The sequence below is a fragment of the Salmo trutta genome, chromosome 20, assembly GCF_901001165.1.
Source record: "Salmo trutta chromosome 20, fSalTru1.1, whole genome shotgun sequence".
Taxonomy (NCBI): domain Eukaryota; kingdom Metazoa; phylum Chordata; class Actinopteri; order Salmoniformes; family Salmonidae; genus Salmo; species Salmo trutta.
In genome coordinates this window covers 4,282,535-4,354,623 of record NC_042976.1, presented here as the reverse complement: position 1 = coordinate 4,354,623, position 72,089 = coordinate 4,282,535, and the positions used below count along the sequence as shown (strand labels likewise).

General features: G+C 42.9%; 1 protein-coding gene across 5 annotated transcripts; it reads right to left on the bottom strand.

Annotated features, from left to right (window-relative positions):
• Positions 1-19,551: 19,551 nt before the first annotated feature.
• LOC115155442 (myc box-dependent-interacting protein 1) lies at positions 19,552-66,574 on the bottom strand. Of its 5 annotated transcripts, XM_029702059.1 has the most exons (20): positions 66,294-66,574; positions 62,559-62,639; positions 62,405-62,459; positions 61,301-61,395; positions 48,904-48,999; positions 48,633-48,746; positions 48,333-48,425; positions 44,551-44,636; positions 37,393-37,468; positions 37,133-37,188; positions 36,693-36,743; positions 35,634-35,715; positions 25,943-26,065; positions 25,390-25,485; positions 25,064-25,087; positions 22,314-22,583; positions 21,800-21,871; positions 21,633-21,707; positions 21,393-21,494; positions 19,552-19,742 (listed from the first exon to the last, which is right to left on the bottom strand). In XM_029702059.1, exons 1-20 carry the CDS (start codon positions 66,378-66,380, stop codon positions 19,641-19,643), a joined length of 1,836 nt encoding a protein of 611 aa, XP_029557919.1. In that variant the 5' UTR covers positions 66,381-66,574; the 3' UTR covers positions 19,552-19,640. The 5 variants fall into 5 exon arrangements, with proteins under 5 accessions (XP_029557919.1, XP_029557921.1, XP_029557920.1 ...); XM_029702061.1 differs by lacking the exon at positions 25,390-25,485; XM_029702060.1 differs by lacking the exon at positions 36,693-36,743.
• Between the last annotated feature and the right edge of the window lie 5,515 nt (positions 66,575-72,089).

Here is a 72,089-nt window from a genome sequence, read left to right as displayed (position 1 = left end):
GTTGAGAAGAAATATAAGGGTAATGAGAGTCGTCTGCGTTGCGGACCGGTAAGGTGACGGTAAGGAAATATGAGTCAATGGAAACCGATAACACCTTTCTATCACCTTTTAGAGTTTAAAAAAAAATTCTAAAGTTTCTGGAAGCAAAATTATACAACATTTTTGGGAATTTTGAGAATTGCTGCACAGAATGGCAGAGTTCATCTGCTTTACACCCAAAGATACTTTGAGAAACTTGTACATTACATTGCAGGGAGCAATATATATAAAAGGCAAGACCTCTGTGCCTTGGCCTGACTATTTATTTAGGCCTTTCTCATCATATGCCTTCTTCTTTTCAGGACCACATGAATCCTTGACACTCAACACTGGAATGTGTACACACACCACACACACACCACACACACACACACACACACCACACACACACACCACACACACACACACACCACACACACCACACACACCACACACACACACACACACACACACACCACACACACCACACACACACCACACACACACCACACACACCACACACACCACACACACACCACACATACACACACCCCACACACACACACCACACACACCACACACACACACACACACACACACACACACACCACACACACCACACATACACCACACACACACACACCACACACACACACCACACACACCACACACACACACACCACACGCACACCACACACACACCACACACACACACACACACACACCACATACACACCACACACACACACACACCACACATACACACCACACACACACACACCACACACACCACATACACACCACACACACACACATACACACCACACATTCACACCACACACACACACACACCACACACACACACACACCACACACACACGAGGTAAACACTCAAACACACTCAGGTTAGATAATGAGGAGATGGAGAGAAGGGTGAATTGAAGAGTCTTCAGAACAAGGAGTATGGTGTTGGTGTAGCAGATTATAGGGTTCAAAGGTCATCTTTACCTGGCCTACTACATGTATTGGTCTGTACAGGGGGGTTTATTGTAAAAGTATTGTCAACTTGTCTGATAAATGTCTGTGTGTAATATGATCCTGTCCAGGTTATTCTGTAGTCATATCTTCATATCTTCACATGTTAATATCTTCATGTGTTCATGTCTTCATGTGTTAATATCTTCATGTGTTCATGTCTTCATGTGTTAATATCTTCATGTGTTCATGTCTTCATGTGTTAATATCTTCATGTGTTCATGTGTTAATATCTTCATGTGTTCATGTGTTAATATCTTCATGTGTTCATGTCTTCATGTGTTAATATCTTCATGTGTTCATGTCTTCATGTGTTAATATCTTCATGTGTTCATGTGTTCATATCTTCATGTGTTAATATCTTCATGTGTTCATGTCTTCATGTGTTAATATCTTCATGTGTTCATGTGTTCATATCTTCATGTGTTCATGAATATTATCTTCATGAAATCTGAGGCATTATGTTATTTTGTGCTGAACTATGTCAGATGTATATTATTATGTTATTTTGTGCTGAACTATGTCAGATGTATATTATTATGATATTTTGTGCTGAACTATGTCAGATGTATATTATTATGTTATTTTGTGCTGAACTATGTCAGATTGTATATTATTATGTTGTGAAAAAACTATTTAAAGATCTATTTTTAAAATTACTGAAATGTATTTTACATTTTTTTTTGCAATTCTTTACTAATTAGTATTTTGTTCATGAGACTCATAATTCTTCTTGAGAAATCATAATTCGATAACACAAACAAAATGAGCCAGTCACAAATACCAATGCACCACCAATACAAAACCCACTGTCATAGAAAAGACAACTAATACCCAACCAATACCCATGCAATGCCAGTCTTCTCAGGAAGTAAGGGGACACGTAAAACTTAACGTCACTTCCTGGTTTAATGTTAACTGATTTCCATCCTCTCTCTCCCTGATAGAGACCTTTTGAAAGAAGACAGAACGTGACCCATATGAGGAAATGTACTTATATAACCACAGAAATAGACTGACTAGAAAATATATAGTCCTTCAGGCAACTTTGACTTGAATGTTCATTCTAGTTATTATATATCTATGCTTATATCACCAACAACTTTTATAATGTGGAAGTACAGTAGACTGCACCTGATACTGTATTTTTTTTAAATATAACTAGGCAAGTCAGTTAGGAACAAATTCTTATTTACAATGGACGGCCTAGGAACAGTGGGTTAACTGTCTTGTTCAGAACGACAGATTTTCACCTTGTCAGCTCGAGGATTCAATCTAACAACCTTTCGGTTACTAGTCCAACGCGCTAACCACTAGGCTACCATTGTCCAATAGGAAAGCTAGGATGCCCACCAGGAGTACAGGTGAGGTCTGGAGAAAGACATCAACACTTACTATACCTACACAGGTATATACACAAATACACACACACACACACACACACACACACACACACACACACACACACACACACACACACACACACACACAATTAGGATATGGTTAAGACACTCATTTAGCCACGGCTGGTCCTAGATCTGTAGACTGTTCTTAGATCTATAGACTGCTCCTAGATCTGTTCCTAGATCTGTAGACTGCTCCTAGATCTGTAGACTGCTCCTAGATCTGTAGACTGCTCCTAGATCTGTAGACTGCTCCTAGATCTGTAGACTGCTCCTAGATCTGTAGACTGGTCCTAGATCTGTAGACTGCTCCTAGATCTGTAGACTGCTCCTAGATCTGTAGACCGCTCCTAGATCTGTAGACTGGTCCTAGATCTGTAGACTGCTCCTAGATCTGTAGACTGCTCCTAGATCTATAGACTGCTCCTAGATCTGTAGACTGGTCCTAGATCTGTAGACTGGTCCTAGATCTATAGACTGCTCCTAGATCTGTAGACTGGTCCTAGATCTGTAGACTGGTCCTAGATCTATAGACTGTTCCTAGATCTGTTTGTGCCATCTTGCCAAATCCATCACTGTCATTTAATTTAAAAAAAATAAAAAATTGGGCATGACAATAACATAGGTAGTTGGCAAGAAAGCAGAAACAGATGGGCACCCAGGCTAATTTCACTGAAAGAATAGCCTGGTCTAAAGTCTAATTGACTATACAGCACAAAATGATCTGGGGACCAGGCTACATATTAGAGAAATGACCAGTATCAATAAATCTGGGCTACATACTGAACCAGTGAGGCAGTACTAGAGACATGAAGACTGCTAAACCGATGTTGAAGATGCTACGTGGGCTCTGAGTCGATGTGTGTGAACTGGAAGTACTTCACTCCGGTTTCCACAGCGATTGTGTAGGTTACACAGAGAAAAAGCACAGTGGTATAGAATCCTTTATCAGTTCATCTTTCCTCTATTTGTCATTCCCTCTCTTTTCCATAAAGGTGAGGGAGGATGTAAGGAATTGAAGAAAGACAAATTGAGAAAGAGTTGTCAGTCGACGGGAAACAATCCTAAGGGCCATCCCCAAAATGGCTGCCAGTTGCACGGTCTGTCTGGACTCAGCCTAGGAGGAGAGAGAGAGGAGCAAGGGAAAGAGTCACTCAACAGAAAAATAACAGGCAGACTTGTAGACAGACACACAAGAGAAAGACAGACAGAGGACGGATAAGGAAACTAGCTGCAGATGACCAAGGGGACAGAGGTGATGAGCTGTGTCAGTCGAGGGGACAATCCTAGGGCCAGCTCCAAAATGGCTGCCAGTTGCACTGTCTGCCTGGACTCAGCCTAGGAGGAGAGGAGCAGGAGAAAGAGTCAAAACATAGACAGTAAATGCAGAGTGTAAAAATCAGCACTCAAACACATTTACATTTACATTTTGAGTCATTTAGCAGATACACTTATCCAGAGCGGCTTACAGGAGCAATTAGGGTTTAGTGCCTTGCTCAAGGACACATCGACTGATTTTTCACTTCGTTGGATTGGGTTACAATGCTCTTAAAACTAGTATGGGCTATGTGGGACCCGCGGTACAGCCAGTGAAATAGCAGGGCGGCAAATTCAAAACAACAAAAATCTCATAATTCAAATTTCTCAAACATACAAGTATTATACACCATTTTAAGGATAAACTTCTCGTTAATCTAACCACAGTGTCCGATTTCAAAAAGGCTTTACGGCGAAAGCAAAACATTAGATTATGTTAGGACATCACCTTGACAAGAAAAAACACACAGCCATTTTCCAAGCAAGGACAGGCGTCACAAAAACCAGAAATACAGCTAAAATGAATCACTAACCTTTTATGATCTTCATCAAATGACACTCCCAGGACTCAATGTTACAAAATACATGTTTGTTTTGTTCGATAAAGTTCATATTTATATCCATAAACCCCATTTTACATTGGCGCTGATGTTCAGAAAATGTATTCCCACCAAAACTTCCGGTGAATGAGCACTTCAATTTACAAAAATAGTCATCATAAATGTTGATAAACTTTACAACAGTTATTGAAAGAATTAGAGATATACTACTCCTTAATGCAACCGCTGTGTCAGATTTTAAAATAGCTTTTCGGCGAAAGCACATTTTTCAATAATCTGAGTACAGAGCTCAGCCATCAAAGCAAGCTATACAGTTACCCGCCAAGTTCTGGAGTCAACTAAACTCAGAATTAGTATTATAAATCTTCCCTTATCTTTGCTGATCTTCATCGAAATGCACTCCCAGGACTCCCACTTCCACAAGAAATGTTATTTTTGTTCGAAATACTCCATATTTATGTCCAAATACCTCCGTTTTGTTCGCGCGTTCAGGTCACTAATCCAAAGGCATAACGCCAGAGAGCAGAACCAGAGACGAAAAGTCAAATAGTTCCATTACCATTCATAGAAACAATCCTTAGGGTCTTTTTAACATAAAACATCGATAATATTCCAACCGGACAATAGCGTATTCATTACAGAGGAAAAAGAAGGAGAGGCGCGCAAAGGTGCCTGCGCAGTAAACAATTCACTGGTCCCAGGCAGTCCACTGATTGACTGAGCTCCTATTCTCTGCCCAGTAACAGTAGACGGATGAAACAAGTTTCTAAAGGCTGTTGACAGCCAATGGAAGCCTTAGGAAGTGCAAAATGACCCCACAGACACTGTAGTTTAAATAGGGATTAGATAGAAGAACTACAAGTCACTTCCTGGTTGGATTTTTTCTCAGGTTTTTGCCTGCCATATGAGTTCTGTTATACTCACAGACATCATTCAAACAGTTTTAGAAACGTCAGAGTGTATTCTATCCAAATCTACTAATAATATGCACATCCTACGTTCTGAGCCCGAGTAGTAGGCAGTTTAATTTGGGCATGTCATTCATCCGAATTTCCGAATACTGCCCCCTGTCACTAAAAAGTTAACAGCTAGTATTATGCCTCGAACTGACAGTAGGGCGAGCCACGCCACTGTTTCACACTCGCACGCACACAAACACACAGTACATATGGAGAGATCATAAGTGAATTACATAACATCACATTAACATAGACATTACCCAAAAAAATAAATATATTTTTGACTGATGAAATAAACGGAGACTTAATGAACTGGAAAGAGTCATGTTTTCCACCAGTCATTTGCTTAATTAACTGTAGAATCTGACTAAGCTAACACTACTGACCTGCCATAGGGGGGGGGCTGAGCTACGGCAAAGTGGGGGGGTACGGCACAGTGGGGGGGGCTGAGCTACGGCACAGTGGGGGGGCTGAGCTACGGCACAGTGGGGGGGGGCTGAGCTACGGCACAGTGGGGGGGGCTGAGCTACGGCACAGTGGGGGGGGCTGAGCTACGGCACAGTGGGGGGGGCTGAGCTACGGCACAGTGGGGGGGGCTGAGCTACGGTACAGTGGGGGGGGGCTGAGCTACGGCACAGTGGGGGGGCTGAGCTACGGCACAGTGGGGGGGGGGCTGAGCTACGGCACAGTGAAGGATGTGAGGTCCGATGGTGAAGGTACAGGAAAGGAAAGTGTTGCTTGTCTTCAGTACTGGCAGCAGTTCAGAGAGAGAGAGTACAGGTGAAAACCCCTCTCCAATACGGCACACAGAACCCACACACTCAATAATGGCAACAGCACTTGCACACAAATAAAGGTTACAATTTTGCTGGCTTTGCTAACTAGAGATGTTTCTTAAGAGTTGATAGTGTTTGTCAGAAGGAACCACTCACTCACTCACTCACTCTTTCACTCATTCACTCACTCACTCACACACTCACACACTCACTCACTCACTCACTCACTCACTCACTCACACACTCATTCACTCACTCACTCACTCACTGTCTCCCTCACTCACTCACTCACTCACTCACTCACTCACTCACTCACACACTCACACACTCACACACTCATTCACTCACTCACTCACTCACTCACTCACTCACTCACTCTGACGAGCAGAGACTCAGAGAGAGCTGACAGAGGAGAGACTCACAGAGAGCAACTTGCAAACCTTTAGCTGGGGGAGCCTGAGGCATGCTGGAAGCATGTATGTGCGTAGATGCTGGGACAGGAACACTAAGAGGAAGACTGTAGTACACAGAGAAACATTACAACATTAGTCCTAATTGTAGTAACAGGGACTATCAATCCTAATGCAGTTTGGATATTTATAAAAAAAATACTGAATGCAGGAAGCATTAGACAAATGTGAATACAGGGAGTTTGAGACTCCACAAAAAAAGTGAGGCAAAAATGGCAAATAGAGGACGGACAGACGGATGGACAGACAGACACGCTGTTTGCACGTACAGTGCAGCGATGGCCCAGTGGTCTGAGCAGAGCAGAGATGGAGAAATCTAGTAGACGGACTAGCGTGGGACATGACCAGCGGACCCCAGTGTCTCAACCACTCAGTCCTGTCACACCCAGAACCAGCCGGACCAGGCCCACTGTCACACCCAGAACCAGCCGGACCAGTCCCTCTGTCACACCCAGAACCAGACGGACCAGTCCCTCTGTCACACCCAGAAACAGCCGGACCAGTCCCACTGTCACACCCAGAACCAGCCGGACCAGGCCCACTGTCACACCCAGAACCAGCCGGACCAGACCCACTGTCACACCCAGAACCAGCCGGACCAGGCCCACTGTCACACCCAGACCCAGCCGGACCAGGCCCACTGTCACACCCAGAAACAGCCGGACCAGACCCACTGTCATACCCAGAAACAGCCGGACCAGTCCCTCTGTCACACCCAGAACCAGCCGGACCAGGCCCACTGTCACACCCAGAATCAGCCGGACCAGGCCCACTGTCACACCCAGAAACAGCCGGACCAGACCCACTGTCACACCCAGAAACAGCCGGACCAGTCCCTCTGTCACACCCAGAACCAGCCGGACCAGGCCCACTGTCACACCCAGAAACAGCCGGACCAGTCCCACTGTCACACCCAGAACCAGCCGGACCAGGCCCACTGTCACATCCAGAACCAGCCGGACCAGGCCCACTATCACACCCAGAACCAGCCGGACCAAACCCACTGTCACACCCAGAAACAGCCGGACCAGTCCCTCTGTCACACCCAGAAACAGCCGGACCAGACCCACTGTCACACCCAGAACCAGCCGGACCAGACCCACTGTCACACCCAGAACCAGCCGGACCAGGCCCACTGTCACACCCAGAACCAGCCGGACCAGGCCCACTGTCACACCCAGAAACAGCCGGACCAGACCCACTGTCATACCCAGAAACAGCCGGACCAGTCCCTCTGTCACACCCAGAACCAGCCGGACCAGGCCCACTGTCACACCCAGAATCAGCCGGACCAGGCCCACTGTCACACCCAGAAACAGCCGGACCAGACCCACTGTCACACCCAGAAACAGCCGGACCAGTCCCTCTGTCACACCCAGAACCAGCCGGACCAGGCCCACTGTCACACCCAGAAACAGCCGGACCAGTCCCACTGTCACACCCAGAACCAGCCGGACCAGGCCCACTGTCACATCCAGAACCAGCCGGACCAGGCCCACTATCACACCCAGAACCAGCCGGACCAAACCCACTGTCACACCCAGAAACAGCCGGACCAGTCCCTCTGTCACACCCAGAAACAGCCGGACCAGACCCACTGTCACACCCAGAACCAGCCGGACCAGTCCCTCTGTCACACCCAGAACCAGCCGGACCAGTCCCTCTGTCACACCCAGAAACAGCCGGACCAGTCCCTCTGTCACAGTCATACCCTGTAGTCATACCAAAGAAGACTCGATGCTGTAATTGCTGCCAAAGGTGCTTCAACAAAGCACTGATTAAAGGGTCTGAATACTTATGTAAATGTGATATTTCAGTTTTAAATGTATAATACGTTTGCAAATATTTCTAAAAAACTGCTTTTGCTTTGTCATTATGGGGTAATGTGTGTAGATTGATGAAGAACAAAAAAACGATTTAATACATTTTAAAATAAGGTTGTAATGTAACAAAATGTGGAAAAAGTCAAGGAGTCTAAATACTTTCCGCAGGCACTGTACGCTCCTCTCAAGTTCTTGGCTTTTTCCAGAACAGCTACCTTGTCCTTGAACCTCAGGAACTTGACCCCTATCGGCCTGGGCCTGTCACCTGGGCCTGTCACCTGGGCCTGTCACCTGGGCCTGTCACCTGGGCCAGAGGTGGGTTTTCCAGTCCTGTGGGGGCACTCCAACTCAAGCTTCCTGTTGTCCATCTTCAGTTTCTCTGCGATCATTTCCTTCATTTTATCCTCAGACTCCATCCAGGTCTCGTGGAGATTCTGCAATTCCTTCCAGAACCATTTTGTTCCGCCTTGATTGTCCCTTGAGATAATCTGATTCATCCGTCGTTGTTATCATAGATTCACATATAGAACTGATGTCCTCTCTCAATGACTTACAGATTGCTGTCATCTTGCCATCCTCCTGTTTAAACTCATCGAGCTGCAAACTGTTCTTCAGGTCCTGGACCTCTCTGGTCAGGTCCATTCATTTATTAGTTCACCAGTATTTGGACAAAAACACTTGAAGGTATTTTCTTGTTGTTGTAACAACTGCTTGTAGAACTATTTTTGTTAGTTTAAAAGATCCTTTACCTGTGATAGAGAGACACCACTGTCCTCAACACTACTTGGCTTTGGTCTTTGTCATGGTAACAACATAGGTTACACTGTTACTCCTCGCAGTTCCAGACAAGGCAGGTTACAGGTAAGATTAGAAACAACATCAACAAACAGCAGGGATCTAGACAGCCACAAGCCCGGGACAATCCTCGGTCCCCAGCCACAATGACTAACCGCGTCGCGGGCAGCATTCAAGCCCTCAAGAAAACCCTGCTAGCTTGATAGGCAGCGAGCTAGCAGCTAGGCTAGCTGCTACGCCAAGCAGCTCCTCAGACACGGCCTTGCTCGGCAGGACCACTGGATAGATAGTAACGGTCCCAGCAACTGATGCCAACCGGGTCACCGGATACAAACTTCAAAAAGGTAGCTAGCCAGTAACCAAACTTTTTCAATAGACTTTAAAAACTTTTCAAAACAACAAACCGAGCTCGCTCTCATTCCACATTCAACAGGAAGTGACGACCAGAAGGGACGGTATTCCAACCGACGCTTGACATTGCGTAAAGTGATCTTAGGTTTGTGTGCGGCTGCACGGCCATGGAAACCCATTTAATGAAGCTCCCAACAAACTGTTCTTGTGCTGACGATGTTTCCAGAGGCAGTTTGGAACTCGGTAGTGAGTGTTGCAACCAAGGACAGACTATTTTTACACGTTACGTGCTTCAGCATTTGGCGGTCCAATTCTGTGACCTTGTGTGGCCTACCACTTCGCGACTGAGCCGTTGTTGCACCTATGTTTCCACTTCACAATAGCAGCACTTACAGTTGACTGGGGCAGCTCTAGCAGGGCAGAAATATTACAAACTGACTTGTTGGAAAGGTGGCATCCTATGACGGTGCCACGTTGAAAGTCACTGAGCTTTTCAGTACGGGCCATTCTACTGCCAGTGTTTTTCTATGGAGATTGCATGGCTGTGTGCTCAATTTTATACACCTGTCAGCAACGGGTGTGGCTGAAATAGCCGAATCCACTAATTTGAATGGGTGTCCTCATACTTTTGTATATATAGTGTATACATGTGTATTTTGCACATCTGTATCACTGTACTAAAGCCTCTTGATAAAGGTTATGAAACGTAGTCGACTCTACAGTACCCATATCTCCTGAAAGTTGTGTTCGGTAACAGGGGAGCAGGAGTTAGTGAGAGAAGAGGAGGTGGTCTGGTCTTTGGGATCAGCACCATGGACAGCAGCACTATAGAGTACAGTACCTCTCTGACTGGGTTGGCTCTATGTAGGATCGCTTCCTCACTCTCCCCACAGTGCCCCCTGCAGGCTGGTTCACTCACTGCAGGACATAAAGTAAATCACTCCATTAACCACAATGAGATACTTAAGCAAGAAGAGCCGAGGATGTGTGATATATGGCCAATATACCACGGCTAAGGGCTGTACTTAAGCACGACGCAACGTGGAGTGCCTGCCCATGTATCACAAACCCCCGAGGAGCCTTATTGCTATTATAAACTGGTTAACAACGTAATTAGAGTAGTAAAAATAAATGTTTTATCATTCCCGTGGTATACGGTCTGATATACGACGGCTTTCAGTTTATTAAAAGGTCTAGTACAACTGATTTACACTGCATTTGACAGTTGTGATATTCTTGATGAGTTTGTTTGTTCCTGGAGATCTACTGTCCTGTAGGTTTTCAGTCCCAACCCTCTTCCTGGAGATCTAATGTCCTGTAGGTTATCAGTCCAACCCTCTTCCTGGAGATCTACTGTCCTGTAGGTTATCAGTCCAACCCTGAATCAGATATGCTAAATGAGGGTTGGACATTAGATCTCCAGGAAGAGGGTTGGACTGATAACCTACAGGACAGTAGATCTCCAGGAAGAGGGTTGGACTGGTAACTAACAGGACAGTAGATCTCCAGGAAGAGGGTTGGACTGGTAACTAACAGGACAGTGGATCTCCAGGAAGAGGGTTGGACTGAAAACCTACAGGACAGTAGATCTCCAGGAAGAGGGTTGGGCTGCCCTGAGCTATATTATAAACTGGGTTGTTCGAGCCTTGCATGCTGATTGGCTGTGAGGTGTGGTATATCAGACCATATTTCACAGGTATGACAAAGCATTTTTTTTTTTTACTGTTGTAACGATGTTGGTAACCAGTTTCTAAAAGCAATAAGGCACCTCTGGGGTGCCAATATACTGTACCACGGCTAAGGCCTGTATCCAGGCACTCTGCGTTGCATCATGGGTAAGAACAGTCCTTAGCTGTGGTATATTGGCCATATACCAGACCCCCTCAGGCCTTAACTCGGATCTGACCTTTTTTTCAATTTTCGCCTAAAATTACATACCCAAATCTAACTGCCTGTAGCTCAGGACCTGAAGCAAGGATATGCATATTATTGATACCATTTGAAAAGAAACACTTTGAAGTTTGTGGAAATGTGAAATTAATGTAGGAGAATATAACACACTAGATCTGGTAAAAGATAATACAAAGAAAAAAATCATTTTTTATTTTTTGTTCAAAATGTTGTGTCAAGACTGCCCAAATGTGCCTAATTGATTAATTAATTCATTTTCAAGTTCATAAATTTGGACTCTCCTCAAACAATAGCATGGTATTCTTTCACTGTAATAGCTATTGTAAATTGGACAGCGCAGTTATATTAACAAGAATTTAAGCTTTCTGCCCATATCAGATACGTCTATGTCCTGGTAATTGTTTCTGTTACTTACATCCTCATGCCAATCACATTAGCCTACGTTAGCTCAAACGTCCCGTGGTGGGGCCCCCCCGAAGAGGTTAATTATATGCCATACAGCAGACGCTTTTATCCAAAGTGACTTAGTCATACATTTATAGAGTACATTCAACTTAACTAAAGTAATATCTTTGACACTCTGAGTCACCAGGGGGGGTACCTGTAGGGCCAGCATCAGGTTGAGAAAGCAGGGTGGATGTTGGTTCCACACCTGATGAGAAAGCAGGGTTGATGTTGGTTCACACCTGTTGAGAAAGCAGGGTGGATGTTGGTTCCACACCTGTTGAGAAAGCAGGGTGGACGTTGGTTCACACCTGTTGAGAAAGCAAGGTGGATGTTGGTTCCACACCTGTTGAGAAAGCAGGGTGGATGTTGGTTCACACCTGTTGAGAAAGCAGGGTGGACGTTGGTTCACACCTGTTGAGAAAGCAGGGTGGATGTTGGTTCACACCTGTTGAGAAAGCAGGGTAGATGTTGGTTCCACACCTGTTGAGAAAGCAGGGTGGATGTTGGTTCACACCTGTTGAGAAAGCAGGGTGGATGTTGGTTCCACACCTGTTGAGAAAGCAGGGTGGATGTTGGTTCCACACCTGTTGAGAAAGCAGGGTGGATGTTGGTTCCACACCTGTTGAGAAAGCAGGGTGGATGTTGGTTCACACCTGTTTAGATATCTGTCCTGCTGGTGTTTCTGGTTCCCCTCAGGAAGTTCAGGGTCAATACGCTGACATGCATCCATTGTCGTACACTGTTGTTGTCTTCTTGTCGACACTCTTTACATGAATACACATTTCCTTCTCTCTCTCTGTTTCTCACCTTTTTCTCCTCTCTCACCTCTCTCTCATTCTCTCACCTCTCACTCTCTCTCATCTCTCACCTCTCTCTCATCTCTCACCTCTCTCTCATCTCTCACCTCTCTCTCATTCTCTCTCACCTCTCTCTCATCTCTCACCTCTCTCTCATTCTCTCACCTCTCACTCTCTCTCATCTCTCACCTCTCATCTCTCACCTCTCTCTCATTCTCTCACCTCTCTCTCACCTCTCACTCTTTCTCATTCTCTCACCTCTCACTCTCTCTCATCTCTATCCTCTCTCTCACCTCTCACTCTCTCTCATCGCTCACCTCTCTCTCACTCTCATCTCTCACCTCTCTCTCATCTCTCACCTCTCTCTCATTCTCTCACCTCTCTCTCATCTCTCACCTCTCTCTCGTCTCTCTCACATCTCTCACCTCTCTCTCATTCTCTCACCTCTCACTCTCTCTCATCTCTCACCTCTCTCTCATCTCTCACCTCTCTCTCATTCTCTCACCTCTCACTCTCTCTCATCTCTCACCTCTCTCATTCTCTCACCTCTCACTCTCTCTCATCTCTCACCTCTCACTCTCTCTCATCTCTCACCTCTCTCTCACTCTCATCTCTCACCTCTCTCTCTCTCTCATCTCTCACCTCTCTCTCATTCTCTCACCTCTCTCTCATCTCTCACCTCTCTCTCATTCTCTCTCACATCTCTCACCTCTCTCTCATTCTCTCACCTCTCACTCTCTCATCTCTCATCTCTCTCTCATCTCTCACCTCTCTCTCATCTCTCACCTCTCTCTCATTCTCTCACCTCTCACTCTCTCTCATCTCTCACCTCTCTCATTCTCTCACCTCTCACTCTCTCTCATCTCTCACCTCTCTCTCACCTCTCACTCTCTCTCATCTCTCACCTCTCTCTCACTCTCATCTCTCAACTCTCTCTCATTCTCTCACCTCTCACTGTCTCTCATTCTCTCACCTCTCTCTCACCTCTCTCTCATCTCTCACCTCTCTCTCATCTCTCACCTCTCTCTCATTCTCTCACCTCTCACTCATCTCTCACCTCTCTCTCATCTCTCACCTCTCTCTCATCTCTCACCTCTCACTCATTCTCTCACATCTCTCTCATCTCTCACTTCTCTCTCACCTCTCTCTCATCTCTCACCTCTCTCTCATCTCTCACCTCTCTCTCATTCTCTCTCACCTCTCGCTCATCTCTCACCTCTCTCTCATCTCTCACCTCTCTCTCACCTCTCACTCTCTCTCATCTCTCACATCTCTCTCATTCTCTCACCTCTCTCTCACCCCTCTCTCATCTCTCACCTCTCTCTCATCTCTCACCTCTCTCTCATCTCTCACCTCTCTCTCATTCTCTAACCTCTCCCTCTCTCTCATCTCTCACCTCTCTCTCATCTCTCACCTCTCTCTCATCTCTCACCTCTCTCTCACCTCTCTCTAATCTCTCACCTCTCTCTCATTTCTAACCTTTCTCTCATTCTCTCACATCTCTCTCATCTCTCACCTCTCTCTCATCTCTCACTTCTCTCTCACCTCTCTCTCATCTCTCACCTCTCTCTCATCTCTCACCTCTCTCTCATTCTCTCTCACCTCTCGCTCATCTCTCACCTCTCTCTCATCTCTCACCTCTCTCTCACCTCTCACTCTCTCTCATCTCTCACATCTCTCTCATTCTCTCACCTCTCTCTCACCCCTCTCTCATCTCTCACCTCTCTCTCATCTCTCACCTCTCTCTCATCTCTCACCTCTCTCTCATTCGCTAACCTCTCCCTCTCTCTCATCTCTCACCTCTCTCTCATCTCTCACCTCTCTCTCATCTCTCACCTCTCTCTCACCTCTCTCTCATCTCTCACCTCTCTCTCATCTCTCACCTCTCTCTCATTCTCTCACCTCTCACTCTCTCTCCTCTCTCACCTCTCTCTCATCTCTCACCTCTCTCTCATCTCTCACCTCTCTCTCATTCTCTCACATCTCTCTCATCTCTCACCTCTCTCTCATGTCTCACCTCTCTCTCACCGCTCGCTCATCTCTCACCTCTCTCTCATCTCTCACCTCTCTCTCACCTCTCACTCTCTCTCATCTCTCACTCTCTCTCATCTCTCACCTCTCTCTCATTCTCTCACCTCTCTCTCATCTCTCACCTCTCTCTCATTCTCTCACCTCTCTCTCATCTCTCACCTCTCTCATCTCTCTCACCTCTCTCTCATCTCTCTCACCTCTCTCTCACCTCTCTCTCATCTCTCACCTCTCTCTCATCTCTCTCACTCTCTCTCACTCTCTCTCACCTCTCTCTCATCTCTCTCTCATCTCTCTCACCTCTCTCTCATCTCTCACCTCTCTCATCTCTCTCACTCTCTCTCATCTCTCTCACCTCTCTCTCATCTCTCTCACCTCTCTCTCATCTCTCTCATCTCTCACCTCTCTCTCATTCTCTCACCTCTCTCTCATCTCTCACCTCTCTCTCATTCTCTCACCTCTCTCTCATCTCTCACCTCTCTCTCATTCTCTCACCTCTCTCTCATCTCTCACCTCTCTCTCACTCTCTCTCCTCTCACCTCTCTCTCATCTCTCACCTCTCTCATCTCTCTCACTCTCTCTCATCTCTGTCACCTCTCTCTCATCTCTCTCTCATCTCTCTCACCTCTCTCTCATCTCTCACCTCTCTCATCTCTCTCACTCTCTCTCATCTCTCTCACCTCTCTCTCATCTCTCACCTCTCTCATCTCTCATATCTCTCTCACCTCTCTCTCATCTCTCTCACCTCTCTCTCATCGCTCACCTCTCTCTCATTCTCTCACCTCACCCTCTCGCTCATCTCTCTCTCATTCTCTCAGTCTTCAACTGATCCCCTGCAAACCCCTTCACAACAACATTAGTGGATCTGCTGAAACATATCATCTTTCTCTTTCTCTGCCCTCTGCACTAGGTGAACTTTGACCCATTACAGGTAAGAACCATTTAGTAGTTTGTTATGACTTGAGTCTCCCTTTGTTAAACATGATCTTCACACTCTAACTAAAACAATGAGTGATTTAACACTACACAATAATGGCTTCTGAATCGACTTATACCTCCTGATTATCAAGGCTATAACATTATATAACCTTGGAAACCAAATTGGAGCGGCAGATAGCCTAGTGGTTAGAGTGTAGGGGCAGCAGGTAGCCTAGTGGTTAGAGTGTAGCCTAGTGCTTAGAGTGTAGGGGCGGCAGGTAGCCTAGTGGTTAGAGTGTAGGGGTGGCAGGTAGCCTAGTGGTTAGAGTGTAGGGGCGGCAGGTAGCCTAGTGGTTAGAGTGTAGGGGCGGCAGGTAGCCTAGTGGTTAGAGTGTAGGGGCAGCAGGTAGCCTAGTGGTTAGAGTGTAGCCTAGTGCTTAGAGTGTAGGGGCGGCAGGTAGCCTAGTGGTTAGAGTGTAGGGGTGGCAGGTAGCCTAGTGGTTAGAGTGTAGGGGTGGCAGGTAGCCTAGTGGTTAGAGTGTAGCCTAGTGCTTAGAGTGTAGGGGCGGCAGGTAGCCTAGTGGTTAGAGTGTAGGGGTGGCAGGTAGCCTAGTGGTTAGAGTGTAGGGGTGGCAGGTAGCCTAGTGGTTAGAGTGTAGGGGCGGCAGGTAGCCTAGTGGTTAGAGTGTAGGGGCAGCAGGTAGCCTAGTGGTTAGAGTGTAGCCTAGTGGTTAGAGTGTAGGGGTGGCAGGTAGCCTAGTGGTTAGAGTGTAGGGGTGGCAGGTAGCCTAGTGGTTAGAGTGTAGCCTAGTGGTTAGAGTGTAGCCTAGTGGTTAGAGTGTAGGGGCAGCAGGTAGCCTAGTGGTTAGAGTGTAGCCTAGTGGTTAGAGTGTAGGGGCGGCAGGTAGCCTAGTGGTTAGAGTGTAGGGGCGGCAGGTAGCCTAGTGGTTAGAGTGTAGGGGTGGCAGGTAGCCTAGTGGTTAGAGTGTAGGGGCGGCAGGTAGCCTAGTGGTTAGAGTGTAGGGGTGGCAGGTAACCTAGTGGTTAGAGCGTTGGGTCAATAACCAAAAAGTTGCTGAATCAAATCCCAGAGCCAACAAGGTAAAAATCTGTAGTTCTGCCCCTGAACAAGGCAGTTAACCCACTGTTCCCTGGTAGGCCGGCATTATAAAAAAGAATTGTTCTTAACTGACTTGCCTAGTTAAATAAAACATTTAAACAATATTAAAATCTAGAGCAAAATTGTCATGCTGACCAGCAAGTCTGTCACAAAACACTGCATACCATTAAACACACCTAATGCACTGTTGAAAGCGAACGTTTACGACGGTAGGGAAACGAAGGATAGAAACAAGGAAGTAATTAACAGGAAACACAGTATAAAGAATAAAGAGACAAGTTGAGCTTCTAAATATCTGTTTATTACTATTGGTCGTCCGATAGTAATCAGAAGGAACCAGGTATTTCCCTGCCCTAATGAGTTCAACAAAGAGGATTGCTCCTATAATACACGACACATGGAATTCATTTGGCATGCTCCTTGACACATTTACTCACATACACAGATATGAATAATATGCTTGTCACAGCTTGTTAAATTACACGTAATATATACACGATAAATGCACAATGATAATAACACCAGCAAAAAAAACAAAGTATTTCAATATGACTGAGTAGAATTGGTCTCTCCTGAGTCCTTAATCCAATCAGAATGGCTCCTGTAAAACTGTCTTATCCAATCACCACACAGGAGGAAGTGAAAGCAATGACAATAGCACATAAATAAATCGAGAGGTACAGCCGAGGAGGGATAAAAGTTCTCTGTATGAAAAGGACACACACACACACTTGCGGATTCACACACGCACTCACGTACGTACACAAACACTTCCACGTACACTACAGCTTACGGCATCATTTCAGCAGATCATGTCAGTTTGAATAGCAATCTAGATGACAGAAGTCACACTGAACTGGGGCATGGCATAGGGGGAATACAACAATGTCTCTATGGATATTATTAACATTTCTGAGTTGACACTTTCCCTATCTTCCAATGATCATTGCTCCGACTGCATACAAAAAATAAATAAATGGTGAGTTATTCTGATGGATGAATAATCTGGACCATAAACCACCAGTCACACCAACCACAGAGGGGTCAGAGTCACTTAACATCTTTCACAGGAGAAAAAACATAACACACATTTCTCAAAATAAACTGCATATCCCTCTCAGTGTACATAGACTTAGATTTATATTGTTACACCTTCAGGAAACAAAACACAGCCATATTTAGTGTCCTTACACAGATAGTCTGCTTCCTTAATATTTGAAGGGTTAAATGATGCAGGAATGTAGAGTTAAGTTCAGGTGACAATTACATACAGTATAGAACAGGGAGAGGGTTAGTTAGTCTTTTCAAGGAAAGAATCATCACAACACCTGGCAACCCGGTATTAACACAACACCTGGCAACCCGGAATCATCACAACACCTGGCAACCCGGAATCATCACAACACCTGGCAACCCGGAATCATCACAACACCTGGCAACCCGGAATCATCACAACACCTGGCAACCCGGAATCATTACAACACCTGGCAACCCGGAATCATCACAACACCTGGCAACCCGGAATCATCACAACACCTGGCAACCCGGAATCATCACAACACCTGGCAACCCGGAATCATCACAACACCTGGCAACCCGGAATCATCACAACACCTGGCAACCCGGAATCATCACAACACCTGGCAACCCGGAATCATCACAACACCTGGCAACCCGGAATCATCACAACACCTGGCAACCCGGAATCATCACAACACCTGGCAACCTTGACACAAACATACTTTAGTAGGTGAAGGGGTTGAGGAGAAAGCCAACGAGTCATATCAAAAAGGTCTAAGGTCTCTTAGGGCTGGTATTATGGTGTCATGCCTTAGCCAGTAGAGAAGTTTCTCTGAGAGGTTACGCCCTCTGTAAAGCCCTAAGGGTCATCTTCAATGTCTTTTCTGTCTGATTGTACTGCAAAAAAAGATGATAAAGAACACTAGATGAACTCCTTTGTAATACACCTCTTGAAAGTACGTACGTATACTGAAACATATTTCTGTTTTATGGCGATTTAAAACAAGTGCAAGTCAACTGATATGCCACAATCTGACCCTATAGCCTCAGTACCCCCCCCCCCAAAAAAAAATACTTTTAACCAGCAAGAGCATGTAAACCATGCTAGACATGGATACAGAACAGACAGCTGACGATGCAGTGCTGTTTCTCATGCCGATACCTACAGTATCACGCTGGCACAAACCCAGAGGTTAGGAAAGGGAAGGGAGGATGGCACAGGGAATTGGGTCATAGAGAGACAGAGAAAAGAGGAATCTGGTGGAAAGAGAGGAGAGGAGAGGAGAGGAGAGGAGAGGAGAGGAGAGGTAGAGGAGAGGAGAGGAGAGGAGAGGAGAGGAGAGGTAGAGGAGAGGAGAGGAGAGGAGAGGAGAGGAGAGGAGAGGAGAGGAAAGGAAAGGAGAGGAAAGGAGAGGAGAGGAGAGGAGAGGAGAGGAAAGGAGAGGAGAGGAGAGGAGAGGAGAGGGCAGGAGAGGAGAGGAGAGGAGAGGAGAGGAGAGGAGAGGAAAGGAGAGGAGAGGTAGAGGAGAGGAGAGGAGAGGAGAGGTGAGGAGGAGAGGAGAGGAGAGGAGAGGAGAGGAAAGGAGAGGAGAGGAGAGGAGAGGAAAGGAGAGGAGAGGAGAGGAGAGGTAGAGGAGAGGAGAGGAGAGGAGAGGTGAGGAGGAGAGGAGAGGAGAGGAGAGGGCAGGAGAGGAGAGGAGAGGAGAGGAGAGGTGAGGAGGAGAGGAGAGGAGAGGAGAGGTGAGGAGGAGAGGAGAGGAGAGGAGAGGAGAGGAGAGGAGAGGGCAGGAGAGGAGAGGAGAGGAGAGGTAGAGGAGAGGAGAGGAGAGGAGAGGAGAGGAGAGGAGATTCTGGCAGAGAGAGAAGTCAGAGGAGAAGAAACATCTCCTCTCTCACAGCCTGGAGGTGAAGTTCTCGGGGAACACCCCTTTGAGTGCACTCTGTTTATTCTGGATCCAGTCTTCCTGCTTCATCCCCATCAGCCAGCCCTCGTCCTGAAACACACACAGCATGTGGATTAAGAGGAACCCAAAGCACACAGTTTTGGAATGTAGCTAAGGCCATGAGATTGACTGAGGTCTTTTGTACATCAAAGCTGCCTCACACTACAGAAACGGTCCTATGAGCCCGTTCTGGCTCAAACAAGGCTATTAAATGTAGTTAATTCTTCTATTGTTGGAATAATACAAACTAAAACAGGCATTTGATAACCTGTTGGGGCTAGGGGGCAGTATTTGCACGGCCGGATAAAAAAACTTCCCCGATTTAATCTGGTTACTACTCTTACCCAGAAATGAGAATATGCATATAATTAGTAGATTTGGATAGGAAACACTCTAAAGTTTCTAAAACTGTTTGAATTGTGTCTGTGAGTATAACAGAACTCATATGGCAGGCCAAAACCTGAGAAGATTCCATACAGGAAGTGCCCTGTCTGACAATTTGTTGTCCTTCAGTTGCATCTCTATCGAAAATACGTGACATTTTCTAAGGCTTCCATTGGCTCTCAGAAGGCGCCAGAATGTGTAATGGGGTGTCTGCTGTCTCTGGGCGAAGAACAGCAGGAGAATTTGTGAGTGGTCAGGCTGGGAACAGTGACACTGGAGATGCGCGTTCATGAGAATTCTCAATTTTTTTCTTTCAGCCTTTGAATGAATACAACGTCGCCCGGTTGGAATATTATCGCTATTTTACGAGAAAAATAGCATAACATTTTATTTTAAACAGCGTTTGACGCTTCGAAGTTTCGTGACATTTTTTGTCACGAAATGCGCTCGCGCGTCACCCTTCGGATAATGACCTGAACGCACGAACAAAACGGAGGAATTTGGATATAACTATGGATTATTTCGAACCAAAACAACATTTGTTGTTGAAGTAGAAGTCCTGGGAGTGCATTCTGACGAAGAACAGCAAAGGTAATCCAATTTTTCTAATAGTAATTCTGAGTTTGGTGAGGGCCAAACTTGGTGGGTGTCAAAATAGCTAGCCGTGATGGCCGGGCTATGTACTCAGAATATTGCAAAATGTGCTTTCACATAAAAGCTATTTTAAAATCTGACACCGCGATTGCATAAAGGAGTTCTGTATCTATAATTCTTAAAATAATTGTTATGTATTTTGTGAACGTTAATCATGAGTAATTTAGTAAATTCACCGGAAGTTTGCGGTGGGTATGCTAGTTCTGAACATCACATGCTAATGTAAAAAGCTGGTTTTTGATTTAAATATGAACTTGATTGAAAAAAACATGCATGTATTGTATAACATAATGTCCTAGGAGTGTCATCTGATGAAGATCAAAGGTTAGTGCTGCATTTAGCTGTGGTTTTGTTTTTTGTGACATATATGCTTGCTTTGAAAATGGCTGTGTGATTATTTTTGGCAGGGTACTCTCCTGACATAATCTAAGGTTTTGCTTTCGCTGTAAAGCCTTTTTGAAATCGGACAATGTGGTTAGATTAACGAGAGTCTTGTCTTTAAAATGGTGTAAAATAGTCATATGTTTGAGAAATTGAAGTTATGGCATTTTTGAGGTATTTGTATTTCGCGCCTCGCGATTCCACTGGCTGTTGACTAGGGTAGCCCAGAGAAGATAAAGCACAAACAGAATGTACCATCAGGCTATGACTAAGAACACTGACCTGTTCTTCTGGGTTGTCGAAGGCCACAACCAGCACTATGTCTCCAGCCTTCATCTCCAGCTCATCTGAGTCATTAGCGGCATAGTCATGCATGGTGGTCACCTGAACACGATGAAGAAAATAGTACTATTCAGTTTCATATTATTTCCTACTTGGAAATAATAGATACATATTACACGACGTAGAATTTATTCACATATCATCAGCAATTATTCACATATCATCATCATCCCCACTCACTTTGAAGAGGAATCCTGGAGGCATCTCTACGGCCTCTGAATCCCCGTTGGTTGCTGCTGCTGCCACAGCAGGAGTCTGTGACAAAAGAAGTGACAAAAATAAGTCAATCAGTCAACCAACCAACCAATCAACCAACCAACCAACCAACCAACCAACGTGCCACTTACCTCTTCTGGTACTGCGGCTGCAGGTGTAGGGGCTGCAGGTGTAGGGGCTGCAGGTGCCGTAAGTGTGTCAGCCTGTTGGAGATAGAGAGAAGACGAACTGTTACACATACAGCCCGTCATGATGTCACTAAAAAAATGCACCCCCAGTCTATAAACTATCCCCTGTTACAGCCAGGCAGTGTTTTCGGACTGAAAGACTACGATACATTTAATTTTGAAGGGATCTGGAGAAACAAGACCTTCTTTCTTTATTTATCCCTTTATTTATTCAGGAAGTCCCATTGCGGTCAGAATACCTATTTTTCAAAGGACACCTGGCACTGCCTACTACTACTACTTGGAAGAACCAGACAGAACCAGAGAGAACCAGACAGAACCAGAGAGAACCAGAGAGCTCCACCATCACGTGTCTACAACTACAGTATCCTCCATCCTGTCCTGCTAGACCACCAGACCAGTGTTGTAGCCGATGCATCCACCCAGCTCCAGATGCATCCTACTCTTTCCATCGTACCTGGGGCACCCCCTCCTCCTCATCATCCCAGCCAGCAGCCTCAGACTCGGCCACGGCAGCGGAAGCAGTGGCTGGGGCAACGGATGTAGCATCAGCATCACCGTCATCCCCCCAGGAGTCATCCACCCTCACAGGCAGAGAGCCATCGTCATCCCAGCCTGCCGCGGCGGCAGCTATACCGTCATCCCCCCAGCCGGCAGCACGCACCGGCAGGGTACCGTCATCATCCCAGCCCTGGGGCTCCTCTGGTGGAGCAGGAGTTTCCTCAGGCTAGGTAGGCGAAGGGTCGGGGTGGGGGCAATTAAATGGGCAGAATGGGGCATGTCCATTGGTATGAGGAACCCATTCGAAGCCATAGAGACCAGGTTTAGAGCCAGGGTTTCCATGGCAATGGGCATGGGCAAGGGAGTAGGGGAAGGGGGCAGGGGCGAGGGTTAAGAGGAGAAGGTATGGGGTAGGGGCAGTGAAATGGGGTATAATAGGCCATAGGAAGCCATAGTGACCAAGAACCGGGTCAGGCCAGGGTTTCCATGGCAATGAACCATTTATCGGGGATAATAGAAATGTAGGAAATTAATTCAAATTAATTTAATTAATTAATTAATTAATAAATTAAAAGATTAATGATTGAGACGTGGGGAATGTGGCGAAAAAGTTAAAAGACCAATTAATGAAAGATCAATTAGGTTTTCAATCGTTAGCTTTTCCAATTCAAAGAAGGCTGTTGTTATGGAGTTGACATGATGGCGCAGACTGGCACTCAGGCTACCAGGTAACATCGTGGAAGGTCAGAGGTACAATTCCCTTTATGTTCTGTGTTACTATTTTCCCCAACAAAAACACAGAGCTGTGGAGATAACAGTTTGGTTAGGGCACGAAAGCAAACCAGAAAACCCTGAAATAACTATTTTGTTATTCTGTTAGTATCATGCAGTCCTTAAATTCAGCTAGACAGTCCCATGACTGTTGGATTAGCTAGACAGGTCCCTGTTGGATTAGCTAGACAGTCCCTGTTGGATCAGCTAGACAGTCCCATGGCTGTTGGATTAGCTAGACAGTCCCTGTTGGATTAGCTAGACAGTCCCTGTTGGATCAGCTAGACAGTCCCATGACTGTTGGATTAGCTAGACAGTCCCTGTTGGATTAGCTAGACAGTCCCTGTTGGATCAGCTAGACAGTCCCATGACTGTTGGATTAGCTAGACAGTCCCTGTTGGATTAGCTAGACAGTCCCTGTTGGATCAGCTAGACAGTCCCATGGCTGTTGGATTAGCTAGACAGTCCCTGTTGGATCAGCTAGACAGTCCCTGTTGGATCAGCTAGACAGTCCCATGACTGTTGGATTAGCTAGACAGTCCCTGTTGGATCAGCTAGATAGTCCCATGGCTGTTGGATCAGCTAGACAGTCCCTGTTGGATCAGCTAGACAGTCCCGGTTGGATCAGCTAGACAGTCCCGGTTGGATCAGCTAGACAGTCCCTGTTGGATCAGCTAGATAGTCCCATGGCTGTTGGATTAGCTAGACAGTCCCATGGCTGTTGGATCAGCTAGACAGTCCCATGGCTGTTGGATCAGCTAGACAGTCCCATGGCTGTTGGATTAGCTAGACAGTCCCTGTTGGATCAGCTAGACAGTCCCATGGCTGTTGGATTAGCTAGACAGTCCCATGGCTGTTAGATTAGCGAGACAGTCACATGACTGTTGGATCAGCTAGACAGTCACATGACTGTTGGATCAGCTAGACAGTCCCATGGCTGTTGGATCAGCTAGACAGTCACATGACTGTTGGATCAGCTAGACAGTCACATGACTGTTGGATCAGCTAGACAGTCCCATGGCTGTTGGATCAGCTAGACAGTCCCTGTTGGATCAGCTAGACAGTCCCTGTTGGATTAGCTAGACAGTCCCTGTTGGATTAGCTAGACAGTCCCTGTTGGATCAGCTAGACAGTCACATGACTGTTGGATCAGCTAGACAGTCCCATGGCTGTTGGATCAGCTAGACAGTCCCTGTTGGATTAGCTAGACAGTCCCATGACTGTTGGATCAGCTAGACAGTCCCATGGCTGTTGGATCAGCTAGACAGTCCCTGTTGGATCAGCTAGACAGTCCCATGACTGTTGGATTAGCTAGACAGTCCCTGTTGGATCAGCTAGACAGTCCCTGTTGGATCAGCTAGCCAGTCCCATGACTGTTGGATTAGCTAGACAGTCCCTGTTGGATCAGCTAGACAGTCCCTGTTGGATCAGCTAGACAGTCCCTGTTGGATCAGCTAGACAGTCCCTGTTGGATCAGCTAGACAGTCCCATGACTGTTGGATTAGCTAGACAGTCCCTGTTGGATCAGCTAGACAGTCCCTGTTGGATCAGCTAGACAGTCCCATGGCTGTTGGATCAGCTAGACAGTCCCATGACTGTTGGATCAGCTAGACAGTCCCTGTTGGATCAGCTAGACAGTCCCTGTTGGATCAGCTAGACAGTCCCTGTTGGATCAGCTAGACAGTCCCTGTTGGATCAGCTAGTCAGTCCCTGTTGGATCAGCTAGACAGTCCCATGGCTGTTGGATCAGCTAGACAGCCCCATGGCTGTTGGACAAGCTAGACAGTCCCTGTTGGATTAGCTAGACAGTCCCTGTTGGATCAGCTAGACAGTCCCATGACTGTTGGATTAGCTAGACAGTCCCTGTTGGATCAGCTAGACAGCCCCTGTTGGAGGGAATTTATGGCCAATGTAGATTATGATGACTGTGCTTACCTCCCATGTGTCCCATGATACCGCCTTCAGCAGGAACAAAGAGAAAGAGAAAGAGAGAGAGAGAGAGAAGAGGTAGAGATGCTCAAACACAAAACAACTCAGACTGTGTCTGTTTAATTCAACCCATGCATTTCAAAGTCATACGTCTAAACAAACAGAAATTATGAAAACGCTAACGAGTCACAACTATACACACGGTGGTAATGAATATCTCGCCATGCAGACTGAGCTCAGCCAGGGTCTAACCATGTATCATACACGTATAGGAGCTGATACCAACTTGACATATTGCCTGCCTGACCATCTGCCTGAACGGGCCAACCCACCTGAGAGGCTGAGGACACGGCTGTGCCACCATGACTTGGTGCAGCCAGGGTGGACAGGTCCATGTCCAACAGGTTGGACCCTGCAGGGCTGTCAAACTGACATGGGAAGGATATGATACATACAGACAGTTAACAGGAGAACGAGGGCGGGATTAGCAAGAGTCACACTTTATGTGGATAGCAGAGTTGGGTTCAAGTCAAATTCAGAAACTAAACTGAAATTCCAATATTAATTTGTTTTAAATAACTTATCAGTAAGCTGAAAACGAGAAGCTATTTATTTATGTCAACCATGTTAGATTTTTGGGGGATTTTAAATTCATATCACGTCCTGAATTGACTGACTTCAATTCCAAATTGACCCCAACCTTGGTGGATAGTCGCCAATAGAAGACCTACAGTATCAACAAAATATCAACTGCAACTCTGTTGATGTGTAACAGCTTGCTTGGGTTCTGATAAGGGATAGGGTAGGGTTAGGGTAGAGTAAGGGTTAGGGTAAGGAGTCAGGCATGAAGTGATAAAGGAAAAGAGAACAGGTAACAGGCCGTACCTGTGTTGGGGACGTAACACTGATGTTAGGAGCAGCAGCAGCATCAAACAGGTTAATGATGTTTTCTGGTTTCATGTCCCGACAGGGGCTGGATTCAGGCCGCGGCGGCATCGCTGGTCTCAGCTGCACAGCGTAAGGACGGAGAGAAAGACAGGTAAAAAAATGCTCCACATGGAAACGTGCGCCTTTCTGTTGGATTTCTTATGAATTAATGGAATTCAAATTAAAATAGTTGTCAACATATAACATCACAGTAAGGTGTGGGACGTTCACTGTATTACAAGGAACAATAGCAGGTCTATTTCTCTCCAGCAGCTGGTATATTCTGTCCATCCACCATTCAGCTGTGGGAACATGGTAGCTCTCGACACCCGACAACAAAAAGAGTTGGCCACTAGCATCCGAGAGATTGTTCATGAGGAAATGACCTCTGCCTTCGACTTGCAATTAAAACCGATAAATCCATCTCTTGACCTGCTCACTTCTATAGTGGATACCTACTCAACTAAAATGGAAAGTTTGGAGACAGCAGCCGATGTGACAGAGGGGCGACTCCCTGACCTGGAAACAGAGCAATCTAAGCTAGAAGGTGGAAATCGATCTCCTAAAAAAATGAAAACAGAGTCACTCAAAAATCATTCACAGGACTTGAAACGGGAAACGCAACTTCCTTCATGAGCCATCTTTTCTATGAACTGTTCGGGCAGAGTAGCTGGGTCCCATGCCGATGATAAACATTGCGCAACACATGGCTCCTCTCCGCAACAGATTTTTTTATTTCACTTTTATTTAACCAGGTCGGCTAGTTGAGAACAAGTTCTCATTTACAACTGCGAGCTGGCTAAGATAAAGCAAAGCAGTGCGACACAAACAACAACACAGAGTTACACATGGAATAAACAAGCGTACAGTCGATAACACAATAGAAAAAAAAGAAAGTCTATATACAGTGTGTGTAAATGGCGTGAGGAGGTAAGGCAATAAATAGGCCATAGTTGCGAAGTAATTACGATTTAGCAGATTAACACTGGAGTGAAAGATAAGCAGATGATGATGTGCAAGTAGTGATACTGGTGTGCAAAAGAGCAGAAAAGTAAATAAAAACAATATGGGGATGAGGTAGGTAGATTGGGTGGGCTATTTACAGATGGACTATGTACAGCTGCAGCGATCGGTTAGCTGCTCAGATAGCTGATGTTTAAAGTTAGTGAGGGAAATGTAAGTCTCCAACTTCAGCGATTTTTGCAATTCGCTGGCAGCAGAGAACTGGAAGGAAAGGCGGCCAAAGGAGATGCTGGCTTTGGGGATAACCAGTGAGATATACCTGCTGGAGCGCGTGCTACGGATGGGTGTTGTTATCGTGACCAGTGAGCTGAGGTAAGGCGGCGCTTTACCTAGCATAGATTTATAGATGACCTGGAGCCAGTGGGTCTGGAGACGAATATGTAGCGAGGGCCAGCCGACTAGAGCATACAGGTTGCAGTGCTGGGTGGTATATGCGGCTTTGGTAACCAAACGAATGGCACTATGATAGACTGCATCCAGTTTGCTGAGTAGAGTATTGGAAACTATTTTGTAGATGACGTCACCGAAGTCGAGGATCGGTAGGATAGTCAGTTTTACTAGGGTAAGTTTGGCGGCATGAGTGAAGGAGGCTTTGTTGCGAAATATAAAGCCGATTCTAGATTTGATTTTGGATTGGAGATGTTTGATATGAGTCTGGAAGGAGAGTTTACAGTCTAGCCAGACACCTAGGTATTTGTAGTTGTCCACATATTCTAGGTCAGTACCGTCCAGAGTAGTGATGCTAGTCGGGCAAGCGGGTGCGGGCAGCGAACGGTTGAAAAGCATGCATTTGGATCTCGGTGTATGATTGTACAAATCCACAGTTTTGAAGTCAAATGGTAAATTGTTCACCTCACAGCGGAATCGGAAGCTCTGACCTACGAAGGAGATTAGCATCTACCCAGATCTGAATACCAAACTGCTAAAACAGATGGTGACCTACAATGAGGTGAGATCCAGCTACACAAGCTAAACCTTAGACTTGGCTTCATCCACCCGGCAAAACTAATCTTGACTTTCCAGAATACATTACACACGTTTTCCACTGCCAAGAAGGTTCAAGACTTCTTTGAAAAGCACATAAAGCTCAACACACGAGGGGTTGAGCCGACAGATCGAGGCTAACCTAGCCTAACAAGATCGAGGCTAACAAGATCGAGGCTAACCTAGGCTAACCAGATCTAGGCTAACCTAGGCTAACCAGATGTAGGCTAACCTACGCTAACTAGATCTAGGCTAACCTAGGCTAACCAGATGTAGGCTAACCTACGCTAACTAGATCTAGGCTAACCTAGGCTAACCAGATCTAGGCTAACCTAGGCTAACAAGATCGAGGCTAACCTAGGCTAACTAGATCTAGGCTAACCTAGGCTAACCAGATGTAGGCTAACCTAGGCTAACTAGATCTAGGCTAACCTAGGCTAACCAGATGTAGACTAACCTAGGCTAACCAGATCTAGGCTAACCTAGGCTAACCAGATCTATGCTAACCTAGGCTAACCTCAATTTGACTGTCTCTATATTCAGGTATGCTATCCCATATACCATCACACAGCCTATGGCTATGATGCTGCCCTCAGCATAAGACAATGATGAGGACACCCCATCAAATGGAACATTATTATTATTATTGCTGAACATTGGACTTTATTATTATATTGCTTATGTTCCAGGACATTTATTAATGTGTACACTCCAAATTAATATGATCCTACATTTTTTTGATTCTCTGAACATTGAATTCCATCTGGTGATTGGGACAGGCATGAATGCCTTTTTGGACATGCAGGACAAATCTAATAAGGACCAACTACCATACACACACACCAAATGCTCTCTAGTATATACTCTCTGATTACATCCTCATTGATGCCTGGCGAGCACATAATCCTAAAGAAAAAGAGTACAGTTTTCTACTCAAACAGGCATAAAACATTTTCACAAATTTCATACTTTTATCTAGACCTCTACTTTCTTTAAGAGGTCAAGAAAATAGAAATTTGACATATGAGCTTGTCTGACCACCACACTTACTACTGACAACTTCAAATTTCTGAACAAAATGGCATTTCAACGTTTCATTAGTACAAAATCCTACTTTCTGTGATCAATTTGAAATAGAAATAAATAAGTTCATAATGATCAATAAAAATTCTGATTTTTATGGGATGCTATCAAAGGTTTTATCAACAAACATTATCTTCAGACCAGGTAATTATTACTCTTTCCAAAGTCAAGACAGAACCTAATTTATTGATTTGACAGAGAGCAGAATTTGCCAATCCATCGAGTAAGACTCAACCATTACCTCCATGGTAATCGTCCCAGTCGTTTACTGGCCAACAAGCTACGCAGTAATGATCAATTAGCTAATATATCAACTATTGAATCTGAAACAGGGGAATTACTATCAGAACCCCAATTAACTTCTCTAGGGTAGGGGGCAGTATTTTGACGTCCGGATGAAAGGCGTGCCCGTAGTAAACTGCCTGCTAATCAGGCTCAGAAGGTAGGATATGCATATTATTAGTAGATTTGGATAGAAAACACTCTGAAGTTTCTAAAACTGTTTGAATGATGTCTGTGAGTATAACAGAACTCATATGGCAGGCAAAAACCTGAGAAAAATCCAACCAGGAAGTGTGGAAATCTGAGGTTTGTAGTTTTTCAAGTGATTGCCTATACAGTATTCAGTGACTTAGGGTTCATTTTGCACTTCCTAAGGCTTCCACTAGATGTCAACAGTCTTTAGAACGTTGTTTCATGCTTCTACTGTGAATAGGGAGAGGATAAGAGCTCCTGGAGTCAGATGACTGAGAGAATGACATGAGTTCAGTGGCGCGCTAACGTGAGAGTTAGCTGTGTTCCTTTTCTTTTTTGAAGACATTGGAATCGTCCGGTTGGAAAATTATGGAAGATTTATGTTAAAAACATCCTAAAGATTGATGCTATACACCGTTTGAAATATTACTACGAACGTAAATATAACTTTTTTAGACTTTTCGTCATGACATTTTGCATTCGCTTCCTGCATTTGGAGTAGTGGACTGGATGCGCTAACAAAAATGAGGTATTTGGACATAAATTATGGACTTTATCGAACAAAACAAACATTTATTGTGGACCTGGGATTCCTGGGAGTGCATTCTGATGAAGATCATCAAAGGTCAGTGAATATTTATAAATGTCAGTTTTGTCATTTCTGTTGACTCCAAAATGGCGGGTATCTGTATGGCTTGTTTTGATATCTGAGCGCTGTACTCAGATTATTGCAAAATTTGCTTTCGCCGTAAAGCTTTTTTGAAATCTGACACAATGATTGCATTAAGGAGAAGTGTATCTATAATTCTTTGAATAACTGTTGAATATTTTATCAACGTTTATGATGAGTATTTCTGTAAATTGATGTGCTCATTCACCGGAGGTTTTGGGAGGCAATACATTTCTGAACATTACACGCCAATGTAAAATGAGGTTTTTGGATATAAATATGAACTTTATCGAGCAAAACATACATGTATTGTGTAACATGAAGTCCTATGAGTGCCATCTGATGAAGATCATCAAAGGTTAGTGATTCATTTTAGCTGTATTTCTGTTTTTTGTGACACCTATCCTTGCTTGGAAAATGGCTGTGTGGTTTTTCTTGTCTCGGCGCTGTCCTAACATAATCTAATGTTATACTTTTGCCGTAAAGCCTTTTTGAAATCGGACAATATGGTTGGATTAACGAGAAGTGTATCTTTAAAATGGGATATAATAGTTGTATGTTTGAGAAATTAGAATTATGAGATTTTGTTGTTTTGAATTTGCCGCCCTGCTATTTCACTGTCTGTTGAATAGTGTGTCCCACAGGTTAATCAATCAAAGATTATCCTGCTTCTATAAAGAACTGTACACCTCTGACTGTAAATCCTAAAATAATTAATTCCATCAATGGGACAGTTGTAAATCATGCAGCGCAAAATGTCAAGATCGCAGATTTCAGAGAAACAACAAATGTCGGTACAAATAAGTGTCTTATATCGGCTGAAAGCTTAAATTCTTGTTTATATAACTGCACTGTCCAATTTACAGTAGCTATTACTGCAAAAAATGCCATGCTATTGTTTGAGGAGAGCTCCTAACAACAAAACACATTTTTCACCGCAATAGGTTTGATAAATTCACCTCTGAAGGTGAAATGTGTACTTACTTTCTGAAATCTTGCTCTGATTTATCATCCAAAGGGTCCCAGAGATAACATCAAGTGTTGTTTTGTTAGATAAAATCCTTTTTCATATCCTAAAAAGATCCATATAGCATGCACGATCGATATTGTATTTCCACTCGTTCAATTTGCAAAGAAAGGAATCTGTGTAAATCTCTCCCTAAACATTGTTTGAATGAGTCAAATCACGTCCGTATCTATTCCTCAGAGATCCTAGAAGGTAACAAGACTTCACTATTTCATTAGGGGTGTAGTATATCCTATAGGACACCATATTTGGTCAGAGAGCGACACCTTCATGGCGCGGGCAGCCATCACTTGAACAACTGCATCTTTGTCAAATTAGCACCAATTATGAAGTTATGAAAACTGGTGGTTTTGCAAATGTTGAACTTATTATAATATGGCTACTAATACTTGGAAAGCTAAATCAAAGTCCAAGTTTACAGATTTGACGATATTCTTGCATAAAAATGGAATATGAATGTGAATGTCTCCTTTACGATTTGCCCAAATGTACCTGGGGACTTCACACTAAAAGTGTTGTTGTTCACTCATTTTTGAAGTTATCCATCTGAAACTTTGCACATACACTGCTGCCATCTTGTGGACACTAGCGGAATTACAACCAGAGTGATGGCTATAACCATGACCTTTCTCTTGCATTTCAAAGATGGTGGTAGAAAAAGACCGGTTGGTTTTTCTTTGTATTTTCTTCTACCAGATCTATTGTGCTATATTCTCCTACATTCAATTCACATTTCCACAAACTTCAAAGTGTTTTCTTTCAAATGGTACTAAGAATATGCATGACTCCCCATACCTGATTCTCTACTCCAGCGTTGGTCTTTACAATATGCCAATCCCTCAGCCTTTGCAATATCTGCTCTGCTCCGTTCATAATCACTAAAAGCAGCAGACAAGGCGATCCAAATTCTCCTTTGCTATTCTTATTATCCATGGAACCCCTGGCCCAGGCAGTTTGTCAATCGAAGGAAATAACACTGATTTCCCTCAAATCTACTGATCACATCATCTCATTATATACAGAGGACATTTTACTATATCTAGACAATGTATCTCAATCACTCACAAACGCATTGAAGATCATAGATAAATTCAGTTTCATCTCAACGTCACTTAGTCACTTCACAAATTACTTCGACTAACCTGTACCCCTCCACATTGACTCGGTACAGGTACCCCTTGTATATAGCCTCGTTATTGTTATGTACATTTATTGTGTTAATTTTTGATTGATTCGATTTTTTTACTTTAGTTTATTTAGTAAATATTTTCTTAACTCTATTTCTAGAACTGCATTGGTGGTTAAGGGCTTGTACACAGATAATATTAAATTCTATATTGAGTGAATTCTATATTGAGTGAGTTGTTTCCATGTTAAGCTAAATTGAGTAAATTACAGTTTGTAGAGTTAAATATAAACACTGAATAGAGTAGAAATAACTCTGAAAATTGAACTCTGCAACAAGAGTAATTTTTACTCTATTTAGACTGGGACCAAATGTTATCTTTTGTAGAGTATAATTGTATTCAATTTGAGTCAAATTTACTCAGATACATTTACTGTGTAGGTAAGCATTTCAGGGTAAATTCTACCCCTGTTGTATTCTGTGCATGTGACATATACAATTTGTTTTGATTTGATTTGTATTTCTAAAATTAATCATAGCACATCAAACCTACTGCCTCTCAAGACCCCAATGGAGGACTCCATCTCTAGTTATGGAATCAATTTTTTTCCCATTTGAAATATTGGGAGTAGATATATTTACTACCTCAGATAAAACCATTGCCAGAAACTTTAACAGAATGCTCAAATGACCAAATGCTCAAATTAACAGAATGCTCAAATTAACTGAACACTCAAAATAAATTATTTATTCAAAAACCTTAACCTTCTAAATTTGACGTTTGGAGAAACGTGTATAAACGACTAATTCTGCAGTAGGACTGTGAGAGCTTGTTGTAAAGCGTTACCAACATTCTGAATGAGAGCATGTCAGTATCTCCCTTTCCCCTCTCCCTTAGAGTTGGTCACAGACTAGATGGAGCCAGTATTGCTCCCAGGAGATGTCTGCAGATGAGGTGGAAATCTGTTGTCTGTTCTTTCTTAATATAAAAAATGTGTGTGCTTGCCTTAAAATACATTGAAAAACTCCCCCCAAAACTTTCAGCAACAGCGTCTGTGTGCAGGGGTTAAAGAAAAAAAATAAATAACCATGATTGAAACTTAAGTCGATCGCAGTTCCATTGTCTGGGGCCAAGTTAACCTCCCCTTTCATCTAAGAAAGAGGATCAGAAGCAGTGCGTCTTGGCTGGGTCGTGTTTCGGAGGACTTCGACATTCGCCTCTCCCGAGTCCGTACTGGAGTTGCAGCGATGAGACAAGCCTGTAACTACCAATTGGATACAACGAAATTGGGGAGAAAAAGAGAATAAATAAATAAAGAGGATCATGTTGTTAAAGTGCGAATTTGACCAATTCCAGTCCCCTTGCTTGGGGGAACGGTTTGGTTCTGCTGACTTAAAAAAAAAAAAAAAATTATACTCCAAAATAAATGAAAAATAAAGTGACTCTGACACCATCTAAAATATAATTTCTACCTCCAGAAATGAGCCCATAAAAACATATTGGTAAAAATTATGTTAAAATGATTTTAACATATTGGACCATGTACTGTGTGGTCTATATTATTGGACCACCACTGTGTGGTCATATGGTTATTATTATTATTAGCAATAAGCATGATCACCTGTAGCCCAACTGATGAATCATAGTGGCTAGAACATGTATATAGGCTGAAGCATTGGGTTTGTCCATCTACCGAATTGGATACAACATTCTGATTGCTCTTACTATTAATAATTATTATTGGAGTATAAATATGAATATATAAATAATTACTAATTATTATTCACTCAAAAAAAGAAATAGATCAACTATTCTACTATGGAGTTGTCTGGTTTAGGATAATAACACCGTTACAAGACTAGGTATATAGATCAACTATTGTCTATAATAACACCATTACAGGACTAGGTAAATAGATCAACTATTGTCTATAATAACACCATTACAGGACTAGGTACATAGATCCACTATTGTCTATAATAACACCATTACAGGACTAGGTACATAGATCAACTATTGTCTATAATAACACCATTACAGGACTAGGTACATAGATCAACTATTGTCTATAATAACACCATTACAGGACTAGGTAAATTGATCAACTATTGTCTATAATAACACCCTAACAGGACTAGGTACATAGATCAACTATTGTCTATAATAACACCATTACAGGACTAGGTACATAGATCAACTATTGTCTATAATAACACCATTACAGGACTAGGTACATAGATCAACTATTGTCTATAATAACACTATTACAGGACTAGGTACATAGATCAACTATTGTCTATAATAACACCATTACAGGACTAGGTAAATTGATCAACTATTGTCTATAATAACACCATTACAGGACTAGGTACATAGATCAACTATTGTCTATAATAACACCATTACAGGACTAGGTAAATTGATCAACTATTGTCTATAATAACACCATTACAGGACTAGGTACATAGATCAACTATTGTCTATAATAACACCATTACAGGACTAGGTACATAGATCAACTATTGTCTATAAATAACACCATTACAGGACTAGGTACATAGATCAACTATTGTCTACAATAACACTATTACAGGGAAAGTTCCATCCTGAGTGATGAAGTAGAGTCTTTGAATTCCTTTACCAGCAGCTACAGTAGACTACACACCGCTGTCTGAGCTGAGCATTACAGACTATTACAGTAGACTACACACCGCTGTCTGAACTGAGCATTATAGACTATTACAGTAGACTACACACCACTGTCTGAGCTGAGCATTATAGACTATTACAGTAGACTACACACCACTGTCTGAGCTGAGCATTATAGACTATTACAGTAGACTACACACCGCTGTCTGAGCTGAGCATTATAGACTATTACAGTAGACTACACACCGCTGTCTGAGCTGAGCATTATAGACTATTACAGTAGACTACACACCGCTGTCTGAGCTGAGCATTATAGACTATTACAGTAGACTACACACCGCTGTCTGAGCTGAGCATTATAGACTATTACATTCCTTTCATCTGAACATCGGCATGTCAGCAACAATCGTTGTTGTTCAGTGCACAAAGTTTAATAGAGAAAATTAAATATTGGAGAATATATTTATTTGGTAATACATTTATTTAGGAATACATTTTTTTGGGAATATATTTCATAGAACAGACATGCTTCTCTATTAGGCAATGATATTCCTGCCCCTGTGTTTGTGTGTGTGTGTGTGTGTCTGTGAGTGTGTCTGTGTACTACAGTACCTTGGAGGGGGACTTAGGGATGGGTGGAGGTCCGCCTGGACTCAGAGTGTGATTGGCTGGATCTGCTCCTCTGGGGAGCTCACTAGAGGGGAGGGGGAAGAAAGTAGACAGAGACAGAGAGACAGAGAGACAGAGACAGAGAGAGAGACAGAGAGACAGGGAGACAGGGAGACAGAGAGACAGGGAGAGAGAGAGAGAGAGAGAGAGAGAGAGAGAGAGAGAGAGAGAGAGAGAGAGAGAGATAGAGAGAGAGAGAGAGAGAGACAGAGAGAGGGTAGGTGAGAGAGAGAGGACAATGGAGAGAGAGAGAGAGAGAGACAGACAGACAGACAGACAGACAGACAGACAGACAGACAGACAGACAGACAGACAGACAGACAGACAGACAGACAGACAGACAGACAGACAGACAGACAGACAGACAGGAATGAGAGAGAGCGAGAGAGGAACAATAATAGAGAGAGAGATGTAGAGAAGGGAAAGACAGGAGAGATATCTGATCCCATTGTACAGTACAGAACAGAACGTGCCCATTATGTCATAGCGAACAGTGAAGGCAGACTGACATTCTATACAACTGCAGATACTCTAAAGCATCTCCTCCACCAACCAGGCTCTGTCATAGCACTCTGTCAAAAGCAGTTGAGCCTCGGGACGAGGTTACCTCAGCCAGTTCCACTTATTTGACGTATTCTAGTACAAGCCAACCTGATTCAACTGTTCAACTAAAATCACCAAAGCCCTTCGTTAGTCGAATCATTTGTGCTAGTTCTGGAATACATCAAATGAGTGAAACAGGGGTAGCCTGAGTCTGTTTGTGCCATCATGCCAACCTCCTTGTCACTCATTGTCATGCCATGTTTGGAGTTGGCATGATGGCACAAACAAGATGTGGAACGGGGGAACTTGAGTAGCGGATTTGGGACTCTAAAGTCTCTCTGTTAACCATGTGAATAACAGTAACAACCAGCCAAGCAGCACTGATCTCAGACACTGAACCAGAGACAGAGCACAGACAAACACATTAGTTTAGTCAGACAGGGCTTCTGCCTTGGTTACCTCCTCTGAGCTCGCAGAGACGTCCGTGCACCGCTGTTACCTGTTGCCTTTCTGTAGGGGTGGTGGGCATTCATTTAATCTAGACAAAATTCACTACATTTCCCCATAACGAATAATAACATTATATTGCATTGTAATTGTGTTGTTTATCCAACCAAGCTTTGTTGACCAGCTGTAATCTGAAGACTTTGTACTGGCCATATGTTTAATAGCTGGTATCCACTGCAGGGGTGGGGTCCATTCCTTTTAAATTCAGTGAATTCATGAGCAAAATTTGAATACAATTGTTCAGTTTACTTGTTGCATTTACTGAATTGGAATGGAATTGAGCCCAACCCTGGTTCCCAGTGATAACAGAGGACATTTATAATATATCATATTCTCATCATATATTATATACAAGGAAAGGTATACTATGTAATACAATGACAGAAACTCACCCAGACATGTCCTGTTTCTCCAGTTTGACAAGAATATCGTACAGACTCTGGTCGAGCTGCATACGGTGTGAATGAGAGACAGAGAGAGAGAGACAGTGAGAGGGCGGGAGATAGATAGATCGAGAGAGAGATGAGAGAGAGAGATGAAATAGATCGAGAGAGATGATAGAGAGAAGTAGAGAAGTGAGAGAAAGAAAACAAGGTATCCATATTAATTCATGGACTTGTTGGTTACACCAACATCAAGTCATCAGACTCACCTTCCCCATCTCCTTGTGGAACTTCTCCTCAAAGCCAGCCATACTCTGGAAGGTGCTAACGTAGAAACCAACTCGACTATGGAGACAGAGAGAGAGAGGACGGAGATGGACACAGCGAAGAAAGAGTGAGAGAGAGAGAGAGAAAAGGGTTATATGAGAGATTTAACAATTTATTATTATAAACCTTGTGTGTGATGTGTTAGTGCATAGCTAGTATTGTCTGTACTATGATTCACCCTTTGGAATGCAACAAATACATCATTTTCCTTTTTCTTCCATTCCAAATGTACCTGTTCCATTCCAGATGTACCTGTTCCATTCCAGATTTACCTGTTCCATAGTGAGATGTACCTGCTCCATTCCAGATGTACCTGTTCCATTTCAGATCTACCTGTTCCATTCCAGATGTACCTGTTCCATTCCAGATGTACCTGTTCCATAGTGAGATGTACCTGCTCCATTCCAGATGTACCTGTTCCATTTCAGATCTACCTGTTCCATTCCAGATGTACCTGTTCCATTCCAGATGTACCTGTTCCATTCCAGATGTACCTGTTCCATAGTGAGATGTACCTGCTCCATTCCAGATGTACCTGTACCATTCCAGATGTACCTGTTCCATTCCAGATGTACCTGTTCCATTCCAGATGTACCTGTTCCATTCCAGATCTACCTGTTCCATTCCAGATCTACCTGTTTCATTCCAGATCTACCTGTTCCATAGTGAGATGTACCTGTTCCATTCCAGATCTACCTGTTCCATTCGAGATGTACCTGCTCCATTCCATATGTACCTGTTCCATTCCAGATCTACCTGTTCCATTCCAGATGTACCTGTTCCATTCCAGATGTACCTGTTCCATAGCGAGATGTACCTGTTCCATTCCAGATGTACCTGTTCCATTCCAGATGTACCTGTTCCATTCCAGATGTACCTGTTCCATTCCAGATGTACCTGTTCCATTCCAGATGTACCTGTTCCATAGCGAGATGTACCTGTTCCATTCCAGATGTACCTGTTCCATTCCAGATGTACCTGTTCCATTCCAGATGTACCTGTTCTATTCCAGATGTACCTGTTCCATAGTGAGATGTACCTGTTCCATTCCAGATGTACCTGTTCCATAGTGAGATGTTCCTGTTCCATAGTGAGATGTACCTGTTCCATAGTGAGATGTACCTGTTCCATTCCAGATGTACCTGTTCCATTCCAGATGTACCTGTTCCATTCCAGATGTACCTGTTCCATTCCAGATCTACCTGTTCCATTCCAGATCTACCTGTTCCATTCCAGATGTACCTGTTCCATAGTGAGATGTACCTGTTCCATTCCAGATGTACCTGTTCCATAGTGAGATGTACCTGTTCCATTCCAGATGTACCTGTTCCATTCCAGATGTACCTGTTCCATTCCAGATCTACCTGTTCCATTCCAGATGTACCTGTTCCATAGTGAGATGTACCTGTTCCATTCCAGATCTACCTGTTCCATTCCAGATCTACCTGTTCCATTCCAGATCTACCTGTTCCATTCCAGATGTACCTGTTCCATAGTGAGATCTACCTGTTCCATTCCAGATGTACCTGTTCCATTCCAGATCTACCTGTTCCATTCCAGATCTACCTCTTCCATTCCAGATCTACCTGTTCCATTCCAGATGTACCTGTTCCATAGTGAGATGTACCTGTTCCATTCCAGATGTACCTGTTCCATTCCAGATGTACCTGTTCCATTCCAGATGTACCTGTTCCATTCCAGATGTACCTGTTCCATTCCAGATGTACCTGTTCCATTCCAGATGTACCTGTTCCATAGTGAGATGTACCTGTTCCATTCCAGATGTACCTGTTCCATTCCAGATGTACCTGTTCAATTCCAGATGTACCTGTTCCATTCCAGATGTACCTGTTCCATTCCAGACGTACCTGTTCCATTCCAGATCTACCTGTTCCATTCCAGATGTACCTGTTCCATAGTGAGATGTACCTGTTCCATTCCAGATGTACCTGTTCCATTCCAGATGTACCTGTTCCATTCCAGATGTACCTGTTCCATTCCAGATCTACCTGTTCCATTCCAGATGTACATGTTCCATTCCAGATGTACCTGTTCCATTCCAGATGTACCTGTTCCATAATGAGATCTACCTGTTCCATTCCAGATGTACCTGTTCCATTCCAGATGTACCTGTTCCATTCCAGATCTACCTGTTCCATAGTGAGATGTACCTGTTCCATAGTGAGATGTACCTGTTCCATTCCAGATGTACCTGTTCCATTCCAGATGTACCTGTTCCATTCCAGATGTACCTGTTCCATTCCAGATGTACCTGTTCCATTCCAGATCTACCTGTTCCATTCCAGATGTACCTGTTCCATTCCAGATGTACCTGTTCCATAGTGAGATCTACCTGTTCCATTCCAGATGTACCTGTTCCATTCCAGATCTACCTGTTCCATTCCAGATCTACCTCTTCCATTCCATATCTACCTGTTCCATTCCAGATGTACCTGTTCCATAGTGAGATGTACCTGTTCCATTCCAGATGTACCTGTTCCATTCCAGATGTACCTGTTCCATTCCAGATGTACCTGTTCCATTCCAGATGTACCTGTTCCATTCCAGACGTACCTGTTCCATTCCAGATCTACCTGTTCCATTCCAGATGTACCTGTTCCATAGTGAGATGTACCTGTTCCATTCCAGATGTACCTGTTCCATTCCAGATGTACCTGTTCCATTCCAGATGTACCTGTTCCATAGTGAGATGTACCTGTTCCATTCCAGATGTACCTGTTCCATTCCAGATGTACCTGTTCCATTCCAGATGTACCTGTTCCATTCCAGATCTACCTGTTCCATTCCAGATGTACCTGTTCCATTCCAGATGTACCTGTTCCATTCCAGATCTACCTGTTCCATTCCAGATGTACCTGTTCCATTCCAGATGTACCTGTTCCATTCCAGATGTACCTGTTCCATAATGAGATCTACCTGTTCCATTCCAGATGTACCTGTTCCATTCCAGATGTACCTGTTCCATTCCAGATCTACCTGTTCCATTCCAGATCTACCTCTTCCATTCCAGATCTACCTGTTCCATTCCTGATGTACCTGTTCCATAGTGAGATGTACCTGTTCCATTCCAGATGTACCTGTTCCATTCCAGACGTACCTGTTCCATTCCAGATGTACCTGTTCCATAGTGAGATGTACCTGTTCCATAGTGAGATGTACCTGTTCCATTCCAGATGTACCTGTTCCATTCCAGATGTACCTGCTCCATTCCAAATGTACCTGTTCCATTCCAGATCTACCTGTTCCATTCCAGATGTACCTGTTCCATTCCAGATGTACCTGTTCCATAGCGAGATGTACCTGTTCCATTCCAGATGTACCTGTTCCATTCCAGATGTACCTGTTCCATTCCGGATGTACCTGTTCCATTCCAGATGTACCTGTTCCATTCCAGATGTACCTGTTCCATTCCAGATGTACCTGTTCCATTCCAGATGTACCTGTTCCATTCCAGATGTACCTGTTCCATTCCAGATCTACCTGTTCCATTCCAGATGTACCTGTTCCATTCCAGATGTACCTGTTCCATTCCAGATGTACCTGTTCCATAGTGAGATGTACCTGTTCCATTCCAGATGTACCTGTTCCATTCCAGATCTACCTGTTCCATTCCAGATCTACCTGTTCCATTCCAGATGTACCTGTTCCATAGTGATATGTACCTGTTCCATTCCAGATGTACCTGTTCCATTCCAGATCTACCTGTTCCATTCCAGATGTACCTGTTCCATAGTGAGATGTACCTGTTCCATTCCAGATGTACCTGTTCCATTCCAGATGTACCTGTTCCATTCCAGATGTACCTGTTCCATTCCAGATGTACCTGTTCCATAGTGAGATGTACCTGTTCCATTCCAGATGTACCTGTTCCATTCCAGATGTACCTGTTCCATTCCAGATGTACCTGTTCCATTCCAGATGTACCTGTTCCATTCCAGATCTACCTGTTCCATTCCAGATCTACCTGTTCCATTCCAGATGTACCTGTTCCATAGTGAGATGTACCTGTTCCATTCCAGATGTACCTGTTCCATTCCAGATGTACCTGTTCCATTCCAGATGTACCTGTTCCATTCCAGATCTACCTGTTCCATTCCAGATGTACATGTTCCATTCCAGATGTACCTGTTCCATTCCAGATGTACCTGTTCCATAATGAGATCTACCTGTTCCATTCCAGATGTACCTGTTCCATTCCAGATGTACCTGTTCCATTCCAGATGTACCTGTTCCATTCCAGATCTACCTGTTCCATAGTGAGATGTACCTGTTCCATAGTGAGATGTACCTGTTCCATTCCAGATGTACCTGTTCCATTCCAGATGTACCTGTTCCATTCCAGATGTACCTGTTCCATTCCAGATCTACCTGTTCCATTCCAGATGTACCTGTTCCATTCCAGATGTACCTGTTCCATAGTGAGATCTACCTGTTCCATTCCAGATGTACCTGTTCCATTCCAGATCTACCTGTTCCATTCCAGATCTACCTCTTCCATTCCAGATCTACCTGTTCCATTCCAGATGTACCTGTTCCATAGTGAGATGTACCTGTTCCATTCCAGATGTACCTGTTCCATTCCAGATGTACCTGTTCCATTCAAGATGTACCTGTTCCATTCCAGATGTACCTGTTCCATTCCAGACGTACCTGTTCCATTCCAGATCTACCTGTTCCATTCCAGATGTACCTGTTCCATAGTGAGATGTACCTGTTCCATTCCAGATGTACCTGTTCCATTCCAGATGTACCTGTTCCATTCCAGATCTACCTGTTCCATTCCAGATGTACATGTTCCATTCCAGATGTACCTGTTCCATTCCAGATGTACCTGTTCCATTCCAGATGTACCTGTTCCATAGTGAGATGTACCTGTTCCATTCCAGATGTACCTGTTCCATTCCAGATGTACCTGTTCCATTCCAGATGTACCTGTTCCATAGTGAGATGTACCTGTTCCATTCCAGATGTACCTGTTCCATTCCAGATCTACCTGTTCCATTCCAGATCTACCTGTTCCATTCCAGATGTACCTGTTCCATAGTGATATGTACCTGTTCCATTCCAGATGTACCTGTTCCATTCCAGATCTACCTGTTCCATTCCAGATGTACCTGTTCCATAGTGAGATGTACCTGTTCCATTCCAGATGTACCTGTTCCATTCCAGATGTACCTGTTCCATTCCAGATGTACCTGTTCCATAGTGAGATGTACCTGTTCCATTCCAGATGTACCTGTTCCATTCCAGATCTACCTGTTCCATAGTGAGATGTACCTGTTCCATTCCAGATCTACCTGTTCCATAGTGAGATCTACCTGTTCCATTCCAGATATACCTGTTCCATAGTGAGATGTACCTGTTCCATTCCAGATGTACCTGTTCCATAGTGAGATGTACCTGTTCCATTCCAGATCTACCTGTTCCATAGTGAGATCTACCTGTTCCATTCCAGATATACCTGTTCCATAGTGAGATGTACCTGTTCCATTCCAGATGTACCTGTTCCATTCCAGATCTACCTGTTCCATAGTGAGATGTACCTGTTCCATTCCAGATGTACCTGTTCCATAGTGAGATCTACCTGTTCCATTTCGGATGTACCTGTTCCATTCCAGATGTACCTTTCCATAGTGAGATGTACCTGTTCCATTCCAGATGTACCTGTTCCATTCCATATGTACCTGTTCCATAGTGAGATATACCTGTTCCATTCCAGATCTACCTTTTCCATTCCAGATGTACCTGTTCCATTCCAGATGTACCTGTTCCATTCCAGATCTACCTGTTCCATTCCAGATGTACCTGTTCCATTCCAGATCTACCTGTTCCATTCCAGATGTACCTGTTCCATTCAAGATGTACCTGTTCCATTCCAGATGTACCTGTTCCATTCCAGATGTACCTGTTCCATTCCAGATGTACCTGTTCCATAGTGAGATATACCTGTTCCATTCCAGATCTACCTGTTCCATTCCAGATGTACCTGTTCCATTCCAGATGTACCTCTTCCATTCCAGATGTACCTGTTCCATTCCAGATCTACCTGTTCTATAGTAAGATTTACCTGTTCCATTCCAGATGTACCTGTTCCATTCCAGATTGACCTGTTCCATAGTGAGATGTACCTGTTCCATTCCAGACGTACCTGTTCCATTCCAGATGTACCTGTTCCATTCCAGATGTACATGTTCCATAGTGAGATCTACCTGTTCCATTCCAGATCTACCTGTTCCATTCCAGATGTACCTGTTCCATAGTGAGATCTACCTGTTCCATTCCAGATGTACCTGTTCCATTCAAGATGTACCTGTTCCATTCAAGATGTACCTGTTCCATTCCAGATGTACCTGTTCCATTCCAGATCTACCTGTTCCATTCCAGATGTACCTGTTCTATAGTAAGATTTACCTGTTCCATTCCAGATGTACCTGTTCCATTCCAGATCGACCTGTTCCATAGTGAGATGTACCTGTTCCATTCCAGATGTACCTGTTCCATTCCAGATGTACCTGTTCCATAGTGAGATCTACCTGTTCCATTCCAGATGTACCTGTTCCATTCCAGACGTACCTGTTCCATTCCAGATGTACCTGTTCCATAGTGAGATGTACCTGTTCCATTCCAGACGTACCTGTTCCATTCCAGATCTACCTGTTCCATTCCAGATCTACCTGTTCCATTCCAGATGTACCTGTTCCATTCCAGATGTACCTGTTCCATTCCAGATGTACCTGTTCCATTCCATATGTAGCTGTTCCATAGTGAGATCTACCTGTTCCATTCCAGATGTAACTGTTCCATTCCAGATGTACCTGTTCCATTCCAGATGTACCTGTTCCATTCCAGATGTACCTGTTCCATTCCAGATCTACCTGTTCCATAGTGAGATGTACCTGTTCCATTCCAGATCTACCTGTTCCATAGTGAGATGTGTCTGTTCCATTCCAGATCTACCTGTTCCATTCCAGATGTACCTGTTCCATTCCAGATCTACCTGTTCCATAGTGAGATGTACCTGTTCCATTCCAGATCTACCTGTTCCATAGTGAGATGTACCTGTTCCATTCCAGATGTACCTGTTCCATAGTGAGGGCAGTTCCTCCTGCAGATCTTCATTAATCTCCTCAAACACCTTCTGAGCTCTCTCCAACTCGTCCTCCGCCTGACACACACACACACACACACAGCACAGACACACACAAACACAATATCTGTCACAAGGCACAGATGATCCTTATTTATCACTTACCATTCCATTACACTATATAATTCAATAAACCAGTAAACCATCCAACTACTAGCCACCTACTATCCACCTACTAGCCACCTACTAACCAACTACTAGCCAACTATTGGCCAACTACTGGCTAAATACTGGCTAAGTACTGGCCAACTTCTGGCCAACTACTGGCCAACTACTAGACAATTACTGGCCAACTACTGGACACCAACTGGACAACTACTGGTGAACTACTGGTGAACTACTAGCCAACCACTGGCCAACCAATGGCCAACTACTGGCCAACTACTGGACAACTACTGGTGAACTACTGGTGAACTACTAGCCAACCACTGGCCAACCAATGGCCAACTACTGGCCAACTAATGTTCAACTACTAGCCAACTACTAGACAACTACTGGCCAACTACTGGCCAACTACTGGCCAACTACTGGACAACTACTGGTGAACTACTGGTGAACTACTAGCCAACTACTGGCCAACTACTAGACAACTACCGGCCAACTACTGGCCAACTACTAGACAACTACTGGCCAACTACTGGACAACTACTAGACAACTACTGGCCAACTACTGGCCAACTACTAGACAACTACTGGACAACTACTAGACAACTACTGGCCAACTACTGGCCAACTACTGGACAACTACTGGCCAACTACTGGCCAACTACTGGACAACTACTGGCCAACTACTAGACAACTACTGGACAACTACTGGACAACTACTGGACAACTACTGGCCAACTACTGGACAACTACTGGACAACTACTGGCCAACTACTGGCCTACTACTGGCCTACTACTGGCCAACTACTGGCCTACTACTGTTCAACTACTAGCCAACTGCTGGCCAACTACTAGACAACTACTGGCCAACTACTAGACAACTACTGGCCAACTACTGGCCAACTACTGGCCAACTACTGGCCAACTACTAGACAACTACTGGACAACTACTGGCCAACTACTGGCCAGCTACTGGACAACTACTGGCCAACTACTGGACAACTACTGGCCAACTACTGGCCTACTACTGGCCTACTACTGGCCTACTACTGGCCAACTACTGGCCTACTACTGTTCAACTACTAGCCAACTGCTGGCCAACTACTAGCCAACTACTGGCCAACTACTAGACAACTACTGGCTAACTACTGGCCAACTACTGGCCAACTACTGGCGAACTACTAGCCAACTACTGGCCTACTACTGGACAACTACTGGCAACTACTGGCCAACTACTGGCCAACTACTGGCCAACTACTGGACAACTACTGGACAACTACTGCGCAACTACTGGCCAACTACTAGACAACTACTGGACAACTACTGGACAACTACTGGCCAACTATGGGCCACCTACTGCGCAACTACTGGCCAACTACTGACCAACTACTGGCCAACTACTGGCCAACTATTGTTCAACTACTAGCCAACTACTGGCGAACTACTAGCCAACCACTGGCCAACCAATGGCTAACTACTGGCCAACTGCTGGCCAACTGCTGGCCTACTACTAGCCAACCACTGGCCAACCAATGGCTAACTACTGGCCAACTACTGGCCAACTACTGGCCAACTACTGGCCTACTACTGGCCTACTACTGGCCAGCTACTGGCCTACTACGGGCCAACTACTGGCCAACTACTGGCCTACTACTGGCCTACTACTGGCCTACTACTGGCCTACTACTGGCCAACTACTAGCCAACTACTGGCCAACTACTGGCCAACTACTAGCCAACTACTGGCCTACTACTGGCCAACTACAGGCCAACTACCAGCCAACTACTGGCCTACTACTGGCCAACTACTAGCCAACTACTGGCCTACTACTGGGCTACTACTGGCCAACTACTGGCCTACTACTGGCCTACTACTGGCCTACTACTGGCCAACTACTAGCCAACTACTGGCCAACTACTGGCCAACTACTAGCCAACTACTGGCCTACTACTGGCCAACTACCAGCCAACTACTGGCCTACTACTGGCCAACTACTAGCCAACTACTGGCCTACTACTGGCCTACTACTGGCCAACTACTGGCCAACTACTGGCCAACTACTGGCCAACTACTAGCCAACTACTGGCCTACTACTGGTCAACTACAGGCTAACTACTTGCCAACTACTGTTTTCCACATGATATGTAAGTGAGTGCAAATGCATTCATATGTGTTTCAAGTGACTCTGTCTCTCATTTAATGTAGCTAGCAACATTTTCAGATATTACACGTTTCTAATTTTGACAGAAAGTGGTTTCATTTCAGTGTACTGTTAGCTAGCTAGCCAAAGTTAGCTGGCTGGCTCGCTAGCTAACGTTATGTGTATGATCTTATTATTTGTATCTCAGAGCCATTTGCTTGACTAGCTATAGCCTAATGTTAGCTAGCTAACATTGAACCTGGTTGGCTAGCTACCTGCAGATTCATGCAGGGTAGTAATGTTATGAGTTGGGATTATGGTTCATTGTTTACCTAGCTAGCTAGCTACATGTCTTAACAAAATACTCCACTATGCAAGTAACCATTTCGGGTGCGTTCGTAAATTCAGCCTGGCCATCTACTCCGATTTCAGAGCACTCTCGTCTGAGTGTGCCAGAGACCAGAATAACTGATGAATTTACGAACGCTCAACACACGTTGAATATGGCCGGTGTCAGTAAACATCGGTAAAAAAGCGTAATTAAATTGTTGCCAGGAGCACAGTTACAGTCACCAACGCTCTGGATAACATGAAAACAGCCTAGCTAGCTCTGCTCGGGCGAGTAAAGTGGTCAGATTGGGGTGTTCTCTCATTATGTGTCTGGAAATAGCTAGCAAGCTAGCCCAATGTTAGCCAATTAGCTTGGGTGCTTGACTGCTGTTGTGAGGTCAGAACATTCGTATCAACCCTACTCATCGGCCAGAGCGTCCAGTGTGCTCTCTGAATGCATAACACTCTGAATTTACAAACGGATGAACTGACAGCACAGTTGCAGTCACCAACGCTCTGGAGTCTGGATAACATAACAGCCTAACCAGCTCTGCTAGGGCGAGTAATGTTCAGTGAGCTGTTCTCTCATTTGTGTCTGGAAGTATCTAGCAAGTTAGCCAATGTTAGCCAGTTAGCTTAGGTGCTTGACTGCTGTTAGGACAGAACGCTCAGATCAACCCTTAAAGAAACGGGTGGGGCTAAAGATTAAGAGGGTGTGAATGATGCTGAATGGGTGTAGACATAGAAGGGCTCTCCAGTAGGTACCAAAACATTCAAAGGCCATTTTCTCAAAAGTGAGTTTACACGTTAATCAACATTCAAAGCAGAATTACTTTCCCATTGTTCCTCAACTGTAGTGTATCATACACCATTTTGTAGCTCTGAGTCTCTACTTTCATCCAAAAACACAATTTCAATTTTTGCTACATAAGACTGATTTGAGCCGGGTCGGTCACACATAGCAAACCATAACTCCCTTGTCTGAAGAAAAAGGTTTTGTGTCTGGGAAAGAAACGGTGTAAAATGGAAGCTCTTTCTAAAGGTCTAAAGCTATTGTAGGCAGTCTACAGACTAAAATAGTGTTGAGTCCCAATGACAGCAGTAGTCAACAGGGTGGCTGAGAGAGGTGATGGACCCACCTGGTTCCTGGAGAGGTTACTCTGAGCAATGTTGTGGGCTGACAGGATGCCCTGAGCCCAAACTGGTGTGGCCCTTTCCAACAGAGATGCTGGCTGGAGGTGGGAAGAGATGAAAAGATGAAGAGATGGAGAGAAAGAGAGAGAGGGAGAGAAAGAGAGAGAGACAGTATTTTCAACAGATATACACGTATTTAGTTCAGTGTAAATTACTGGCATACAGAGACAACAAATTGATATTAATTGCAGAATTACGCAGAATTAAAAGGGCCACATATCCAGTGCTGGGAGAAGTCCTGTTACCTTGGTGATCTTGATGCCCCCGTCCTTTCCTTTCTTCCCCTTATTGGTAGAAGAGTGGTTGTGTCTGGCGCTGTCGTAGTCCACAAGCTTCCTGTCACGCTTTGCAATACGAGACTGAAGAAGAAGAAGAGCACGCCTCATCACACACAAGTGATGAAAGCAGTTTGATAGGCAGCATACTGTATACGAATCGAAGCTAATCATCAGGAAGGTAGCACGACGATGAGGAAACTACCTTAAGATCAGGGAACTGTCAAAGATATTATCATACCTTAATATCAGGGAACTGTCCAAGATATGTGTCCATAGATATCAAAGCATTATCCACCAACTTCTGATGGAAGTCAGTCCACAGAACATCTGTGTCCTGCAACCGAAACAAGGAAGTCAACATTAAATTACACCTTCACGCACATGGACGAGACTTACACACTCACAGACGGACGGACGAACGCACGCACGAACACACACATCTCTTTACCTGTACAGAGGACAGACACATAACCTAACTAGCTACAACATAAACATAATATGGTAGTACAGCTGAATGGCAGCCTACCTCAAAGTAGTACAACTGAATGGCAGCCTACCTCAAAGCAGTACAGCTGAATGGCAGCCTACCTCAAAGTAGTACAACTGAATGGCAGCCTACCTCAAAGCAGTACAGCTGAATGGCAGCCTACCTCAAAGTAGTACAACTGAATGGCAGCCTACCTCAAAGCAGTACAGCTGAATGGCAGCCTACCTCAAAGCAGTACAGCTGAATGGCAGCCTACCTCAAATGTGTATAGACCATTCAGCTCCTTAAATAACCCTGAAGCTACATACATTCCTGACGACGTAATAGTAATTCCTAGTTCTATCACTTCCACTGAGTGAGTAAAACACAAATTATTTATTTACCTCAAAGTTGTTTCTTCTCTAAGCCTTTACTTACACTAGAGAGAGAAGGATGTGGAGAACAAGGAAGGGACAAAATGAAGGACAAATAAAGCATGAATGAATGGACGAGAACAGATGATGAGCATAGCAAAAGTATAGGTAGTTACTGAGAAGAACACAATGGATATGAACAGGAAGGAGGGAACGGATGATGTAACAGAGGAGAGGGAGAGCCAAGGACTTAAAGCTGCAGTCTGGGATATGGGAAGCTGTTGAATGGTAATTTCAATTAGCAGGGCTGCCGTTTTGTTTATCGAATCCCAGAATGAGCTTTAATGCAGCTAAAATGTTAATCTGTTGGTAAGATAGACCAGAACCAGAAGCATGCTATGAAAGTCATGGTCTGATGCCAAACTTTCCTACTCAACACATATGTACAGTTCCTACTTCTGTCAAAAGAAAGCAGGGATCAAAAGGACAGTCAGAGAGAGAGAGAGAGAGAGAAACTTCTGGTCTTTCTTTAATGATACATCCTCATTTTATTAAAACCTCACCACCAACAGTCTTGACACCATTGCCTGTGACAGCCCCTCCCCAGTTCTTCCTGACGCACCTCTCCGAGCCCAGGTACACCCCCCAAAAATGTTAAGCCCTTCACAACCCCACTGGGAAAGGGGGATACCTAGTCAGTTGTACAACTGAATGCATCTTCCGCATTTAACCCAACCCCTCTGAATCAGAGAGGTGCAGGGGGCTGCCATAATCGACATCCACATCTTCGGCACCAGGGGAACAGCAGGTTAACTGCCTTGTTCAGGGGCAGAATGACAGATTTTTACCTTGTCAGCTCAGGGACTCGATCCAGCAACCTTTCTGTTACTGGCTCAATGCTCTAACCATTAGGCTACCTGCCGCCCCTGCAAACCCCCTGGAAGCAGAGGGGGGGCCCTATGCCCCACATAACAGAGCTTTGCTCTTGCCCCAGTTCACCTTAGCTGACGAAACTCCCTCGTACACCATATCCTGCCCATCCCTGACCATCACAGAAACGTCATCTGCATACGCCGACACTGCTATGCCTGTCAACACACTCCCTGCAGTCTCCTGCATAGGATGCCTAGAAAAGGCTCAATGGCTAGTGTATATAACTTCCCTGATAGAGGGCATCCTTGTCTAACCTCTACGGGCCACGGGGGCAGTATTGAGAATTTTGAAAAAAATATGTGCCCATTTTTAACTGCCTCCTACACCAACTCAGAAGCTAGGATATGCATATTATTACCAGATTTGGATAGAAAACACTCTGAATTTTCTAAAACAGTTTGAATGGTGTCTGTAAGTATAACAAAACTCATATTGCAGGCAAAAACCTGTGAAAAATAGATTTAAAAAAATGAGAATTTTGTGACTGTACTATTTAGTGTCATTGTTTTATAGATACCACAGTGAGAAAGGATTCAGTTCGCAACTCCTAAGGCTTCCACTAGATGTCAACGATCTTTAGAAAGTTGTTTGAAGCATCTGTGATGAATACAGACCGAATTAGAATGCTTACAAGTTGACACGTCATCACTTCATTTTTTGCGCCTGCGCATGAATCTGAGAAGAGTGTCTTTGTCATTATCGTTTATTCTAGACACTTGATAGGTTGTGTGAAAATATTACTGATGTTTACTGATGTTTCACGTTAAAAATGGACCAAAAGATTAATGCTAAACAACGTTTGACATGTTTGAAGAAACGTAAATAGATTATTTACTAGGTTTTCTTTAGCTTTTCGGCGTGACTTTACACTGCCCACCTCATTTTGTGGGAGCCTACTGAACGCTAACTATTTGGACATAAATTATGAACTTTGTCAAAAGAAACCACATTTGTTCTGGACCTGGGATCTCTGGCAGCGCCTTCTGATGGAGATAATCAAAGGTAAGGGGATATTTAGAATGTTATTATCGATATTAGATGATGCTAATGCTAACGGTATAGCTTAGCTTAGCTTATAGCTTATTGTTGTTAGCATAGTACCAAGTTTATTGCAAAATGTGATTTCCCAGTAAAGTTATTTTGAGATCTGGCCATTCGGTAGCAATTACGAGATGATAATATATTATTCTTTGAATGACAATATTATAATTTACCAATGTTTTCGAATAGTAATTCCGTGATTTGTAATGCTAGATTCACTGGGAGCATTCGAGCCGAAAAAAATTCTGAATTTCACCGCGACTGTAAATGCTGTTTTTGGATATAAATATGAACTTGATGGAACTAAAAATGCATGTATTGTATAACATAATGTCCTATGAGTGTCATCTGATGCAGATTGTCAAAGGTAAGTGCATAATTCTAGCTAGTTTTCTGTCTGTTGATGCCCTTCTTTGACTTGGCTAAACATTACACGCAGCTATTGTCAATGTACTCTCCTCACATAACCTAACTTTATGCATTCTCCGTAAAGCCTCTGAAAATCGGACAGCGTGGTTAGATTTAGGAGATATATCTTTCAAATGGAGGAAAATAGTTGATTATTTGATTATTTGAAATGATTACTCTTGCAGTTTTGAATTCCCCGCCATGGTCACATGACAATGAATCCCAATACCGGGATAAGATCCTGCCCCCTGGCCTCAACAGGCTAATGCCCCACATCACCCAGACTGGCCTACTGAGCCCCCTTCTCACCATGACCGAACATGACACCCGAGCAAACAACATCTTCACACAGGTCAAAAACCTTTCCCCCGAACCCAAACATCACATTAAACAGATACTCATGATCCACTCTATCAAAAGCTTTCTCTTGGTCTAGAGAGACCAGTCCAAAGTTCACATTAGAAACTGGTACACAATATATCCGGTCCTTGTGTACTATAGACTACAGATGGGAGTTTAGTCTGTTAGCAAGGACCTTGGCAAATATATTGTAGTCCACACAGAGCAATGCCACAGGCCTCCAGTTTTTAAGTTTATACAAGTCTCCTACCCCAACGCACTCACGCAACACGCAATAGAAGTCCAGTCCAATTATTCCCATTTTAAATAAAACTCCACTGGGAGTCCATCGACCCAGGTGCACGACCGGGGGACATCTGGCTTACAGCCTCTGCCAGGTCATAGGACAACAGGGGAATGTCCATGTGCCAGAGAGAGCTTAGGGAGTTCTGCAAACAAGACCTGAGCACACATTGGATCACACAGTTCTGCCTTATTCAACTCAGTATAAAACTCTACAGTCCACTCCAGCATCGTCCCCACCACAGAGGTCACCCACCCATCAGACAGCCATAGACAATGTATACCGGCTTCACCGCTATGTCTTTCCCAACCAGAAGAAAGAGCTGGGAGCATCCATCTCCTAGAGCATGGAGAACCTAGCTCTTACAAATGCTCCCTTTGCTTTAACCTCTACGGGATAGGTGTCCCCCACCCCCGCGGGACGGTTACGAAGGCTAATGTGATTAGCATGAGGTTGTAAGTAACAAAAACATTTCCCAGTACATAGACATATCTGATATGCACAGAAAGCATAAATTCTTGTTACTCTAACTGCACTGTCCAATTTACAGTAGCTATTACAGTGAAAGAATACCATGCTTTGTTTGAGGAGAGTCCACAAATATGAACTTGAAAATGTATTAATAAACCAATTAGGCACATTTGGCAGTCTTGATACAACATTTTGAACAAATATGCAATGGTTCATTGGCTCAGTCTAAAACTTTGAACATCCACTGCTGCCATCTAGAGGCCAAAATCTAAATTGTGCCTGGGCTGGAATAATACATTATGGCCTTTATCTTGCATTTCAAAGATATTTTTGTATTATCTTTTACCAGATCTAATGTGTTATATTCTCCTACATTAATTTCACATTTCCACAAACTTCAAAGTGTTTCCATTCAAATGGTATCAAGAATATGCATATCCTTGCTTCAGGTCCTGAGCTACAGGCAGTTAGATTTTGGGTATGAGTCATTTTAGGAGATAATTGAAAAAAATGGTCAGATCCTTAAGAGGTTTTAATCACATCACTATGCATCTCCTGCAGAAACAACACCTGTGCTTTTTTTTGTTTTACATATTCACCCAACAGACTCCTATTTCCTGCATCTCTGGCACCATTTATATTAAGCGAGCCGACCCGAAGAGTCTCCATAAGAAGTGGGAAAAAAGCCAGCAAAGAAAGAGACCAATAGCAAAGCTCAAAAAGCCCCAGTGCCAGAAAAAAAACTATTAATCTACACAGCGTCTGAAGGTAGACCCTTATGCACTGTTGTGACCCACTTCCTCAACCTAAACCGTTTCCTGGGTGAGAGAACACCATGCACCTCATTTTTCATAGCGTGTTGTACTGATCTTACAAACTTTCCCGGATTGCAAAAAAAAAAGCTTCAAGATTAACCTTATTTTTCCCTTTAGTCTCATTCAGGAACCTTGGCAGTTCCCTCACCGTGTACTTTGACCCCTCTGTCTGACTGACTGTCAGCTCTGGACCAATTGAGGAGGAGTCTGAAAAGAAAGCCTCCTCATCATCCTCTTCCTCAGACTCACCTTCCTCATCTCCATCTCCTATCCTGACCACATGCACTTTCTCTCTAGTCGGTGCCTTCCCCCCTCCACCAGGCAAAGGTTCCTTAGTGCCTTTGACCACACCAGCCTCTCCCCTTCCAACTCCTTTCTTCTCCCCCTTTTTCCTGTTTCGCTTAATACCGTCCTCCACCATCCTTAGTCGCTTCCCCTTCCCCACTATACTCTCCTCATCCACTAGCATATCATGACTAGGCCCAGCCTCATCTACACCACCATCATATCATGACTAGACCCAGCCTCATCTACACCACCATCTATAGCATGACTAGGCCCAGCCTCATCTACACCACCATCTATAGCATGACTAGGCACAGCCTCATCTACACCACCATCTATAGCATGACTAGACCCAGCCTCATCTACACCACCATCCATAACATGACTAGACCCAGCCTCATCTACACCACCATCTATAGCATGACTAGGCCCAGCCTCATCTACACCACCATCCATGGCATGACTAGGCCCAGCCTCATCTACACCACCATCCATGGCATGACTAGACCCAGCCTCATCTACACCACCATCATAGCATGACTAGACCTAGTCTCAGCTACACCACCATCTATAGCATGACTAGGCCCAGCCTCATCTACACCACCATCATAGCATGACTAGACCCAGCCTCATCTACACCACCATCTATAGCATGACTAGGCCCAGCCTCATCTACACCACCATCCATGGCATGACTAGGCCCAGCCTCATCTACACCACCATCCATATCATGACTAGGCCCAGCCTCATCTACACCACCATCATATCATGACTAGACCCAGCCTCATCTACACCACCATCATATCATGACTAGACCCAGCCTCATCTACACCACCATCATAGCATGACTAGACCCAGCCTCATCTACACCACCATCATAGCATGACTAGGCCCAGCCTCATCTACACCACCATCATAGCATGACTAGACCCAGCCTCATCTACACCACCATCATAGCATGACTAGACCCAGCCTCATCTACACCACCATCATAGCATGACTAGACCCAGCCTCATCTACACCACCATCTATAGCATGACTAGACCCAGCCTCATCTACACCACCATCTATAGCATGACTAGGCACAGCCTCTGCTGCCTGTGTCTCATGGCCCCCTGCACATTTACCTCGATTTACCCTACTGGCGCTTGTATCCTCACCTTGTTTACGGCCTTATGCACCAAATCCCAACACTCAAAGCACCGTAGACTATCTGTGCTGGCAAACCCCGCGTAGAGCCCCTCCCCATGCCTCACTTTAAAATTCACATTTAACTGTTGCTCATTGTTATTCAGAAACATGAACACTTGCCTTTGGAACGAAACAACATGCTTAACGGCATCTGCCTGAAAAAATGCCGACAGTACACAAAAACCGCTAGCAAACTTACCAAACCGACTCAGCTCTTTCCGTATTTGATCATCCGTAATAAACAGAGGCAGATTCTCAACTACCACCCTAGTTGAAGGAGTCAAAAAAGGAGAAATCGGGAACCAACACATCCCTTACAAATATTCCACTAGCAATCAGCATACCCACCAAATTCACTCTTTTCATGAACACAACCACAGCTTTATACATTCCGCATCTAGAATGAACAAATTCAGCTCTTACCTGTTTGCCAACTGCGAGCAGAGCCTCCTCCACCTTAACTCCATTCTCAGGAACCCACCTGAATCCATGCCGTAACGACAGCGTCTACTCCACCTTAACTCCATTCTCAGGAACCCACCTGAATCCATGCCGTAACGACAGCGTCTACTCCACCTTAACTCCATTCTCAGGAACCCACCTGAATCCATGCCGTAACGACAGCGTCTACTCCACCTTAACTCCATTCTCAGGAACACACCTGAATCCATGCCGTAACGACAGCGTCTACTCCACCATAACTCCATTCTCAGGAACCCACCTGAATCCATGCCGTAACGACAGCGTCTACTCCACCTCAACTCCATTCTCAGGAACACACCTGAATCCATGCCGTAACGACAGCGTCTACTCCACCTCAACTCCATTCTCAGGAACACACCTGAATCCATGCCGTAACGACAGCGTCTACTCCACCTCAACTCCATTCTCAGGAACACACCTGAATCCATGCCGTAACGACAGCGTCTACTCCACCTTAACTCCATTCTCAGGAACACACCTGAATCCATGCCGTAACGACAGCGTCTACTCCACCTTAACTCCATTCTCAGGAACCCACCTGAATCCATGCCGTAACGACAGCGTCTACTCCACCTTAACTCCATTCTCAGGAACACACCTGAATCCATGCCGTAACGACAGCGTCTACTCCACCTTAACTCCATTCTCAGGAACACACCTGAATCCATGCCGTAACGACAGCGTCTACTCCACCTTAACTCCATTCTCAGGAACCCACCTGAATCCATGCCGTAACGACAGCGTCTACTCCACCTTAACTCCATTCTCAGGAACCCACCTGAATCCATGCCGTAACGACAGCGTCTACTCCACCTCAACTCCATTCTCAGGAACCCACCTGAATCCATGCCGTAACGACAGCGTCTACTCCACCTCAACTCCATTCTCAGGAACCCACCTGAATCCATGCCGTAACGACAGCGTCTACTCCACCTCAACTCCATTCTCAGGAACCCACCTGAATCCATGCCGTAACGACAGCGTCTACTCCACCTTAACTCCATTCTCAGGAACCCACCTGAATCCATGCCGTAACGACAGCGTCTACTCCACCTTAACTCCATTCTCAGGAACCCACCTGAATCCATGCCGTAACGACAGCGTCTACTCCACCTTAACTCCATTCTCAGGAACCCACCTGAATCCATGCCGTAACGACAGCGTCTACTCCACCTTAACTCCATTCTCAGGAACCCACCTGAATCCATGCCGTAACGACAGCGTCTACTCCACCTTAACTCCATTCTCAGGAACCCACCTGAATCCATGCCGTAACGACAGCGTCTACTCCACCTTAACTCCATTCTCAGGAACACACCTGAATCCATGCCGGAACGACAGCGTCTACTCCACCTTAACTCCATTCTCAGGAACCCACCTGAATCCATGCCGTAACGACAGCGTCTACTCCACCTTAACTCCATTCTCAGGAACACACCTGAATCCATGCCGTAACGACAGCGTCTACTCCACCTCAACTCCATTCTCAGGAACACACCTGAATCCATGCCGTATCGACAGCGTCTACTCCACCTTAACTCCATTCTCAGGAACCCACCTGAATCCATGCCGGAACGACAGCGTCTACTCCACCTTAACTCCATTCTCAGGAACACACCTGAATCCATGCCGTAACGACAGCGTCTACTCCACCTTAACTCCATTCTCAGGAACCCACCTGAATCCATGCCGTAACGACAGCGTCTACTCCACCTTAACTCCATTCTCAGGAACCCACCTGAATCCATGCCGTATCGACAGCGTCTCCTCCACCTTAACTCCATTCTCAGGAACCCACCTGAATCCATGCCGTAACGACAGCGTCTACTCCACCTTAACTCCATTCTCAGGAACACACCTGAATCCATGCCGGAACGACAGCGTCTACTCCGCGCTAGGCTGCGAAGCCATCGCGCACACAACACGGTTCAAAACCCCAGGAAACTAAAACTCTGTCCTCTTCCTCCCTAACTTGGACAAAAAACAGTGGGTGCTGCTAAAATAACAGTGTGTTAACCCTCCACCATAGAAAATAACATGTTTAAGAAAGGACTAATGAAAGAATCAAGAAAATAAGGAAGAACAGAGCCCTTCACCCGGCCTCTCAACTACAAAATACTCCCAGCATGCACAGAGAGAGAGAGAGAGAGAAAGGGAGAAAGGGTGTGTTAGGGTTGAATTATAGGAACTTGGTTACCGGGATTTACCGTACAAAACCATTTATTTTTCCCGGGATAACCGGTCAAATATAATAAATGATATGAACATCATGGTGTGAAATGGAACTGTAAAATGATATGTGATATCTAAATCTGGCTTCTCTACGGCCTCTGCATGATGAATCAATGCTCAGGGTTGGGACAGACAGCCCATCTCAGTATGGAGCGCAGTTCACAATGCATGTAGCAGACCTATCATCTCATCATGATCACTTTTTCTCTGGTGACAGGTCGGCCTACATTTTCTGCAGCATAGTCTACACTACAGTAATATAAAGACCAAATACGCAGTAAATTTTGACGCGTATAAAAACCATGGTTTTTATTTGATAGATCATAATTATTTTCCATTTCAGCTGCAGAGATATAAAACTTCCTATCACTCTAATATCGGATAAAGTAATCCTTCTAACCCCCCCCCCCGAAAAAAGATATAGATGTACTATTGTAAAGTGGTTGTTCCACTGGATATCATAAGGTGAATGCACCAATTTGTAAGTCGCTCTGGATAAGAGCGTCTGCTAAATGACGTAAATGTAAATGTAATGTAAATGTTGCTTTAAAACAGTGAACAAGCGAGCAACTCTCTCCCGGTCTCTCTCTCTCTCCATCAACTCCATTCAAATTGCATCCAAAATAGATACTCCTGTTCTAGATTGATATATAGGCCTATATATAGATGTCCTAGCCTACCTCTTTCAGGTAATACATTCAATGCAGTATTAGCCTTATATTTATCTAATGATGGGTTATGCATAATAAGCTTCTAATTTAGAGCCTCTTGACTCATGTGCAATACGCACCTGTGCTCCGCTGACCTTGTCACGCCCTGACCTGAGAGAGACGGTTTATTTCTCTATGTGGTTAGATCAGGGTGTGGGGTGGGCATTCTATGTTTTGTATTTCTTTGTTTTGGGCCGAGTGTGGTTCCTAATCAGAGGCAGCTGTCTATCGTTGTCTCTGATTGGGAATCATACTTAGGCAGCCTTTTCCCACCTGTGTTTTGTGGGTAGTTGTTTTCTGTTTTACCTGACAGAACTGTGCGCTTTCGTTGCCATTGTTTATTATTTTGTTTACTGTTCTGATATAAATAAATAATCATGAACACATGCCATGCTGCATCTTGGTCCCTCTCATTGTGGCGGTCGTTACAGACCTCTCTTTAAAAAAAATGCTCCTTAGCTCTTTGAATCCTTGCAGAAAAAGCTAGACTAGAATAGCTTGCTGGACATAATTTTTTTTTTTTGCATTTCTTATTCCAAAAACTATTTGAAGAGGGACACAAGCTCTTGTTTGGTGAATGTTAAATACAGCAGCAAAATAGAACTCACGGGTAGTTTGAAAGAAGAGTGAATGCGCGATTATGGTAGGCTATAGCAGTTATTAATTCAGACCCATAACCATTCAGACCCATAACCATTCAGACCCATAACCATTCAGACCCATAACCATTCAGACCCATAAACATTCAGACCCATAACCATTCAGACCCATAACCATTCACACCCATAACCATTCAGACCCATAACCATTCAGACCCATAACCATTCAGACCCATAACCATTCAGACTCATAACCATTCAGACCCATAACCATTCAGACCCATAACCATTCAGACCCATAACCATTCAGACCCATAACCATTCAGATGGTGGTAGACTATAGCAGTTATTAATTCAGACCCATAACCATTCAGACTCATAACCATTCAGACCCATAACCATTCAGACCCATAACCATTCAGACCCATAACCATTCAGATGGTGGTAGACTATAGCAGTTATTAATTCAGACCCATAACCATTCAGACCCATAACCATTCAGACCCATAACCATTCACACCCATAACGATTCACACCCATAACCATTCAGACCCATAACCATTCAGACCCATAACCATTCAGACCCATAACCATTCAGACCCATAACCATTCAGACCCATAACCATTCAGACCCATAACCATTCAGACCCATAACCATTCAGATGGTGGTAGACTATAGCAGTTATTAATTCAGACCCATAACCATTCAGACCCATAACCATTCACACCCATAACCATTCAGACCCATAACCATTCAGACCTATAACCATTCAGACCCATAACCATTCAGACCCATAACCATTCAGACCCATAACCATTCAGACCCATAACCATTCAGACCCATAACCATTCAGACCCATAACCATTCAGATCCATAACCATTCAGACCCATAACCATTCAGACCCATAACCATTCAGACCATAACCATTCAGATGGTGGTAGACTATAACAGTTATTAATTCAGACCCTTAACCATTCAGACCCATAACCATTCAGACCCATAACCATTCAGACCCATAACCATTCAGACCCTTAACAATTCAATCTTCTTGAAGAGAAGTGAAAGCCTTCTGCATCTAATTCTAGTCCTATGTTATTCAAGCATGTCATTAGAATGTTAAAGATAAGGACAACAAAACTCATTTAATTTAACTGTTGAAAGCGAGGAAGGAATGAATGAAGCAATAGAGAGAGAAAGAGGAGGTAGGCTAATGACATTAGGGGAGATATTATGAAAGATATGCAACAGATTTCAAAATTGTTATTACATTTGCTAGCCTATACTTGTAACTTTGTAGGATGCATGTACTGCAACATAATCACATGTTCTCTCCCTGCTTTATCATGGTTTGAATTATGTGTGTAATTCCAGTCCATATAAGACAGTATAATACAATGCAGTACAGTAACACAGTTCACCCTTAAAAAAAGATTAACCTACTGAGAACTAGTTTAATTTATTTATGTTTTTCTGTCGTGCATAATGTGCAGTAATCTATATCATATATTTATTGGATAACAGCACAATAAAAAAAAACTTTTTTTTGTTGTTGCTTGGGCTCATTAAAGGTGGTTAATGTAGGGCTCATAAATATATATTTAATATATGGCTCATCAGACTCAGCTAGCATCAAGTTAGAATGTTCACGCTGATCAAAGCTCTGATCAAATCAAGACACATTTATATGCTTTAGAATGCTTTAGAATGCCACTTCCGATTTTAGCGGGAAATACTGGGTTACCTGGTAGAAAAGTGATTTATTCTCGGGATGGAACATTTGTAAAATACCGGGAAAATATTCAACCCTAGTGTGTGTGGGGGAGGAAGAGAGAGTTGGAGAGAGAGCACAGTCAGGGAGCGAGAGGGAGTGACTGTGGGCTGAGAGACTGCAGGACTGAGGAAGAGAGAGAAAGGATAGAAGGATGGGTCAGTGAATGAAATGAATGTGACTTTAGTTGTGATAACTAAAGATGCCCTCTGACCTCAACGATGGAGTCCACGTCATCTTTGCCGTACCACTCCGGCTCGTACATGTCAGACAAACACTCCTGAAGATTCTTGGAAGATTCGTGCATCGCTGTAGACAGACAGACAGACAGACAGACAGACAGACAGACAGACAGACAGACAGACAGACAGACAGACAGACAGACAGACAGACAGACAGACAGACAGACAGACAGACAGACAGACAGACAGACAGACAGACAGACAGACAGACAGACAGACAGACAGACAGACAGACATCAGTGGAGAGGATTGTACAGACGAAAATAAGGACTTATGGGCAGATAGCATGAGGACAGACACCATTAGGGCAGAGTGTCTTATTGAATCATGTTTCTGCATTGAACATCAACACCTGGCATTTAATTGTTATAATCTCCATTGAGAATTTGTTTTTGTCCAGGACTAGGCTTAATCTGTGTCTAGGAATCCAGCCCTAACATGCTTCCACACCGCCCGTGTTGCGTGCACGAGCCTTGCAAAAATATTTACACATACATGCTATTCAGTCATTTCATCCAAACTGCTCGCGCGCGTCAGCGAGCGTCCGCGTAGCCAGGCGCTAAAATAGAACTTTTTTTGACGCTTGAAGCTCTGCAAGTCCCGCCTCTCCCATCTACTCATTGGTTATTAGGAGCATATATCCACCTGGGTGATTGAGAGATGAACTGGAGGTTCACACTCAAGTCCAGTTGGTGGTGGTAATGCACTTTAAAATTGGTTGCCAACCGCCATATAAAATCCATAGAAGAAGAAGAAGAAGTGATTACTAGAAACTAACTTTTATCTGTGGATTAATTGTCAGAGTAGAGAACACACGGTTTTGTGTGACTCAAAATGGGTCCAGAATTAAAGGACCTCGCTAGCTAAATGTCCATGAATGTTTCATGTGTGTTTTTGACCTATCCCCAAATGAATATAATTGGTTCAGAGTTCATTTTGATATTTCAACCTGCGTGTTTTTAATCTTGTCTGATATGGATGGACAAAATCAACAATCGGTTCGATGGCACACGCGGGTGCACGTACGTGCCCAGAGTAGTCAGCATGTTAGAGTCTCGATTAAATTATAATCTTACTTTGTACTGCAGCCAGGTATGCTCTGAGGTCTTTTTGCAGTTTGGATCCCTCTGTCTGAGAAGGGAACATAAAACATCTCATTTTACACAGATCATGGCTTTGTTGGAGGAGTCAGATCATTTTAAAAGACTAATATTGTTTGTTGACTCTTACATATTGTTTGTTGAAGTTGATCACTCCCTCCTCAAATGCAACATCTCTGGTTTCATCTGCTTTACCCAGCTTCTGCATTACCTAGAAAAAGACATTGAACAAGACATGCCATTAACATTAATCTTTATCCTGGACATTTATACAGGAGAGGTATATATGTAAAACAATCATTGTCTCATTTATACAGCAGATGTATACATGTAAAACAATCCTTGTCTCATTTAAACAGCAGATATACAGGTACGCCCTACAGACTCGGCCTAGCTCCTCGTGTATCAGACACCTAGCAGAGCTGGCGCTCACAAATAACTGTTTTATGATTAGAAGTGACTTTTTCCTTCAAATTAAAGGAACTGCTATGGGGAGTACGATGGCACCCAATTATGACAATCTTTACATGGAACTCTTACAAACATGATCGCATTCTCAACCCTGAGAAAAATACCTTTCTATCCAAGATCAAACTATATCGACGTTATATAGATGATATATTGGCATTAACCTGATGTTCAGTGAGTATCTTAAAAAGTCGAATGGTCATTTTCGTTTCGCCGTGGACTTTGATTACTTTAGTGTCAGCTTTCCTTGACATTCAGATCTCCAAAGAAAAGGAAACGCTCATCACCAATCTATACAGGAAGCCCACAGATCGAAAGACACTTCTAAGAAGTGATAGTTTCCACCCCATTCCTCTAAAGAAAAGCCTCCCGATCAGTCAGTTTAAACGTGTCCGTCTAATCTGTAGCACTGACGCTGCTTTCTCCCAACAAAGTACAGTTTTGATGAACAGATTTCGGCATAGAGATTATTCTGAGGAGTGCCTACAATCAGCTGGGGAACGCATCATGGACACTAGCCAATTGGATAGCTTGAAATCCTCAGTGCGCTAAAAGACTGACCCGAGGATACAATGTTTGTGGAATATTCTCCTCTGGGAAATGCCATGTAAGATACAATTAAAAAACATTGGTACATTATCAGTTCAGACCCCAGATGATTCAGTTCAGACTTCAGATGATTCAGTTCAGACTTCAGATGATTCAGTTCAGACCTCAGATGATTCAGTTCAGACTTCAGATGATTCAGTTCAGACTTAAGATGATTCAGTTCAGACCTCAGATGATTCAGTTCAGACTTCAGATGATTCAGTTCAGACCTCAGATGATTCAGTTCAGACCTCAGATGATTCAGTTCAGACCTCAGATGATTCAGTTCAGACCTCAGATGATTCAGTTCAGACCCCAGATGATTCAGTTCAGACTTCAGATGATTCAGTTCAGACCTCAGATGATTCAGTTCAAACCCCAGATCACAAAGACAGTCTCAAGGTAGATAATTTACAGTGTAATAGATAACTATACTTTGTTGAAAGGAACCATTTTTTTCCGGGGAAACAAATAGCTACTTTTGGAGTTGACTACAACTATTTGAGTACAGATCTCAGAAAGCAAATACTTTTTATAAATATTGGAATATTATTAGATTGGCTGCCTTCAAATAATGGCAGAACTGTATCTTGAACTGCACGTTGAAGATAGAAATATAATGAATAGAACACACACAATCTCCTATGCTATCTGACAGTCATATTGGATCTACACAATACATTTCTATGTGAACATTATGTAAATGTACATTCTCCTGAAAGTGCATTGCCTCAGGTGTACATAATCAAGTCAAACAAATTAACGAATGATATTTTGTACAGATAAGTATAAATAAGTTGTGACGCTCAACTACTGTACGGCTCTTTCAACATGCCACTGAAAAGGTTGAAAGCTGCAATAGATTTTATGATACCTGAAAATATTGCAGAATAATTCAAAGTCATTCGCAAACATTGCAAACAGCAAGTTGAATGCTTACACAGCAAATTATCCATTGTTAAAAAATAATAATTAAATCAACACTGAGTGTTGAGTCTGTGGACACATATAGACGCTGGAACAGTTAAATTAACACACTGCTAAGTGTAAAGCCTTATTTAAATATTTCCCAGAGTGCCGTTCCTTTTTAGTAAAGTTGTAGAGTTACTCCCCATGACTGTATGTATTTGTTAGTGACATGGTTGTTGCATTCATCTGTGTTTGGTCCTACAGACCAGCTAGTCAGATACTAAGCGAATATGTAAAAAACTTTTTTTTTGAACAATAACATACGTATTTCATAAGGCATTATTCTGAGGGGCTAGTTTTACCCCAATATAGGGACCTGAAACTCATACACATCACTTTGCATCAAAACCATGCCCAACATTGTCATATTTCCCAGCATGCTCTATTGCCGGTTAATTTTGTATTTTTTATTATTTTTCAATATCTATGTTTGTGCATGTACATTTATTACATTTATTGATTCATCTTATGCTACACAAAGATAATAACATAACATTTTTTCTAAACTAATCCAATCAGTTAGTTAGATTTGTTGGCACCCGTTACTGAAATGTTTGTTCCAGTTTAAATGCCTTAGGTAATTATAATACACCCAATGATATGTAGTAACTCCCTTATTATGCAATTATAAAGCACTTTCCAAAGTTCTATGTAACAACAATGTTGATTTGTAATATAATAACAATGTTACTACACATATAAAAACGGTATGTCACCTTACACCACTCACTATTAACATATATGTGTCATGTCACATCTTTAGCAGACGCTCTTATCCAGAGCGACTTGCAGTAGTGAATGCATCCATTTCATTTTTTTTTTTTTTCCGTACTGGTCCCCCGTGGGAATCGAACCCACAACCCTGGCGTTGCAAACAACATGCTCTACCAACTGAGCCACACGGGATCATTTTGAAGCTCAAAAGTGTTTCTCATGTATTTAATTCTACCTATAGGCTAGATGAAGATTCATATCGAAGAGTCCTCCCAACCACGTGCTAACGATCTCATATCTAGACTAATTCAACTAACTGTTGTCGTTTTTATGGTTCTTCATGACATACTTGGCAGCCATCAAATAAAACATTAAAAATATATAAACATTCAAATAACTTGCATATACTGTATCCTAATACCTCTTAAACATTTTTCTTCCACTTTTACATTACAGGGTATTTTGGATAGATCGTTGACAAAAAAAAAAGACAATTAAATCCATTTGAATGCCACTTTGTAACACAACAACATGTTTTTAAAAACGTAAAGGGATGTGAATACTTTCTGAAGGCTCTGTACATGTTGTCCATCCCTCAACACCCATCCAGTCATTCCCTCTGTCCAATAGGGATACAGGGCCACTAATACCATCAGGTCATATACCATTTGAATTACAGCTAAATTCGTTTTTTTTTTATTACATTTTAAATAAACTACTGTATATCAAATCTAACCGGAAACGGAATGCTTTTAGGTTATGGATGCTGCATGGAATGTAATCGACAATATTGTTACTGAATAGTCACTGCACTATAACAGGCCAGATCAGGGAATTCATTTCATTTGCACAACATAAAATTGCTTTAGCTATACAATTACTTATATTGCTCAATTTCTACATGCATATCTACACGTTTGCAGCAGGTAGGTATACTGTAAAAAGGGATGTGTATAAATGACATAACGGATGAATTAAGGAAATATCCCGACGACCGTAGAGGCCTGTTAGGTTTTTAAAGGTTGACGGTCATGATGATGCGTCATTGAGTCCTCTCCGGTGATGTCATTTGGATGGAACCAGATATAACGGAAAAATAACACATTTACGTTATTCAATATCTTACCTTCTCTTGGGCCCGTGTTAATTTTTTCTGCACGTTACTGGCAAGTTTCCCCGCAGTAACCCCTTTCCCCATCCCCATCTCTGCCATTTTGTCTTTCCGATAAGCTCTCGATTCAATATAATAAAAATAACGACTCTCTACCGAGGAAGAAGGGACATCAACGTGGACGGAAAAAGTAGTCACCACTCGTGATAGTAGACCAATGTAACGGGAACGTTTCGGAACGGGTGTCTGTGCGTGGCGAATGGTTTTCCAGTTTCCAGCTATGCGTAGGGTGGCCTACCGTTGTCAGTCAGATGATAATCATGACCGATGCAGAAGGGTTGCCTCTTAAAGCGACAAGCCTACTGTAGTTTACCCTTTATGCACTTGGTGGCGACATTGCTTTGCTCAGCTCACCAAATAAAATTGAAAGTCTAGCTTGGACTAATGACTTGGCTTGTCTTTTCACTGTGTGAGGAAGTACTGTAAAATCAGTATGGAAACACAACCAGACCAAAACAATAGTCTAGATACAGACAAAGGCCGAGGTTAGTGTCACTGCATCATACCTACACACTGTAACGTATTCTGTGGGAACACAGACGGTATAGCGCTGTCCATGGTGCTGAATGACTTTTAGTCTACAGCTTTGGTACCTGTGGTGGTGCTGAACGGAAAGCCGAGTTATGTGTGTGACTGTTGTGGACCACGGACAAAGCTCAATGGAAGGGTTTGGCCTATGTTTGTCTTCAAATATGCTCTATACACACTATATATACTATACACACTATACACACTATATACACTATATACACTATATACACTATATACACTGTACATACTGTACATACTATATACACTTTTTACACTATACAGACTATATATACTATACACACAATACACACTATATACACTATACACACTATACACACTATATACACTATATATACTATACACATTATATATACTATACACACTATACACACTATACACACTATATATACTATACACACTATACACACTATACACACTATATATACTATACACACTATACACACTATACACACAATACACACTATACACACTATATATACTATACACACTATACACACTATATACTATACACTATACACACTATACACACTATACACACTATATACACTATATATACTATACACACTATATACACTATACACACTATATATACTATACACACTATACACACTATACACACTATACACACTATATATACTATACACACTATACACACTATACACACTATACACACTATATACACTATACACACTATATATACTGAACACACTATACACACTATACACACTATATATACTATACACACTATACACACTATATACACTATACACACTATATATACTGTACACACTATACACACTATATATACTATACACACTATACACACTATACACACTATATATACTATACACACTATACACACTATACACACTATATATACTATACACACTATACACACTATACACACTATATACACTATACACACTATATATACTGTACACACTATACACACTATACACACTATACACACTATACACACTATACACAATATACACACTATATATACTATACACACTATACACACTATACACACTATATATACTATACACACTATACACACTATACACACTATATATACTATACACACTATACACACTATATACACTGTACATACTGTACATACTATATACAGTTTTTACACTATATATACTGTACACACTATACACACTATATATACTATACACAGTATACACACTATACACACTATATATACTATACACACTATACACACTATATACACTGTACATACTGTACATACTATTTACACATTTTACACTATACACACTATATATACTGTACACACTATACACACTATATATACTATACACACTATACACACTATATACACTGTACATACTGTACATACTATTTACACGTTTTACACTATACACACTATATATACTATACACACTATATATACTGTACACACTATATATACTATACACACTATATATACTGTACACACGATACACACTATACACACTATATATACTATACACACTATACACACTATACACACTATACACACTATATACACACTATACACACTATATATACTGTACACACTATACACACTATATATACTATACACACTATATTCACTATATATACTGTACACACTATAGACACTATATATACTATACACACTATACACACTATATATACTGTACATACCACATACACTATATATACTATATAAACTATATACACTATATACACACCATTTACACTATATTTACTAAACACTATATACACTATATATATTATATACACAATAAACAATATACACACTATATATACTATATACACAATATATACTGTACACACTATACACACTATATACACTATACACACTACACACTATACACACTATACACACTATATATACTGTACATACTGTTCATACTATATACACTTTTTACACTATACACACTATATATACTATATACACTATACAAACTATATACACAATATATACTGTACATACCACATACACTATATACAGGATACACACTATACATACACTATATACACAATACAAACTATATACATTATATACACTATATATGCACTAAAATACACTATGCCCACTATATACACTATATACACTATATACACTACATACTATATACACTATACATACTATATACACTATATACACTATACATACTATATAAACTATATTCACTATGTACACTATACACACCATATACACAACAAATACACTATATATACACAATACATGACATACTATATACACTATATACACAAAATATACTATATACACTATGTACACTATACATACACTATATACACTATACACACTATATATACGATACATTATGAACACTATATATACTATGCACTATATACACTGCATACACTATACACTACATATACACTCTTTGTACACTATATATACTAAACACTATACTCTTTGTACACTATATATACTAAACATTATACTCTTTATACACTATATATACGACAGAATATTATCTCTACACTATATATACTATACACTATATACTATATACACTATATACAATATATACACACTATTTACACTTTATCAAATCAAATCAAATGTATTTGTCACATACACATGGTTAGCAGGTGTTAATGCAAGTGTAGCGAAATGCTTGTGCTTCTAGTTCCGACCGTGCAGTAATATCTAACAAGTAATATAACCTAACAATTTCACAACAACTACTTTATACACACAAGTGTAAAGGAATGAATACGAATATGTACATAAAAATATATAAATGAGTGATGGCCGAACGGCAGGCAAGATGCAGTAGATGGTATAGCGTACAGTGTATACATATGAGATGAGTAATGTGGGGTAGGATAACATTATACCAAGTGGCATTGTTTAAAGTGGCTAGTGATACATTACATCAAGATGGCAAGATGCAGTAGATGGTATAGCGTACAGTGTATACATATGAGATGAGCAATGTAGGATATGTAAACATTATATAAAGTGGCATTGTTTAAAGAGACTAGTGATACATTTATTACATCAATTTTTCCATTATTAAAGTGGGTGGAGTTGAGTCAGTATGTTGGCAGCAGCCACTCAATGTTAGTGATGGCTGTTTAACAGTCTGATGGCCTTGAGATTGAAGCTGTTTTACAGTCTTTCGGTCCCAGCTTTGATGCACCTGTACTGACCTCGCCTTCTGGATAATAGCGGGGTGAACAGACAGTGGCTCGGGTGGTTGTTGTCCTTGATGATCTTTTTGGCTTTCCTGTGACATTGGGTGGTGTAGGTGTCCTAGAGGGCAGGTAGTTTGCCCCCGGTGATGCGTTGTGCAGACCTCACTACCCTCTGGAGAGCCTTACGGTTGTGGGCGGAGTAGTTGCCGTACCAGGCGGTGATACAGCCCGACAAGATGCTCTCGATTGTGCATCTGTAAACGTTTGTGAGTGTTTTTAGAGACAAGCCAAATTTCTTCAGCCTCCTGATGTTGAAGAGGCGCTGCTGCGCCTTCTTCACTACGCTGTCTGTGTGGTTGGACCATTTCAGTTTGTCCGTGATGTGTACGCCGAGGAACTTAAAACTTTCCACTTTCCAAAACTTAATACACTATATATACTATATATACTACACACTATATACACTATATACACTAAATATACTATACGCTATACACACTATATACACAAAATATACTATACACTATATGCACTATATATACTATATATGCTATACACTATATAGAGTATATACACAATACAGTATTCACACTATACAAACTATATATACTATAAACTATATACACCATATATACTATACACTATATTCACTATATATACTATACAGTATATACAATATACACTTTAAACACAATACAGTATTCGCATTATATACACTACATATACTATAAATGATATACACTATATGCACTACACATACTATACACTATATATACTATACACTATATACAATAAATATACTATACACTATATACACTAAATATACTACACACTCTATACACTATATACACTTGATATACTATACACTATGTACACTAAATATACTACACACTCTATACATTAAATATACTATACACTATATACACTAAATATACTATACACTATATACACTATATACACTAAATATACTACACACTATATACACTAAATACACTTACACTATATACACTAAATATACTACACACAAAATATACTATACACTAAATATACTACACACTATATACACTAAATACACTTACACTATATACACTAAATATACTACACACAAAATATACTATACACTATATACACTAAATATACTACACACTATATACACTAAATACACTATACACTAAATACACTAAACACTATATACACTAAATATACTATACACTATATACACTAAATATACTATACACTATTGTTGTGTGCTGACGTTGCTGACGTTGCTTCCAGAGGCAGTTTGGAACTCGGCAGTGAGTGTTGCAACCGAGCACAGATGATTTTTACGTGCTACGCGTTTCAACACTCGGCTGTCCCATTCTCTGAGCTTGTGTGGCCTACCACTTTGCAGCTGAGCCGTTGTTGCTCCTAGACTTTTCCTCTTCACAATAACAGCACTTACAGTTGAGCGGGGCAACTCGAGCAGGGCAGAAATTTGTTGAACTGACTTGTTGGAAAGGTGGCATCCTATGGTGGTGCCACGTTGAAAGTCACTAAGCTCTTCAGTAAGGCCATTCTAATGCCAGTGTTTGTCTATGGAGATTGCATGGCTGTGTGCTCAATTGTATACACCTGTCAGCAACAGGTGTGGCTGAAATACCCAAATCTACTATTTTGAAGGGGTGTCCACATACTTTTATATACACTACCATTCAAAAGTTTGGGGTCACTTAGAAATGTACTTGTTTTTGAAAGAAAAGCAGAAAAGTTTTGCGGGTACTATTTATTGAAGCTGCCAGTTGAGGACTTGTGAGACGTCTGTTTCTTAAACTAGACACTGTAATGTACTTGTTCGCTTGCGCAGTTGTGCACCGGGGCCTCCCACTCCTCTTTCTATTCTGGTTAGAGCCAGTTTGCGCTGTTCTGTGAAGGGAGTAGCACAGTGTTGTACGAGATCTTCAGTTTCTTGGCAATTTCTCGCATGGAATAGCCTTCATTTCTCATAACGAGAATAGACTGATGAGTTTCAGAAGAAAGGTCTTTGTTTTTAGC

Excerpts from the sequence above, each read along its gene's own strand:
- LOC115155442 (XM_029702059.1), bottom strand. The coding sequence starts at position 66,380 with ATGGCAGAGATGGGGATGGGGAAAGGGGTTACTGCGGGGAAACTTGCC. Across the intron at positions 61,396-62,404 it reads ATACCTGGCTGCAGTACAAA|CGATGCACGAATCTTCCAAG; the intron begins GTAAGATTATAA and ends GTCTGTCTACAG. Across the intron at positions 21,872-22,313 it reads AGGAGGAGGGGGTGCCCCAG|GCTGACACACTTACGGCACC; the intron begins GTACGATGGAAA and ends TATCTCCAACAG.